A 72089-nucleotide genomic window follows, 5' to 3' on the forward strand; every position below is an offset into this window, starting at 1 on the left:
CAAAATCATTAAAACAATTGAACAGCAAATCGGAAATTTGCTGTCCTGTATGGGGATGTGGGAAAGAAACTATGGTTAGTAATAAATTAGTTAGTGTCCATTCACTACTGATGTAATGAATAGTTACAGCGCAGTAGGTTATGGAATCTGGGCTAGACCAGCAATCTGTAGTGATTGCTAGTCTATTTATATCAGTTAATTTTTTAATTATTATTTTTTTAGACGATTCATATATTGTACAAAGCTTTTTCTTTAGAGTTTGTCTCGTCCAAATTTTAAAGCCTTTGTTACAATAATGAATCATCTCTTTAAAACTATTATGTTCTATATTTCTAAATGAAATATTGGTTAGGATGAGATATTTTAATATCAGCATATTTAATTTTATATTTTCTTGATTTGTGGGTTTTCTTATTCCCGGCATAACATCAGGGGTTGTGATAGATGTTTCTGATATTATATTAGGATGAGATAATCCCAAGTGTCTTTTTAAATTTGCTAAAAATTAACAAAAATATAATTTATAGGAATAAAATATTACTTGTGGAAGTTGTATTTTTGTACTTTTTTGAGCAATGAATACACTTCTTATGATTTTTGGTGGGAGTCTCAACAAAACTCCCCTTTATATCTAACGATATAGAGGAATTATTAAAGGAGGTTTCGGGTGTCGATTGTGCAAATTCAGCTAAGAAATCAAGGCCAATATTTTCGAGTTGGATGTCCATCTAAAAAAAAATTTTTTAAATATAATTTACGTGAATTAAGCGCATTAGCCATAAAACGTCATATATATATCAGAAATATATATACAACAGAGCAACGTTTGGTTCTCTCATGAAAAACCCATCTAACTGGGATAGAAGATGGGAAATACTTAAATAATTGGACCATACACGTTTTTTGGGAAGGCCGCGGTTACCCGTGCGCGCAAGAGGCAAAACCCCTTACTTAAACGCCCATGGGAAATAAAAATAGAGATGAAAAGGTAATGTAGATTTGACTTATATGCACCATATAATATTAATATAATAATATTAGAAGAAAATAAGGTATCAAAACTTACGTATAGGAAAATAAAATAGAATAATCGTCCAGTAGAGTGTAGAAAATTAGGTTAAAATATAAAGAGGAAGTAATTTTTTTATCAAAATAAAATTATTTTATCAAAATGAATTTTTTATAAATTTTCTCACTTTTAAATACTTTTTTTATTACTATGATTTATAAAAAACAATAAATATATAATTATTTATTACTAAAGTAAAGAAAAGAGGGAGGGAGGGAGATGGTTTATATTTAATTTTGTAATTCTTTTATAAAAATGTTTCTGTCTAAAATAATTATTATATTTTTACCCAGATTGAATTTAAATTTAGAAAAAGAAAAGGAAAGAAAGACAAAGAAGAACTAATAATTACCCCCTAATTTTTATAAAAAAAAATCCATATTCATAGAGTTAGCTAAAAAATAATATTTTTTTTTTATTTATTATTTTTTATAAAAAAAGGGAGGGAATAGAATTGGTAGTTATGCTATTACTGAAAAAACAAAAAATAAGTAAAAAAACGGAAGTTATTAATATTAAATAAAATAAAACTTAAATTTTTTTCGGCAAAAGAATTCAAAAGTAGAATTAGTGTTGTTAATTGGTTGGTTGTGTAGTGCTCAGACCCGGGGTTTGGGTCTAAAATATCGACTAAACCAGCTCTGAGCACGAACCCCGAGCACAGACCCGGGGTTTGTGCTCGGGGTTCAGACCCTAGGATTTTTTGATTATTATAGTCCTGCTCCTGCAAAAGCTAGTAAGCTTCGGTTCTCAGCAGGGCATAGAAAATTATAATAAATGTATAGAAAGAGAATATATAATTCGGTCATTTAATAATATAGAGATTTTAGAAAAAGATACAAATCTTTTGAATTATTGGGAAAATGTAAAGAATAGTATGCCAGAACTTTATAAGTAAGCTATAACTGTGCTAACAGTTCCAGCTACGCAGGTATCCGTAGAAAGAGCATTTTCTAAAGATTTTTCTCTAATATTAATATATATGGTTTATTATTAAATTTTTTTTAAATCAAATTTATAAGAACCGGAACAAACCGAAAAGAACCGTTATAAATTAATTATAAACCGAACCGATTTAAATTTTTTCAAAAAAAACCGAAAAAACCTTTATAAAATTTTAAACTAAAAACCGTAACGAACCGAACCTCTATACTTAATGGTTCGAAACCCTGTTGAAAAGGGGTCGGCCAAATCGTGATCGATTTAACGAAATTCATTTAAATAATTATATTTATATTTATTCAAATAACACATTACATAAATATTATATTTAGAAATATTCATATAATAATTTTATAAAAAATCGGAAGTATTTATTTTTTAGTAATTATATAAAGAAATATTTTCTTTTATAAACAAATTTCTCCCCCCCCCCCCCCTATTATTTTCGCTTAATATGGCTCATAAAAAGTTAGATAAAATTATAATAAGAAAAATGGGGGGAAAAAGTTCAAAATTTAAAAAAAATTATTTATCCTTCATTTTATTTTTTATTTTATCAAAAAAAATTTTTTTTGCGATTTTATTTAATGAAAATAAACAATATTTAAATTATTTAGGCAATCGTTTTGTTTACAATACTGAAATTTATTATTAGGAAAAAAGGCAATATTTTTTTGTTTTACAAAGCTTATTAAAAACGTTTTAAAAACTTATGACAGCTAGATAATATGATATTAGGCCCTCTGGGCCGCTGGCCAGAAACATTACTTTTTAAAAACTTCGGCACTAATTTCATAGACCTGCAGAGGTGCCATTTGCACGGCCCGGCCTGGATTTTTTCTCAAATTTTTTTTCGAAAAGGCCCGTCCCGTCTCAGCTTTTTTAAAATAAATTTTCAGGCCTGAATATTTTTAAAAATACATTTTCAGACCAGGCCCAGATTTTTTTAAATATATTAGATTTATATAGCTAATAATGGCGATTTAAAATATTTGGTTTTAAAATATACGGGTCCGCCTCGGATTATTTTTAAAATAAATTTTCAGGCCCGGCCTGGGTTAATTTAAAAAAATTAAAATAGGGGCCAGTGTACTCAGGTCGGGCTGAGCCGGACCAGCAGGTCTCTGACTAATTTATTAAGACCAATAATGGGGAATTATAAAATATATGGAATTATAATTAAACGACCCGAGATAAATTTTTTTATCCCGAAGCTAACTAGCTTTTGCAGGAGCAGGACTATATAATAATTAAAAAATCCCCGGGTCTGTGCTCGGGGTTCGTGCTCATAGCAAGTATTAGCACAAATTTGGGTCGTATATTTTACGACCAAGCAAATTAACAACACTAAGTAGAATGAATAGAAATAGAATTGTTAATTTTTTCATTTGAAAGAGATAATTTTTTTTTTTTAAAAATATTAAATCAAGGAAGGAGGGGGAGGGGTATTTTTAAGATCAAAATTATAATACATATACTTTATTTAAGATTATATATATATATTTATTGTCATTACAATATTTAATAAATATTGTATAATCAAGTTTAAGGTGTGCATAAGATCTATTTTTATGGGGATTAGGTGTGGAATAACTAAGTAGTTTTTTTCTTTACAATAGTTAAAAATGAAATGTGATAACACTATCCCCGGTCTATTTTGAACCTTGGCATATATAAATTAAGAAGAATTAAATAAAATTTCAGTTACTAGAATATTTTATTGATAAATGGTTAATTTATATAAAAATTAATCCTAATAAACAAATATATTATGCAATTTGAAATAAATATTTCATAAATTAATATTCTTTTTAGAAAAATGTTAACAACTATACGTATTACTGATTATTTTCGCTTTACAATGTTAACTATAAAGTGTGACTAAAAAAAGGCCGTTTTAATCTCTACTCTCTCACTCTTAAACATTTTAAAAAGATTAATTGATGAGTACTTAATATTTATAAATTTATCATTTGCCAATCACTAACCAAAAACAATTATAAAAGTAAAAACTATAACATTACTCATTAAACTGTCTTTATCGGATTTTGATGGCGATTCAAAATCAATTACATCTAAATTAAAAGGGATTTCCCCAATTCCAGAATATTTTTGAATCATATGATTTTGCGATCCTTATAGATATATTTTTTTTATCTTTTCTGTCTATTTAATTTAGAAATAAAATATTAGTTATATTTTGAAAAATTTTGTATGAATCTAATATTAAAAAGTAGTCTTAAACGAAGTTAGCCACAAGGACAAGCAGTAATTATGAAGCGTAAGCCAATATATATTGCATAGTTGTTGTAATACATACAGGTTAAAGCTTTAACATATATTATTTTCCCCTTAATTACTCAGAATTACTACTTAAAGTAATTTTTACTGAATTCTCAAAAGTTGCCAAGTAAAAATTTTAATTTTCTCAAAATTAAATTTCTTAGAAAATATAATATATAGCTCAGCAATTTTTACTATATATTTTTATTTTTAAGTGAAGCATGATTATTTGAGTTTTCAAATTAATCATTAATCTATGTCTTCTGGTGGTTTAAATCATGACAGGTTGGGGGTAAACATTTTCCCAAAAAAATATCTAGACAAAGGTATCAAATCCTCTCCATCTTTCCTGATGTCGAAATCTTCAATCGATTTCTGTTTTCGTAAGAATATCCCAAATCGACATTTCTTTAAACTATAACTAGGAATTATTAGTCCCTTAATGGGCATGGTGGGCATAGTTTATTCCACTAAACTAACTTTAGGTGGGAATTGATTGTTTCTTATAAAAATTACTGCCTTAATTAACTATTAAACATGACGTTTATACTTTTGAAATTCATTTTATCACTTAAAATATTTATTCCCTCAAAACTATCAAAAGTAATAACAATTTCTTTGAAATTATTTTATTCATTCTATGACAAATATAAAATTATTCACAAAAATAAAATGAATATCAAAAAAGATAACGTTGTTTAACAAATTTATATTAAGTTTGATGATTAAAATATCGTTTAAAGTATATTTGTCAAATTTATTTCGTAATGTGGTTACTTCTTAGTGCACTGAAGGATCTTTCTATCGATATATGTGAGCAAAGATCAGCTAGAACTACTCGCTAGAGGGATATTTTGGATAAATGTAAAAATATTTTGGTGGGAAGGCAATTTTAAGCTATACAATACATTAATTTGTAATATCCATTATCGAATTAGAGTTAAACAACAAATAAATGCATTTCAGCTTAAAATTAAAGTAGAGTCAACTCCTGAGGTGACTAATGTCAACTCCTGAGGTGACTTATGTCAACTCCTGAGCCAGCATATCTAATCTGTTTGAGGCTTAGCCATTTTTTACAACTTTAGGGTAAGAATTAAATCAACATAAATTATCCTCATTTTTCGATGATATATGAATTATAAATATCTAAAAATCGATAAATTCCTATAATAAATTTTTCACGGTCTTAGAAGGTAATTATTTTGAATTCCATATCAATTATTTAATTAATATGAAATTGAATTACTCGTCCTCTAATTTTTAATTTTCAGAATATAAATATACAATTTTTTTAAAAAGACTATTATTGAAATATTCGTCCTCTATGCATAAAATTGAGCAAAACATTAACAATAAATTATTATAAGTTGATTTGGTTTGGTGCTCGGATCTGTGCTCTGGTCGATGCTCGGGTCGGTGCTCGGGTCTGTGCTCGGGTCTGTGCTCGGGTCGGTGCTCGGGTTTGTGCTCGGGTCGGTGCTCGGGTTGATGCTCGGGTCGGTGCTCGGGTCGATGCTCGGGTCTGTGCTCGGATCTGTGCTCGGGTCGATGCTCGGGTCCGTGCTCGGGTCGATGCTCAGGTCGATGCTCTTGTCTGTGCTCGGGTCTGTGCTCGGGTTGATGCTCGGGTCGGTGCTCGGGTCGATGCTCGGGTCCGTGCTCGGGTCGGTGCTCGGGTCGATGCTCGGGTCGATGCTCGGGTCTGTGCTCGGGTCGATGCTCGGGTCTGTGCTCGGGTTGATGCTCGGGTCTGTGCTCGGGTCGGTGCTCGGGTCGATGCTCGGGTCTGTGCTCGGGTCGGTGCTCTTGTCTGTGCTCGGGTCCGTGCTCGGGTCTGTGCTCGGGTCTGTGCTCGGGTCGGTGCTCGGGTCGGTGCTCGGGTCGATGCTTGGGTCGGTGCTCGGGTCTATGAATTTGGTCGACCAGGTCGACCAATTTGGTTGCTTTGGTTTTGGTTCATTTTTTCGACCAAAAACCCAACCAAAAATCATGCTAATTCGACCCAACCAAGCAATTTAACAACCTGCCCCTAATTATCGCCTCGTAGAAATATCGCCGCATAGGATTATCGCCACGTAGAATTATCACCGCGATTAGCGCCGCACCGTATTGTCGTGATACCATAATTACAATTTATTATTAAATTAACGGAAGAAATTTACAATATAAAAAAATCAAAATTTTTAAAAAAAATACATGTTTTTTGTTTCTGCAGCTTTATCTACGTAAGTATTCGCTCAAAATAATAGATCAGAATAAATTTTAATCTTTATTATTCTTAAGTAATAATTATTACAAGATTTATAAGAATGTGTATATTTTGATGATCGTAATTGAATAGAATTAATAATCTTTATATCGTTTTTTAATTATTTTATATAATATAAAAAGTAATGGTAATAGTCAATTAACAAACTGAGGCCATTAACTATATTATTATTATAATAATACAATATAATTAAGATAATATTACAGCGAATTATAAATGTATTTCCGAACACTTACCACCATATGGCATAAGCATTTGTTCATTCGACGATGCTCTCGGTAAAATCAGCTGCGAGATTCTATTTATTATTATATAATTTGGTGTGTCTTTCAGGGTAATATTTTAACTTAAGAACTCATAAATTTTTTAGATGGAGCGCAATATTCACCATGATGTGTATCCATATCTCATTTACAGGATCTATAGATGGTGTATACTATTCAGTAGAATCTTTAGTTCAACTCTTTCAAACATTGGCCATTTTAGAAGTATTTTAGTATTAGCATTTTATTTTATCTAATTCCTTTTATAAATTAATAGTTATTTCATGCTATTTTTGGTTTAGTAAAATCATCACCTACATTTGTATTTCTACAACTATTTGGAAGATTATTTATAGTTTGGGTTACTTTTTATGAACCATATCAAGTATATTATTGAATACATTTAATATATTATTTATTTTAGGTAACCTCAGATTTAGGTTCATTTTTTATTATATTAGCCTGGAGTATTACTGAAAATATAAGATATTCATATTATGCCTGGACAATTTATAATTCTAACACTTTACCATATTTGATGATCTGGCTGAGGTAAGTTTAACTGATTTGAAATTATTTTATGATTTAAATATATATATTTACATTTTAAAATGTATTTATCTATTTACTGGATAATACTGTGAACATTTAATTTTCTTTATTATGTTATGTACACATTTTCCTTAAATTTAATTTTTTTTATTATTAAATAAAATTTGTAGGTACAATGCTTTTATAGTCCTGTATCCAATTGGAGTTCTAGTAATTTATATATTTTTGTAATAAATATAATTTTAGCTTAAGATATAATTCTAAGTTATTTATGGAATATCTTTCTTTTGATTGGGATTAACCATTTTTTTTTAGATATTATACTACAGATCAAACCTTTTGATATATAGGTTTGGTTCAGGTTCCAGGAAAAAAAATAAAAAGGTTTGGTTTAAGTTAAGGAATAAAATTTTATAGGTGCAATTCATATTCAAATACCTCTAATGAAGGTTCAGAGAAAGAAATAATATATTGATTATATAATAATAATTGTGAATTTTTTTTTAAAAAAAATATCAATCCTAGTTATACCACTGATTTAAAAAATAATAGTTAACTTGCAAATAAAAAGTTCTTTTTTTGAATTAAGATCTGATATTACAAATCTATTAAAGTTTACAAAACTGAATTATAATAAAAAAATTTATTGTATAGAGAAAAAGCTTATTTATAGCATATTAAATGTTTTGATACCTAAATTTATAAAATTATTAAATTTTTGCACTTGTTGTTTGAATTTCAAGTATGGTAGTATATACTCATCATATAACATAAGGAGTACTTTTTTTTTTTTTATCTAAAATGGGTTCTACAATAGCGATTTCAAGTTAAATGCCCCATTTTTCTAAGACGGGTCAGTTGATTTTATTATGGGATTGGCATTGCTCAAGTAAAATTCAAACAATTGATAAGTCGGTCAAAAACTCGATTTAACAAGACTGGGTCGAGTCTTTTCCACCAAATCCCATGTAATACACTGAAAACAAAATTCACCGAGAAATCGTTGTTAGGAATGTGACTAAATGTTGTATTTATAAAAAAAGATACCTTTTAATATGAATTATCTTCAGGCAAAAATAGTGTTAAACAACTCAATTTGAGCCGATTTTTAAAAATGGCCAACTCAATATTTTATCCAAAAAAAATATTACATTAGCCTGAAAATTTTGGGCAGAAATGCCACAATGGTTTGAAGACCTATTAGCGAAATGAAGCCTAGGCAATATTTTTATAGTTAAAATATTGAGTTCGCCATTTTTAAAAATCGGCTCAAATCGACCCATTTAACTTTACTAGGGCCACAAATAAATATTGATTATATCTTAAATCGTCGAAAACCTAGATTTATCAATTTTTGCCAAAAAAATACCTAAACCTCTAAATTTGGTGAAAAGAAATACAAAACGTACTGCCATCTTTATGCGAAATCTTGAGGCTTCTACGGAATATTATTTTAGCTCTAATCTTGATTGGGCCCATATTTTTTTTAAAAAAAAATGCAAAATCGTGGCTTTCTACAACACTATATCTAGTTCTGATTGTGATATTTTTTAAAACGTTATGCTATCTATAAACATTGTTAGAGGATAGGATATATGCTAAAATTACTTTAAATCTATCTATGTGTCGTGTATATTATTTTTCATTATTTCATCATGAAAATAAATGCTTTGTTAGAAACTTTATTAGGATACTATGAAAGCCAGATTTTTAAGGAGACTCATCACCCTGCATTTACAGTTAGTGAAATTCACGGCGGAAAATACAAAAGAATTCACCTTTGTCGGCAGATTTCTCATGTATCCAATTATTTAAGTATTCACTCCTCTCTATCTAGGATAACATGTTCTTCTTTTTTAAGTTTTGTTTTAAATATTTTCCATAAATTTTAACATTTTATTTTGTATTTTTTCGAAAATAATAATTATTAATTGGCCTTAAAACCAGATGTGATCATCACATAAATTGAAAAAAGAAAATATAGAGGAAGGAAATATCTTTTTTTAAAGAAAAAATATATACAATCAAACCTGTCTAATTTGGGAAATTAATAATTTGTGTAACTCCCAAATTTGACTAATTTCTACTTAGTTAGTTACTATTCGAAAATGCTTTAATACTTGAAAAGTAGGCAGATTTTAATTTTTTTGTTTATATGCGCAAGACCTTTATAAGGTGGACTTTTGTTTATTTTTGTGTCATTTATTCATTTATTTTATCATCTTTTCAAAACTATTTATGTATAACAAATACAATGCATATAGTTTATTTTTAAAAAAATTTAGGTTATTAAATTTCTAAATCATCATACTCAAAGAGAATGTGCTAAAAGATTTTATATTTTTAAAGAAACTGTTTAAATATTTTCATAAATATAGATACTTTATTTGCTTTTAAAAAAATTAATTATATACTCTATAGAATTTTTAGTGACATATTCCTATTTTTTTTTTTCTGTATTTTTCAGGTTATTTAATTTCTTCATCTCTCAATTTTACCTCTTGATTTTGCCTTTCACCTTTTCTATGAATTACTTACTTCACTGACTTCAGCTTTTATTTATCTTATTGACTTAATATACTAATTTAAATCAGTCCGTCCCATATTTTTAATTAAATATACGTTGTACTTCTATGCATTCCCATTATATGAGTTAAGATATATTAATGACATTTTTGAGGAATAGTTTGTGATTTGCGTTTCCTATGTGGGCTAAAATTTTTCTTTGGCTCTTTTTAACTTAGTTTTTGGGTATGTTTTTGTAATTTTTCCATAGTTTTTGAGTTTGTAATGTTTCTGGGGTAGAGGGTATCCTCTTTTGTTTATGAGACATTTATTTGTTTATAGTCATCTGTTTCTTTTATTTTATTTATTTATTTTTCTCTTCCCTAGTTTCTTTAGTCTCTCTATAGACAAATATAGGAATAGTGAATGTGTCCTCAGTCTAGAAATTACCGATTTCTCTCTTATCTTTCATACTTTTTGTATACATTTAAAAGTTTCCACTCGCTTTTGTATTCTAATTTCTCTTCTTCTTTGCAACTACTTCCATTATTAAGTATATTTCTTAAATACGTTGTGACTACATTTACCCTGTTTCTAACTATAAGTTTTTGAAGTGATTACTTGTTTTTTCTTTAAAAAAATAAGGAATAAAAAAAAAAACTTTTTTTCTTTTATTATCGCTAGTTAACTAGATCTAACGTCTTTAACTTTTTCAAAACATTACATCTAAATTGAAGTCTACATATAATACATTGGTCGTTGCCAGTGTTTCTTCTTGTTTTTATTTTTATGATCTTTATTTATTTAGGAGTGGCAAGAGTTTAGCCTTGTTTTACTCCTTTTTACCTTGGAGGTAGGGGATTTTCTTCGTCATTGATTTCGAAGCACAACATGTATTAGTGGTTTTCTGGATCTGGAAGATGTTTGGGGTCTTCCATTTTCTGACAAAACTGCATGGTTAACATTATCAATAGCTCTGTTATAATTCACAAATGTAAAGCAGAAGGGGGTTTGTACTTAGTTTTTCTGCATGATTATTTTTCTAAATTAATTTTTGGCTCCAGTATTTTCTTTTCTTGGCCTGTATATACTTATGTATTTTTTTTTTGGGGGGGGGGGGAGTTTTACGGTGTGGGTGATATGCTTTTTTTTCCATGCTATAGGATGTGATGGCTATAGCTCAATAACCCTTAAATTTCTCTGGTCTTAGTTTTTTTGGGTAGTTACTTAGGTAGGATTTTGATCCATCCCACTGCAGTAGTTCCGCTCTCCCATATTCTATTAAATGAGGGCAAATAGGTAGCGATATTGTTATAGGTGCTATTTTTTGGTTTTTCTGCTGTGATATTATTTGGCCCTGGAGCTTTGCTTTTTCTTAGTCTTTGTTCACTTGTTATTCATTTATGGAGAAACCAGTCGACAGGGGGGTGGCGAGGTTTGTAAATATGTTTCATGAATATTATAGCGATCCCTATGTATTTTGTAGTTTGTTTTTAGATCCCGCCACAACTTTTTGGGTGTGGATGGATCTGTCATTAGGATCAACAAAATTTCCAGAATGATTGACCCGATAATGGAAATAATTAGCTTTATCTAAGATAAATAGATTTAAATTTATTACCACTTTTGATTTATAGGAAAAATATATTTGCATACCCTAACCACGAGCAGGGTTGCCAGGTCAAAATTTTCAAATTGTGGGAGAAATTCGGTATTTTGTGGGAGTAATATAAAAATTGTGGGAGAAATATGGAAATTGCTAAAAAAGGGGCCGGGATTTAGAATTGACTTAGTTATCCGCTTATTATTTTTTATAAATATAAATTCGAATCTATTTTCCAAAATAAAATAGTAATTATTTTTCAAAATAAAATAGCCAACTATTTTTCAAAATAAAATAGCCAACTATTTAAAATAAAATAGCCAACTATTTTTTCAAAATAAAATAGCCAACTATTTTTCAAAATAAAATAGCCAACTATTTTTCAAAATAAAATAGCCAACTATTTTTCAAAATAAAATATCCAACTCTTTTTCAAAATAAAATAGGTAACTATTTTCCAAAATAAAATACGCAACTATTTTTCAAAATAGGTAATTATAGTACGACACAAAATTTCTTAAATACTATCTTTATTATTAAAATAACATATTGATTTATTATAATATATTAATTTTGTTTAAAAATAATAACCAACGATCTTTTTTATATACAAAAGAATGTAAACAAGATAAAATTTTATAAAATTTGTAATTTTACAATGTAAAAAAATATATTTTATGCTAATGTATAAATAAGATTTTATAAAAAAACAAACAATTTTAAATTTACAATGTAAAAAATAATTATAATCAGTGCGGGGAAGTTGTTCTATAGTATTTAGTTAATACAATGGGGGAAGGGAATATGATATTTTGAGGCACCAAAAATCTTCAAAGCATAAATCAGTACAGGGCAGTCTATCAACATCTATTGCAAAAAAAAATATTCTTCAAAAATAAGAAATAATATAGATGCAACTAAAGTTGCGGAAATGGTAAATACCTATCATGCAGTACAACATTTAGAGAGCTACTTAACATCACAATGTTGGTAAAATCTTTCCCCATAATATTTAACGACTAATATAAATGAAAAGTATACTTTGTAGAACACAAATGAGCAAGGCTATCATCAATGTTTTAGGATATAAATCCAGAAGGTCAATTCTTGACGATTTGAAAGATGTGCAAACATATGCAATTCTAACAGATGCATCTAATAAGGAGATATCAAAACATTTCCCTTGATCCTCCCCTATTTCAACAAAATTAATGTCATTTCAATAAAACTATTAAAAAATTTTTCTCCAGATATGAAATATCCAAAGACATCGCTAACCATATATAATGGTAAATATGGCAGATTTAGCAATACCAATGAATTGCATGGCAGCTTTCTGATCTGATAATTCCTCAGTGAATTTGGCAACAACCAGAGTGTATTTACAGAATTTAGTCAGCATAATGTTGGTTGACAGGTTCCTCCTAATACGCGCCATCGTAGAATTTTAAAATTTTACAAACCTTTAAAAAATAAATAGATTATAAAAGCTGTCCTAATATTTTGAAAAAAATTTTCAAAAATAAATGGCTGAAGTATATTTAGGAATTTTACATATAGGAAATCTACTATATGCTGCTAATATGCAGTTGCAATCAGAAGAATATAATTTAATAAAGGTTCACTAAATAATGCTGCAGAAATACCAAAGTAAGAATATTATTACTATTATCGGATAATTATTAATAAGATTTAATATGATGTCATGTTTGAGGAGATTGTAATGCTTCTTTATTTATATGATTTGCCAAAATATTCAAAATATCAATTTTACAATGTAAAAAATAAATTTATTTGATTTTATGCAAATGTATAAATAAGATTTTATAAAATATAGAAAGTCAAATAGTTATAGTTAATTATATTTTATTTGAGATTTAAATAATGGAACTAAACGTTTACCGTCGTTATTAAGATATTTATAAAATTCCTGGCATGACATTTTATAATTTTGTATAACCATTAACTCGGCCTCTAATGTTGTTAAAGCAATTCGATTTCTCTCCTTTCTCCAGGCAGTCCTCATCATGCTAAAAATGCGCTCCGATGAGGTAAGGAGAAAACATACTCGCAAATTTTTTCCAAGCATGGGGATTTATCTTTATTACGAAAAAATTCCACCCATTTCTCCTCTGCTTTTAGACCATCTAACTTTAAGTATTCTGGCGAATCATAAAAAATGGAAAAAATTACAATCTCTTCAAACAAGGCTTCAATGTCTATCGGTAATTTTAATATATTTATTAAATTACAAAAACCATCAAATGATGGTTTCTGTTCCAAGGTCATAATATTTAAACATTTGTAAATAGAGTTATTAAAATCAAATTTTGATTGTAAATATTCTAAAATTGTCTTAATAAAAATATCTGCTTCATTTAAAAATATATTAATTAGAGTATTATTTGAACATTTTAATATAATATTTTTAGCAATAGCGCCATAAAATTTATTATCTATTTTTAACTGTAGAGATGAACAGAGCTGTAGCATGATTTTGTGAATCTTTATCAATAAAGAATCTTCTGATTGCAACTGATTATTAACTACATGAAGTAGATTTCCTACATGTGAAACTAATCCCAAATATGCTTCTGACATTTCATCCTCGAAAAAAATTTTCAAAATTTTAGGACAGCTTTTAAAATCTTTATTTAAGAAGTATTTCTTTAAGGGTTCGTAAAATTTTAAAATTCTCTCGATGACAGGTATTAATGATAACCACCTGATAGGTACATATCGCAACAACTCACACCATTCCAAATCAGACCACTCCACCAATTCTTTTAATTCAGTGACTCTTTTAGTTGATGAACTAAATTCGTTAAAACATTTCATCACAATTACTTCGACATCTACAGATAGTACATTCATTGCCTTCTTGCAAGAATTATGCAGCATATGGCATATACAGCCAATTGGTATTAATTCATTATTGTGCTGCCTCAATTCGGTAAATACACTTTGATTTTTGCCAAAATTAACAGAGGCATTATCAGCGCAGAAAGCTGACATGCAACTCATTGATAACCCTGAATCAGCTATATTTACCATTATGTGGTTAGCTATATCGTTGGATTTTTCATTATCGGATGAAAAAAATTTCAATAGTTTTATAGAAATGCCCTTATTCTTGTTGAAATAGCGAAGGATCAGGGGAAATGTTTTAATATTTCTCTTATTTGATGCATCTGTTAAAATAGCATATGGATGTCCTTCTTTCAAATCGTCTAGAATTGACCTCTTGGATTCAGGTCCTAACACATTTGTGATAGCCTTGCTCATTTTTGTCCTACCACAAGTAAAGTTAGCACTTATTTTAGAGCCGTTAAATATTATGGGGAAAAGATTCGACCCATATTGTGATGACAGATAGCTCTGTGAATGTTGAACTACATGATATGTGTATACAGTTTCCGCAATTGTAGTTGCATTTGTATTATTTATTATTTTTGGAGAATATTTTTGTATTGCAATAGACATTGATAGACTCCCCTGTACTGACTTATGCTTTGACGATTTTTGGTGTCGCAAAATATCATATTCCCCCCCCCCCCCTATTGTAGTAACTAAATACTGCAGAACATATTCTACATTTAGCATGGCTATCCGTAAGCCTCATCAACCAAACATATTTTTGCTCCCATAACTTGTTATATTTACATATATATTTTCTTCTTTTATTCACTTTCTCGGATTCTATAGTATATAAAATATAAAAAGATAATCAATTTTGTTAGGATATTTAAAGAAAAATTAATTATCAAAGTGCTATTTTATTAAAAAAATGATTTATATGAACTAAAAACATATACTAATTTTTATATGCTGATGGTACGCATATTTTTAAAATGATAATATTTGGTAGATTGTCGTTTGTTATAACTGAGCTATTGTTGAATAATATATCAATTATATTTATAATCTTTTGCTTGACATATACTTTATGGAATAATATAAAAGTAAGTAGTGAAAAATATTATTTAATCAATATTATTCATCCACTAACTTTATTTAAAAGAATTAGAGATTAGAATAATATCCACTTCTAAAAGTTCTATTCTTCTAACACATAAATTTTGAAAATGTCGAGTGGAGCACTGCAATTCTAGATAACGATATAAAATATATTAAGTAATTTAAAATATATTTATAATAATTATACATACTGTTCTAACTTCTATTCTTTCTAACACAAAAATTTTGAAAATGTCGAGTGAGAATTGGAGAATTTTATAAAAAATATATTTTAGAGCGGAAAAATAAAAAAAAGAACTAGACATATTTTTCGAATAAATATTTAAAATTTATTTTAAAAATATAAAAATAATCAAATACTGTCTCTCAAAATTATTATTTATATATTAGAAACATTAAAATGCTAAAAAAAAATTGTGGGAGAAATTAAAAAATTGTGGGAGCTTTTTGTGGGAGATTTCTAATTGTGGGAGTTTTGTGGGAGTGAGATGTATGTGGGTAAACTAAAAAATTGTGGGAGACTCCCACTGATTGGGGGAGACATGGCAACCCTGACCACGAGTCAGTCATTTTCGTCGAATCTTGCATCACATTATCTTTAACCACACGCAGTGTGGTATCTTGATCCCTTGTTGTAGTAGTCAGAAAAATTTTATTAGTCTCCCGACATATGCCACCAATGATCCATATAGCCTCGGAGGTCAAATGCCAACCACGATTATATTTGCGCTTCCACACATGAGTTTCATCAATTTCAATAACGCGGCCGGGTTCCCCGATCTTTAAATAATTGGAAGCTATATGGAACTCACATACTTTACGAAATTTTTTGAACCTACATAAGTGAAATAAAAAACCATATTTTACTTTAAATTACCATCTAGAAATTGCATTCCTATCATAAACTAATTCTATCGAAGCATTTAAAATTGTATAACGGCCTAAAAATATTTTGAATATTTTTTGAAGAATTAGTACTTATGGGCAAGTACACTAGTCTTAAAAATTTCCCAACGTCCCGAATCCCTTCAAAAATAGAATCTAAAAATTGGTCATTTATAATATCAAAATTAATATTACCTTTCCATATCGAATGTGATCTACGACACCTATTGCATCGGTATCGCAAGCTCTTCTTGTTTTTTTCTACCCTCATTATGGAAATGCAACAAGTATATATTGGTGGCATATGTCGGGAGACTAATGAAGTTTTTCTGACTGCTACAACAACAAGGGATCAAGATACTACACTGCGTGTGGTTAAAGATAATGTGATGCAAGATTCGACGATAATTACTGACTCGTGGTTAGGGTATGCAAATATATTTTTCCTGTAAATCAAAAGTGGTAAAAAATTTAAATCTATTTATCTTAGATATAATAGGCTAGAACAAGCTAATTATTTCCATTATCGGGTCAATCATTCTCGAAATTTTGTTGATCCTAATGACAGATCCATCCACACCCAAAAAGTCGAAAGGCTGTGGCTGGATCTAAAAACAAACTTCAAAAGACATGGGGATCGCGATAATATTCATGAATATCTTTTTGAATATAGATATTTTAGAAAATATAAAATGTTAAATCGTTCTTATATTTTTATTCATTTTATAAATGATTGTATTAACTTTAATAATATATTTCAATTCAATGAATAAAATTGAGTATTTAATACTATATATCATGTATAAATTTGAATACTATATTTAATTGCGTCATTTAATACTATTTCGATTTAACCCTTCAATAGAAAGGTTAAAAATCACTTAAACTTCAAAGGTGGGGTCAATAAAAATTTGTAGACCTAAATAAAAAATATAATTTGTAGGCAAAATTCTCCTATAAAAATAATTTAAATATTTTACCACAAAAAAAATTAAATTTGTATGCAAATATCATAAAAAAATAACAAAAAAAATTAAATAAAAATAATATACCCCCCCCCCCCCCCCCCACGAGAGTGGCAGTAACCTAGGATATTTATATAGCATATCTTATTATGCTTTACAATATTTGACAATGATTTAATAGATTGTTGCTTAAATAAATTTACAGGGGATGATTTTTTTTAGGATTAAAAGTAATAAATCTTTCCTTATCAATAATAATTTATGTAATAATGTGCAAGTTTGTATGATATATTCAGTAAGTGGTAATTTCATATCCATAGAACGATCAAAGATCATTCATTTAGCTCTTAAGATACCATATGCATATTCCACTTGTGCACAATATCAATTATATGTCTCTTGTTGTGTAAGGATACCTTTTATATGTTTTAATATGTAATAAAAAGTTTCCTATATGAAATAGTATTAATAAATACTTTGGTCATTCTCATATAATTATAAAATTTAGCCTTATTTTTCAAGATTTTAGGAAAGCTGTTATAAAATTCGCCCTCTTTTTCTTTATTAATATTAAGATTATTCATAGTAAAGAGCGATTCTATCGCAGCTATATTCATTCACAGTGCAAAGCGAGTATATTAATTCAAAATGGTATCCATCATCAAATTATTATTTTTATACAAAATGATCTTGAATAGGAGAAGATTAAAAATAATAATATTTTTTTTACTAGAATACTAAATTTTCACGTAAAAACATAGATTTTATTGATATTGATAACTCAATAAATCAAACTCTTATCACTTCCCAATTATATATCATCTAATGAATTCAAAGTAACTATTTTAGGAATCCATTAACCCAAAATTCTATATAACAATAAAGTGAAATCCTCATGACCAGCAAATTGTTCATGAGTTTTGTTTTCATCGCTCAGCCTTGACGCGCAGGCCTTTGAAGCAGGCTTTCGCGGTGCGATTTAACACCATTACTATGCAAGGCGTTAAGATCTTTCTTATATTAAAAAATATATATATATTAATTCAAATGTAAATTATGCGTTTCTTTAAAAAAATAAAAACTACTTTAGGGGGAAGTCTTGACAACTGTATCAGCTTGGGATTATCTGTCAGCATGGAGTCTTTATCCAATACAATACGAATCTAGTATAATCTATTTCAATATGGCGCATTTAGTGTTGATATTAACGATTCCTTATTTTATAGGTAAATAATATTTATTTTGATTTTTTTTTAAAGTTTAATTAATTTCAAAAAAAATTTATTTTATATTTTATAATAATAACTTATCATTGATGAGACAAATTTTTGGTGAATATTGATAACCGGTCCCAGTGACAAGGGTTCCGACGCAGGGTTCTGGACCGGAATTCGGGATCCGAAATTCAGAATTGTTTGGTTGGGGGGAATTTTGAGACCACAGACCAAACAGAGGCCGATTTATGGGCAACCCATCTAACCCGGGGTAATATGGACCCGGGCTGGGATATCTTTTAGAAAATCGGTTTTCGATTAAGTTCCAGTTTATAAATTTTTGCTAAATATAGCTATTCGGGTCCAGACCCTGGTTCCGAGGCTGTCTGTCGCATAATAAAAAGGTTAAACGAATATTTAAGAAATTTCAAATCAATTTTTTGATCCACAAATATACTACCCTTAATATAATATAGTATATGCTCAGAGTTTAGCGGGTCCTGGTAGACTAGTATTTTTTTTATAGAGATGAATAATCCGTGTTCCGAATCAGAGCCTCTTTTTTCCCACTTCCTTTTATATGTTTTTTTAAATATATTATTTATTATTTGTCTTGTTTTATGTTTGTTTACATGATTTTTTTTTCGTGTTATTTTAAAATTGTTTTAAATTTTATGCTATATTTAAAACTTTACTTTTAAAAATATATAATAAATTTATAGGAAGTAAACTTTTTAAAAATATATATTAAAAATCATATAAACTATAATATTAAGAAACGGGGAGGGGCGGAAGGTTAAAGTCCAGGCATAGAGCCTAGGATGGAGATAAAATTAGTTCCATATATCTCGAGAGATCTTTGTCTAGGATATGAGTTTTCTTTAGAATCTCCAGTGATTGTTGTTAGCAATATTCTATTCAGTTAGATTAATATATTAAATTATTCTACTTATTTTGTTTTAATGTTCAATTTGATTTTGGTTGTGCGTAAATTTTACCTAACTTTTAAGATATGACGATTGGAAAGCAAGAACAATGAATACAATAATCCAGAAAAATGTGATCATTAAATATTATAAGCAAAAATATTTAATAAAGCACCTATCTTTTCTCAAGAAAATGAAAGAGATTCAAGATTCTTAATAAAGAATCTTAGATACAGATACAAGTATCTTGCTTAAAATGTCAAAAACATACCGAGTACAAGACACAAAAGATCTTGTATCTTAGATACAAATATTCGCGGCATTGCCTAACTTTGAGTGTATTATATTATATCCAGGGTTTAACAAATTGAAAATTTGAAGATGTTTTTTCGTCCAAAATTTTGGGCTAAAATCGTTGAAGATCCAAATGTGCAAAAATATTTCTCAAAAATTATTTTTTAGCCTGCTCGGGAATTTTATAATATAATAAAATCTCTTGTGATGAAATCTTTATTGATGTTACAAAACATTTTTGGTCTAGCAAATATTTTGTTATTTCTTAAATAAAATTTTTTAGGTAAAATCTTTTATTCTATTTTGTGATCTTAAAATTTTTTTTTTCTAATAAGTTGTAAATGTGAGAATTGGTCATAATACTCATTGTATATTTTTTAATATTTGGTATAAGTAATAATGAATATTTTAAAAATGTTTTTTCATAATTTTGAAATGTTTTATATTTAATGTAAACTATAAAAGTGGCAATTTCATAAAAATCATCACAGAACCTTTAAAAATAATTTTAGCTAAAATTAGTAAAATAAGAATTTCAGTGATAATAAAATATCTGTAAAGGTGACGATTGTCATAACATTTTGTATTTTTTTAATATTAAAAATAAGTAGATTATTTTAAAAATGTTTTGACATAGTTTTAATGTATTGATATTTAATGTAAACTATAAAAGTGAGAATTGTCATAATACTCATCTCAGAACTTTTAATAAAATTTTTAGTTTAAATAAGATAGAATAAATATTTTGAGCATGTTTCGATATGGTTTCAGTTAGTGTTGCGTAATCGGCTAAAAACTACGCCTAAGCCTAATAAGGCTAAGCTTAAAAATCGGCTATGCCTAATTAGGCTAAGCCTAAAAATCGGCTAAGCCTATTAGCCTAAGCCTAAAAATCGGCTAATATTTTAGTAAAATAATTTATTTCATTTATATTTAATGTAAATATTTTATTATTATCAACAAATAAACATGATATGATTTAATATTTTTTATTTATATTATTATATTTTGAAATGAAAATAAATTTATTTATATGATGTTATTTTAATAAAAAAAATAATATGCTGCTATATTGTAAAATTGTAATATTCTTTTTAATATAATTTATTAGTGATTTTCACAATCTTCTTTATAAATACATCTTTTATTGAGGAATTATATTGTAAATTTTATTAGATAAATAAACAATCTTTTAGGTAAAATCTTTTATAATTTTTTTATCATTTTTTTAAAATTATCTATTTTTTATTAAATGAGGTGGATTTTATGAAACTTTTTTGATGATTTTATATGATCTTTTTAAGGATAATATTTTAATGTGACAATTGTCATAATCGTTATTTTATAAGTTTTTTGAATTTTTTTGAAGAAAATAGGTTAAAATAAGCATTAATAACATGTGTAAATATAAATTTAGTGAAGATGTACCAAAGAAAAGTGGCAATTGTCATAATCGTTATTTTTAAAGTTTTTTGAATTTTTTTGACGACAATATGTTAAAATAAGTATTAATAAGTTTAAATAAAAATTTAGTGAAGATGTACCATAGAAAATTGACAATTGTCATAATCGTTATTTTTAAAGTTTTTTGAATTTTTTTGAAGAAAATATGTTAAAATAAGTATTAAAAACATGTTTAAATAAAAATTTAGTGAAGATGTACCATAGAAAAGTGACAATTATCATAATCGTTATTTTATAAGTTTTTGGAATTTTTTTGAAGAAAATATGTTAAAATAAGTATTAAAAACATGTTTAAATAAAAATTTAGTGAAGATGTACCATAGAAAAGTGAAATTGTCATAATCGTTATTTTATAAGTTTTTTGAATTTTTTTGAAGAAAATATGTTAAAATAAGTATTGATAACATGTTTAAATAAAATTTAGTGAAGATGTACCATAGAAAATTGACATTGTCATAATGGTTATTTTTAAAGTTTTTTGAATTTTTTGACGAAAATATGTTAAAATAAGTATTAATAAAATGTGTAAATATAAATTTAGTGAAGACAATGAAAAGTGACAATTGTCATATTCGTTATTTTTAAAATTTTTTGAATTTTTTTGACGAAAATATGTTAAAATAAGTATTAATAACATGTGTAAATATAAATTTAGTGAAGATGTACCAATGAAAAAGTGACAATTGTCATAATCGTTATTCTTAAAGTTTTTTGAATTTTTTTGACGAAAATATTTTAAAATATGTATATATAACATGTTTAAATAAAAATTTAGTGAAGATGTACTCTAGATAAGCGACAATTGTCATAATCATTATTTTTTAAGTTTTTTGATTTTTGTTGACGAAAATATGTTAAAATGAGTAATAATAACATGTTTAAATAAAAATTTAGTGAAGATGTACTATAGAAAAGTGACAATTGTCATAATCGTTATTTTTAAAATTTCTTTGATGTAAATGGATAAAAATATAGATTGTAAAATTAAAATTGCCTGAGTATATGCCATAGAAAAACATATGGTAATAATAGATTCTTCCCCAAAAACAGGAGCAAATTGGCATTTTATTACATTTGTTCATCGGGTCAGAAATTAATATGCAAAATTTATATCATAATATCTAATCCTAAGTTAGAAATTATTATTTTTTTACCAATTTTCACCAGACAATCTTGTTTAAAATTTGGGTAAACTTTTTTTTCTATTTTAAAATCAATATCGATGCAAGTTAACTATTTTCGTCAAAAAAAATCAAAAAACTTTAAAAATAACGATTATGACAATTGTCGCTTATCTAGAGTACATCATCACTAAATTTTTATTTAAACATGTTATCAATACTTATTTTAAAATATCTTTGTCAATAAAATTCAAAAAACTTTAAAAATAATGATTATGACAATTGTCACTTTTCATTGGTACATCTTCACTAAATTTATATTTACACATGTTATTAATACTTATTTTAACACATTTTCGTCAAAAAAATTCAAAAACTTTAAAAATAACGATTATGACAATTGTCACTTTTCTATGGTACATTTTCACTAAATTTATATTTACACATGTTATTAATACTTATTTTAACATATTTTCGTCAAAAAAATTCAAAAACTTTAAAAATAGCGATTATGACAATTGTCACTTTTTATTGGTACATCTTCACTAAATTTATATTTACACATGTTATTAATACTTATTTTAACATATTTTCTTCAAAAAAATTCAAAAAACTTTAAAATTAACGATTATGACTGTCACTTTTCATTGGTACATCTTCACTAAATTTATATTTACACATTTTATTAATACTTATTTTAACATATTTTCGTCAAAAAACTTTAAAAATAGAGATTATTACAATTGTCAGTTTTCTATGGTACATCTTCACTAAATTTATATTTACACATGTTATTAATACTTATTTTAAAATATTTTCGTCAAAAAAATTCAAAAAACTTTAAAAAAAACGATTATGACAATTGTCACTTTTCTATGGTACATCTTCACTAAATTTATATTTACACATGTTATTAATACTTATTTTAACATATTTTCGTCAAAAAATTCAAAAAACTTTAAAAATAGCGATTATGACAATTGTCACTTTTCATTGGTACATCTTCACTAAATTTATATTTACACATGTTATTAATACTTATTTTAACATATTTTCGTCAAAAAAATTCAAAAAACTTTAAAAAGAACGATTATGACAATTGTCACTTTTCTATGGTACATCTTCATTAAATTTATATTTACACATGTTATTAATACTTATTTTAACAAATTTTCATCAAAAAATTCAAAAAACTTTAAAATTAACCATTATGACAATTGTCACTTTTCATTGGTACATCTTCACTAAATTTATATTTACACATGTTATTAATTCTTATTTTAACATATTTTCGTCAAAAAAATTCGAAAAACTTTAAAAATAACGATTATGACAATTGTCACTTTTCATTGGTACATCTTCACTAAATTTGTATTTACACATGTTATTAATACTTATTTTAACATACTTTCTTCAAAAAAATTCAAAAAACTTATAAAAGAACGATTATGACAATTGTCACATTAAATATCCTTAAAAAGATCATATAAAATAACATCAAAAAAGTTTCATAAAATCCACCTCATTTAATAATAAATAGATAATTTTAAAAAAATGATAAAAGATTTCACCTAAAAGATTGTTTATTTATCTAATAAAATTTACAATATAATTCCTCAATAAAAGATGTATTTACAAAGAAGATTGTGAAAATCACTAATAAATTATATTATAAAGAATATTACATTTTTACAATATAGCAGCATATTATTTTTTTTATTAAAAAAACATCAAATAAATAAATTTATTTTCATTTTAAAATATAATAATATAAATAAAAAATATTAAATCATATCATGTTTATTTGTTGAAAATAATAAAATATTTACATTAAATATAAATAAAAATAAATTATTTTACTAAAATAAATAAATAATAATTAATGCTAAGCATCGATGCAGAATTTTGACTAATTTATTTTAGCCAATTTTTAGGCTTAGCCCATTTTTAGGCTTAGCCAATTTTTAGGCTTAGCCGATTTTTAGGCTTAGCCAATTTTTAGGCTTAGCCGATTTTTAGACTTAGCCTAATTAGGTTTAGCCGATTTTTAGGCTTAGCCTAATTAGGTTTAGCCGATTTTTAGGCTTAGCCTAATTAGGCTAAGCCTACCCCCCCCCCAACATTTCTAATTATACTATTAATACAAAAAATCTATTAATATTGTTATCATCCAAATCAGTCATTTTATTATATAAAATAAATTATATAAATAATAATTTAAAACATCACCATATTTAATAATGTACCATTTAGCTTTATAATTAAAATATCATCTAGTGTACCCTTATCTAATCGTGTCCTTAGAGAAGTTATAGTTAATGCTAATCCACTAAATGCTCTCTCAACTGACTTGGGCGCAAGAGAGGCTAGAATATCTTGGACAATTTAAATAATTCTGTATCTTGATATTTTATTGAAAGCCAATTTTGCACAATATCTTGGTTAGATGGCAGTCTTTTGTTATATAACAAAGACTTTATTTTAAGTTAAATATCACTATTCCCCTCTTCATAATAAACAGGCGCTTTTTTGTAATCACGCTCGATATAGAGATCAAATTTGGTTTTTTTTATAATCTTTTGTAGGAGGCAAAATCAAGGTTGGACTTTCTTTATATGGGTCCAAAACTTGCAATTGTTTCCAGGTTGCAAATATATGTTCCTAAAAAAAGGATGTATATTATAAATTATTAATTTACTCTTGCCAATATTTTATCGTCTTCCGAAGGATATTTTCCATCTTCATAATGGAATCTTGGATCCATATATATAGCACCATCATTTTGAAAGAGAAAGCTTTCTCTCATGTTCAAACATTCTAACATATTTTTAGATAATTCATTATCCATTTCTTCCAATTCCTTTTTTGCATTCTAGCAAGCGGCAAAAATATCACCAATTATATTTTTTTTTGTAATTTCATAGTTAACATGTATAATGGTAATAGAGATATGCCTTTGAATTATTATACACAGCAAAGTTAGCGAGCTCAGTAAGTATTTCTCTAGGAATATTTCGGTTTCCGAGAAATGTCTGGCACAGTATTTTCCATCATCTGACATTTATTATTTCCAGTTCCATTTTGCATTCTAACCAAGAGGCCACCAATTACAATATTTTTTTTATATTATTTCTTAGTTAATATGTATAATGGCAATAGAAATATGCCTTTGAATTATATACATAAATCTGAACTAATAAAAGTTTCTAGTTATTGCCCACCCATTTTAACATAAAATTCTTTATTATCTATAAGATTTTTTAACATGAGATATGTACTATTCCACCTAGTAATAGTATCTAGAGTGGGTTTGGTAACTTTATCCATTATAAATAAATTTTTATATTTTTGAGATTTTATTAATTTTATGATGTCCCGAATTTTGATTAAATCCAATTTTAAATATGTTTTTATAAAACTATTCACAGCTAATTGTATAGTATGAGCTGAACATCTTATACAGCTTAGACCAAAGCTTTTGCTCATGTCGTTTAATATATTGTCCGTATTGTCATAATAGTCGTCAATATCTTCTGGTATTTCTTCATCAGAGGAAATTGAGATGTTTTCATCAATACATATATTATCTTGACCACTCACACTTATATCAAAAATTTCGCTGAAATTGTTTACAGCAACATTTGATAAATCATTTTTGCCATAATATTAACTATTTTAATCATATTCGCGCCGTTATCCACGGTAATGCTATATATTTATTTAGATCAATCTGTTATTTTTTTAAAATTGTATGGATTTCTTCTTTTAGTTAACACCTGTATGAATTTTTAGTAGTTCTATCATTCCTAGTGTTCGCATTTCTATCTGGCCATCTTTTATATATTGAACATTAATACCTAATATTGATCTATTATATCTAGTAGAGCTATTTCATTTTTGAAAAAAATCAGCTAGTTTTTTAATTCACGCATGATTTAAAGTTTAATTTCGGATGCGGTATATTTTATTTTGTCTACCACTGATCGAGAATTTATTTCCATATGTAGTGAATGACCAATAGGGTCTAGTAAAATATGGAAACCCTCATAATTGACCATATTAATGGGTAAATTATTAACTGTAATCAACCGTATCATACATTCGAAAACCTAAAAAAATGATTATTTATTCTTTATTATGTCATTTAAGTATTTTGAACTACTTTTGATTTATCGATCATAATTTTTTGGAATTTTCCTTTTGCTGTTATTCCTAGCATTTAAGGAGGAATCACTATTAGATTCATCTGCTTTCATTATGTTTGGGTGCTGAGAGGTTTTGTGCCTTTTAAGATTTGCTAGAAAAATATAGTGCGAACACTAAGAATGATAGAACTACTAAAAATTCATACAGGTATTAATCCAAAGAAATAAATCCAAACAATTTTTAAAAAAAATACCAGCTTGATTTAAAATATATTATTACTGTGGATAACGGCGCCAATATGCTTAATATGCTTGACATTATAGCTAGAGATTAATTAAATAATGATACTGATTTATCTAATTCTAATGAAAACAATTTGAACCAAATAATTTTTGATACAAGTGTAAGTGATCAGAAAAATTAATGTATTGATGAAAACATCTCAGTTTACTCTGATGAAGATATACCAGAGGTTATTGACGACTATTATGATAATACGGAAAAAATATTAGGTAACATTAGTAAAAGCTAGGTCTAAGCTGTGTTAGATGCTCTGCTCATACGATACAACTAGCCGTAAACAGCTTTATTAAAAAATATTTAAAATTAGATTTGGTCAAAATTCGTAATATCATAAAATTAATTAAATCTCAAAAGTATAAAAAATTATTTTTAATGGATAAAGTTTCTAAATTCACTCTAGATACTATTACTAGGTGGAATAGTACATATCTTATGTTAAAAAATCTTACAGATAATAACAATTTTTATGTTAAAATGAGTGAGTTATACCCAGAAACTTTTATTAATTCAGATTTATGGGATATAATCCGATTAGGCACATCTGTCCTATTGCCATTATTCATATTCACTATAAAATTACAAAAAAAGATATAGTAATTGATAAATTTTTTTGCGTCTTCGTTGGAATGCAAAATGGAGTTAGATAAAATTGATAGTGAGTTGTCTAAAAATATGATAGAATGTTTGAACATAAGAGAAAGTTTTCTATTTTAAAATGATGCTTTTCGAAGCGCTATATATATGGATCCAAGATTCCATTTTGAAAATGGGAAATATCCTTCCAAAGACAATAAAATATTGGCCAGGATAAATTAAAAAACTTATAATATACCACTTTTTTATTTTAGGAACATATATTTGCAACCTGAAAATATTTCCAAGTTGTTGACCCTTACAAAGAAACTCTATCCTTAATTTTGCCTCCCACAAAAGATTAAAAAAAACTAAACTTGACCTCTACATCGAGCGAGATTGGAAAAAGACGCCTCTTTACTATGAACTTGGGAATAGCTTAAAATAAATTCTCTATTATATAACAAAAGATTGCCATCAACCAAGATATTGTGGAATATTGACTTTCAAGAAAACATCAAGGTACAGAATTATTTAAATTGTCTCATGTAATTCTAGCCTCTCCTTGCGCCCAAGTCTCAGTGGAGAGAGCATTTAGTGGTTTAGCACTAACTATAACTTCTCTATGGACACGATTAGATAAGGGTACACTGGATGATAATTTAATTATAAAGCTAATTCGTACATTGTTAAATAATGTGATTTTTTAAATTTTATTTATATAATCTATTTTATTATATAATTATAGTTTACATTGTAATTTTATTAAATAAAAATTTATATAATAAAATGACTGATTTTGATGATAACAATATCAGTAGATATTATGTATTAATGTGGGGATGGGGGGGGGGGTTTATCTTACTAGAATTAGCCAAATGGTAATTTCTAAGATATAAAATTGATTTAAAAGGTTAAAGGAAAAATATTTTAAAATATTGTCCTCAAAATATAATGTTTATATTATATTAATACATCTTTCTAGTCGAACTCCATCACGGTTATGTCAAAACATTTTACATATATGATACTAGTATCATCCACACAGACGATTTAGTTTTTCCAACAACATGATCATATTAACCTAAATTAAAAATAATGGAAATCATTAATATGACAATTTTAAAAAATATATATTCTAAAATAATTTCAAAAGGTTCTGAGTTGAATATCAGATAAATTTCACTTTTTTAGTTTACAGTAAATATCAATACATTAAAACTATGTCTAAACATTTTTAAAATTATTATTTTTACTTATTTATAATATAAAAAAAAATATGATATTGAGCATTATGACAATTGTCACCTTTACAAGTATTATATTATCATTAAAATTCTTAATTTACTAAAATAATAGTTTGTGAGATAAGTGTTATGACAATTATTACCTTAGTTTTTTTTATATGTTTTATAATCACTGAAACCATCTCGAATTATGCTCAAAATATTTATTCCAGCCTATTTTAACTAAAATTATTTTTAAAGGTTCTGAGATGAGTATTATAACAATTGTCGCTTTCATGGTTTACATTAAATATTAATACATTTAAATTATGTCAAAAAATGTTTTAAATAATTATTTTCCCCTATTTTTATTTAAAACATAAGTGAAATAAGTATTATGACAATTGTCACCTTTATATGCTTTACAATCACTGAAACCATCTCGAAACATGCTCAACTACCCTATTTTGACTAAAATTATTTTTAAAGGTTCTGAATGATTATTATGAAAATTGTCAGTCACTTTTATAGTTTACATTAAATATAAAACATTAGAATTATGGAAATACATTTTTAATATGATCAATATTACTTATTCCAAATAGTAAAAAATATACAGGTATTATGACTAATTCTCACATTTATATTTTATTTTTACAGAAATCACAAAAAGAATTTATTATATTATAAAATTTTCCAAAATATTTTGCTCAATAATCTTATTTGAGCAAGTTCAAAATTTTTTTTTGCAAAAATATTTTCGCACATTTTGATCTTCAAAAGCGCCACGATCTGGTAAGATTTTTGAATTTGGGAAAATGTTAAACCCAGATTATATTATGTAGAAAAGGATAACGGACTTTCTAGTCACTCGCGTATTTTCCTTATCCAATCTCTAAAATAGTTAAGAAATCGGATTATATAATAATGCCCGAATTACTAAATTTCTTCATTACGATATACCAATATATTAATACTATTTATATTTACTTTTTTTTAAAATGTTATCAGGATTTTTCTTCCTCTACACATACATGCTTAAACAAAGAAAAAAAGTTTTGACCAACCTTCAATCTCCTAAGTGGAAAGATCATTCCCTAAACGGAAATACTGAAAAAGTAGCTGCAACAGGTGATGGAACCAATCTCAAAGAGGACTAAATCTAATCTCATTTTCTAATAAATAAATAACATATTATATTTACTATTTACATTGGTATACAGTCATTATTTTATATATATATTTTTTTTTACTCTGAAAAAATTTATAATCTAACTTTTAATAACATAGTTTATATTTGTTTTGGGATTATGACCACCCTATCAATACTATTAATATAAAAATATGAACACTGCCTTTAAAAATCCTAATCAATTATAATATTTTATAATTTTTCAGTATATTGATTCCATCTTTTAATTTTTTAATATTTATTTTTTTTTAAATTATAATATACTATTCTTTCCATTTTTAAAAAAAATATATTGGATAGTATTAGACTTATATTTTATAACCTTATATGTATTTATTTCATTTTTTTTAAAAACAAATTGTCATCTCAATTTATAATTTTATATCATCTTTCTATTTATTTTTATAAAGATTATCATGCTCAATATTATGATTTTTTTTGTACTACAATTCAATAGTCGTATTTATAAAATATTCAAATAAATATAAACTATGGGATAAAATAATTTATTTTAGAATTTTAATCCTTATGATAATTAAAAAATTTAAATAAAATTGGCTCTTTTTTTGAGGGAGCATTATTGCTAAGGTCCAATTTAAAAGGTTATCTTTGAGACTAATAAACGAATGCTGTTATTTATCAAACCTAAGATAGAAATTTAAGATTGAGGGCTACCGTGGGCAGCGTCTACATGACAGAATTTTCACTGGATGCAAACCCCTTCAAAAACCTTTGCCTACCCCCCTAAAAGATTTTCGCCCCCATCGGCGGCTGTATCTCCCCATTATTATTTTCACCTTTTTAATTATATAGATACTCTTTTCAGATAATTTATAAAGGATAACTTAAATTAATCTATCTCTACTACCAACTATCGATATTTTGTGAATATAAAGAATTTATTTTTTAGATAATAAATTTAATTAAACCTCCATTATTTACAATGAATTAATTAATATGGCATGAGCTTGCTGAAATATTTAAACCTTAGAAAGTTTTATTTGGAAAACAATGTGTATGATTGTTTGCAATATATAGATTTGATCGATGAATTGTATTATAATAATTCTATAATAAAATTATTAATTTTTACAGCAATAAATTTTGTTATTTCATCTCAAAATTTAATAGATAACCCCCCAAAAATTTATTCTACCCCCCTCAAAAAATAGAATGCTAACTGATCCTACCCCTCCCGCTCATGTAGACGCTGACCGTGGGTGTATCTTAATCCACGATATTAAAAATTCTCCGCCCATTAGTTTTAAAATCCAGGCAGATCATTCTTAATCCTCATCCATTCTTTCATTTTTAACTGGGAAATTTTTTTATTTGATTTTGAGGAAATATCTGGATATCACTAAAATTTGATTCGTTGGCTTTTAGTTAAGTTTTATTTTTCTTGGTTATTCTTTTATTTACTTTTTATTGAACCTTTTATAGAAGGCTGGAAGTTGAAATCCCTACCTATCCCCATGTTTGTAAAAAATGAAGATTTCTTACATTGACGACGATTATGGTAGTTTAAAAACTATCATTTTACATATCAAATGAATAATAATATTAAAGCACAAATTTAGCGTTTCAAACACTGCATTTCAAATGGTATCATGCAAATTGACCAAATTACCGCTTGGCGTTAGAAACAATTTTAAAAAACGCAAACTGGTCTACCAGTTTTTTAGAAGCTGGTTTTTATCCGGAAGAATGCTGACTAAACTATTACTATGATAAGAATTGGGGGGAGGGCACTAAAAATTTCTTCCTAGTTGTTTTAATATATTAAATGTAAAAAAAAAAAAACTTATTTTTTGAAATCATATATTCGGAAATTAATGAAATAAAAAGACAGACGATAATATAATTTACAAAACCCAATTTTTTTTCTCTATATTAAAATTTTATACGTTACTAATATATAAAAAAGCAGCTTCAATACACGGGATGCGTTATGTTTTTTTAATTAAAAAATTTACGGCAAAACACAAAAAGTCAATATCTGCAAATCTCAATATTTTATTCAGGATAAAATTACGCTGTAGATTATGCCAATAGATGGCACAAAGATTTAGACATCTAGTAGCAAAATTTCGATTTCTGGCGAAAATATTGAGTTAACCGTTTTTAAAAATCGGCTCAAGAGCCATTTAAAAAAAACTACTAGACAGGATCAAATATGACAAATTTTTATGATCATAGATATATATACGCGGTACTGCCCAACTCTTCTTATGGGCATTCCAAAACTATTTAATTCCATATTTAATTGGCTAGCATTACTATCTCTAACCATTTTCTATATTCATCTACTACCTTAAGCAATAGGAACAATGCGTCGGTTTAAGGAAATAAGATAACAATAGAAACCTGGGTTCATGTAGATTCAAAGTGGCTCTTATAATTAGAGAAATAATCATGCTATTTCTGCAAACTCAATGCAAAAACCATTTTCCTTTTATCAATGAGTAACCCCAGAACGCTAAAAGTATTTTTTAATTATTTCTTGCAAATATCGTACAAGAATAAGTCCAGATATCATAATCATTAGGATGCCGCTTATTATTTATTAAATTGATTAAATTTCTTCAAAATCAATATCACTTATAAATCGAGACAAACCAACTACCACTAATTGATTGTTACCATTTCGTTAAAATTTATTTTAATCATCAGCCAAATAAAATGCCCATATGTAATCATGGTTGCAGTTCATATATTTTGGACAGAATAGTCAAAAAGCTGAACCAGAGGTTTTATCACTATTTAAATAAACCTTTTTTGTAAAATTATAAATAGTACTTAGAGATCTGCAAAAGTAGGCCCGGCCTGAATCCGGCCCGAACGGGCTTCGGGCTGGGTTCGGGCCTACTTTAAAAAAAAAATTAGGGTTCGGGTTGGGTCGGGCCTAATAAAAATTTTTAATATTAGCACTAATATTTTTTGTAAATTAAAAATATTTTTTTTTATTTGAAGAAGCTTGACGCCATATGATGGCATGTATCTTTTATTCTTGGTATAAATATATAATTAAACTTTTTTTTTAAGAAACAAGGCGGCAACATTTTTTATTTGTAAAATATAAATATTTAATTTTATTTATTTAGAAAGTAGACGCCATATGTCATATATATTTTATTATGGGTAAAATAATTTAAATGTTTTTTTATAAAACTTAAATTTTTGAATTTAATTTTTTTAAAAAAACAAATACAAAATGGAACATATATTTGTATGCCCCATTTAGGTAAAAGCAATATATGGGAAAATTTTGAAGACATATTTGATGATAAAAACAAAAAACTTGATTACGTCCAATGTAAAAAATGTAATAGTATATTACAATATAAAAGCACATCTGGAAATTCTCATTTAAGACGTCACAAGTGCTTTAAGAATGACGATTCCTCTATTCCTAAAATAACTAGGTATATTCAAAAGAAAATAGATCTAAATTCTTCCTTAACTATTAAAAAGAAACTATGTGATACCTTGATCTATTATTGCGCCAAGGACATGCGTGCCTTTGATTCGATAACTGGAGATGGCTTTATAAAAATGGCTCAAAATTTTATTCAAATTGGCTCCATTTACGGTAATATTGACTGTAGCGAAATTATTCCCCATCCAACTACTTTATCGAGAAATGCTATAGTTATGACGGATCATATTAGAACAAATTTGGTTAATAAAATAAATGTTCAATTATTTGATAAAAAATGCTCTGCTACAACAGACATGTGGACAGATTCTTTTAAAAAGTTTTCCTATTTAACTGTTTCAATTCATTATATCGAAGGTGAAACCTTATATAAACATGTTTTATTTACGAATAAGTTTAAAGAAGAAAAAAACCGCCGCGAACATACATAAGGAAATGCTACAAAATTTTGATTTAATTGGAATAATTCCCGATCAAGTGAAAAATATAATATTTATATCTGATCAAGGAGCTAATATAATTAAAGCCCTAGAAAAATACACCAGATTAAATTGCAGCGCATATCTATTAAATACTGTTCTTCGAAATACCTTTAAGGAACAATCTTTGAAAATTATCGCTCCTAATATATATCAAACCCTTATTTCTGCTAAAAAATTAACCATGTATTTTAAACAAACCGGCATGAATCAATATTTAGACAAAACATTACAACAAGATATCGAAATTAGATGGAATTCAAAATTAAATATGTTGAAATCTATTTATAACCAATATGATGACATCGTCAATTTTTTATCATCCAAGGGAGATATTAATAAAATGGAAAACTTGGAGAAATCTATTTTGAAAAATTTGATTGATATTTTATATCCTTTTGATAAAGCTACTAAAGAACTAGAAGGAGATATTAATCCTACTTTACATAAAGTACTGCTATGCTTTAATAATATTCTTCACGAGGATTTAAATGATTCATTTTATCAAAACAATGAAATAAAAGAAATAAAAACCAATTTAAAAAATTTTTTATTATCTAAATTTAAAATCAATATTTTGCATAAAATAGCGACATTTTTATGCCCCAAATATAGAAAATTAAGAATGTTATCATCAATGAAAATATTAGAAGTAGAGAATTCAGTCAAAAATATAATTAATTCTGAAGAATATTGTCCTTCAATTGATATTATAGATTTGGATATTCAAGGCGTTTCTCAAATTGTGGAATCGCCTAAAAGATCTAAAGGTACATTTAAAATTGTTCTATTTATATTATTTTTATATATCAGGCAATGAATATGAAAGATGGGAGGACAATGAGGAAGAATATGAAAAAAAAGAAACAGATGAGCTTGAAATTTATAAGAATTTAAATATAAAAGAGAATAATGAAAATATAGATCCAGAAAAAGATATATTAAAATGGTGGAATAAAAATGAAATTAGATTACCAAAGATGACAAAATTGGCTAGAAAAATTCTAGCAATTCCTGCAACGTCCACAACTTCAGAGAGAACTTTTTCAAAGACTGGAAGGTTATTAGACGAAAGAAGAAATAGACTGTCACCAGAAAATGTTGATGCTTTGATATTTTTAAATGATAATTATAAATATGAATCTAATATATAGTTGTGTAATTTAACATTATAATTATTGTTTGGTTTATAGGTATTTTTGATAGTATTTTAAATAAATAATTAAATACTAAATAAATTTTCTGTTTACTAAGATATTTTTTGCAAAAACAAAATCTTAAATATAAAAAATAAACTAAAAGCTAAAAAAAATATAATTATTACTTTAGGATGAATTAAAAAAAATTCGGGTTCGGGCCGGGCCGGCAAAAGTTTCTAAAAAAAATTCGTGTTCGGGCCGGGCCGGGAAAAATTTTTTAAAAAAAATTTCGGGCCGGGTCGGGCCTAAAAAATTAGGCCCGTGCAGATCACTAAGTACAATGCCAATTGAGCATATCCTTAGAAAACTTGAGTAATAATTTTTCAATATTAGCCATGCACGATGTCCATACTTATTATTCTTAACTGCTTCAAATTTTCTTATGCTGGCTGGATTCCTATTTACTGACTATATATCCAAGATATGATTTGACCTACAAAAAAACACTAGAACCACATTTATTACCTCTTTATGTTATAATTTTATAAATTTCATTAAGCTTTTTTTATATGATTTTCCCTCTATTATTAACCAGGGTTGCCATGTCTCCTCTCATCACCGGGAGACTCCCACAATTTTTTAGTCTACACGCAGACATCTCTCTCCCGCAAAACGACCGCAATTGGAAATCTCCCACAAAAATCTACCCCAATTTTTAAATTTCTCACGCAATTTTTAAATTTCTCCCGCATTTTTTTTTTAGTAATTTAACATTTTTAATATATAAATAATAATTTTGAGAGACATTCATTGATTATTTTTATATTTTTAAAATAATTTTAAATATTTATTCGAAAAACCTGTCTAGTTCGTTAATTTCTTTCTATCCTGTTTTATTTTTATCCAATAATAAATCAACATCATTTCATTCATAAAAGTCAGTACAGGGGAGTATATCAACATCTATTGCATCTCAAATAATAAATAATACAGATGCAACTACATTTGCGGAAATCGTATACATCTATCATGTAGTTCAACATTCACAGAGTTATATCATCACAATGTGGGTCGAATCTTTTTCTCATGATATTTAACAACTCCAATATAAGTGCAAGCCTTACTTGTGGCAGAACAAAAATGAGCAAAGCTATCACAAGTGTTTTAGTATCTGAATCCTAGAGTTCAATTCTAAACGATTTGAAAGATGGGCTTCTATATGCAATTCTAACAGATGCATCATGGGAAATATTAAAACATTTCCTTCGATCCTTTGCTATTTCAACAAGAATAAGAACATTTCAATAAAACTGTTAAAATCTTTTCCTCGGATAGTGAAAAATCCAACATGTAGCTAGCCACATAATGGTAGATATAGCTGATTCAGGGTTATCAATGATTTGCATGTCAGCTTTCTGCGCTGATAATGCCTCTGTAAATTTTGGAAAAAACGAAAGTTACCGTATTGAGGCAGCATAATAATGAATTAACACCAATTGGCTAAATAAGCCATATATACTACATAATTCTTGCAAGAAGGCAATAAATTTACTATCTGTGGATGTCGAAATAATTGTGATGAAATGTTTTAACGAATTTTGTCATCAACTAAAAAAGTTAATGAATTAAAAGAGTTTTTAAAATTTTACAAACCCTTAAAAAAATACTTCTTAAATAAAGATTTTAAAAGCTGTCCTAAAATATTGAAAAATTTTGAAGCATATTTGGGATTCGTTTGACATTACTTCGTGCAGTTAATATTCAGTTGCAATCAGAATATTCTTTATAAAAAAGATTCACAAAATCATGCTACAGCTCTGTTCATCTCTACAGTTAAAAATTGATAATAAATTTTACGGCGCTATTGCTGAAAATATTATATTAAAATGTTCAACTAATACTCTAATTAATACATTTTTAAAGGAAGCAGATATTTTTATTAAGACAATTTTAGAATATTTACAATCAAAATTTGATTTTAATAACTCTATTTACAAATGTATAAATATGATGACCTTGGAACAGAAACCATCAATTGATGGTTTTTATAATTGAATAAATATATTAAAAATACTGAAAGACATTGATATCTTGTTTGAGGAGATTGTAATTCTCTCTATTTTTTATGATTCGCCAAAATACTTAAACTTAGAGCCGAGCTAATGGTTAAACAAATATATAATATGTCATGCCAGGAATTTTATAAATATCTCGATGGTAAACATTTAGTTCTATTATTTAATCTCAAATAAAATATAATTAAGTTTTTGCAATGGCGCCATAAAATTTATTGTCAATTATTAACTGTAAAGATGAACACATCTGCAACATAATTTTGTGAATTTTTATTAAGATTCTTCTATTGCAACTACACATTAACAGCATGTAGTAAATTCCTACATGTGAAATCATTCCTAAATATACCTCTGCCATTCATTATTGAAAAAAATTTTCAAAATGTTAGGACAGCTTTTATAAATTTTATTTAAGGAATATTTTTTAGAGGTTTATAAAATTATAAAATTCTATTGATGGCGGGTATTAGGAACATATCGCAACCAACATTGTGCTGACTCAATTCTGTAAATACACTCTGTTTTTACCAAATTCACTAAGGCATTATCAGATCAGAAAGCTGACTTGCAATTTATTGATAATCTCGAATCTGCTATATTTACCATTATATGGTTATAGCTATGTCTTTTGATTTTTCACTATAGGAGGGGAAAAAATTTAATAGTTTTATTGAAACGACCTTAATTTTGTTGAAATAGCGGAGGGGATGCATCTGTTCATATGTATGCCCATCTTTCAAATCGTCAAGAATTGACCTCCTAGATTTAGGTCCTAAAACATTGATGAGAATCTTTTTCCCATAATATTTAACCACTCTAATATAAATGAAAACTATACTTGTAGAACAAAAATAAGCAAGCAACATTGTAATGATAAGTATTTCTGTGAATGTTGTACTACAAGATAAGTGATTACAATTGCCGCAACTGTAGTTGCATCTGTATTATTTCTTATTTTTGGAGTACCTTATTGTGTATTTAAACGTGATACGTGATAATTAAACGCCTATCCCTATAATATTTATACACACACGGTAGATTTATAATTGCGGTCGTTTTGCGGGACGTCAGGGGCGTTGCTAGCCTTCACACTCTCAGGGGGCTCAACTAAAAAATTTCTATGTGGGGCGAAGCCCCCCATACCCTCAATTTGGGGGCCTTCGGCATATATTATATTTTTTTTAAATTTGTTAACTTTCAACAATTATTCTGATTTTCAAATTTTGTCATTTATTATATTATGCATACAAAATAAACTGGCATATAAAAAATCACATAATGCAATAATATAATTCTTAGCAACTTATATTGACAAAAGGTTATCAAACTAGTTTAATTCTATGTAAACATTTTAGACAATGTTTTATAGAATGGACTAATAAGGATAAATTTATAGGCCTAAACCAAATCAACAATTTTTGTAGGAGATAATATAAACGACCAATCCAAATCATAAAACTATATGGTGGTTAGAGCTTCCTCTTAGATAACATTATGGAAGCTATATAAGTAATCGAGAAAATTATTGTGAGATATTAAATTTTTAAAAGATTATCTTCCATTTTAAATGATATATAAACCACTACTCAGTTGACCATTATTGTTTATCTAAAATATGCAATTATATGCTCTCAGCCGTTATAGTAATAATCTTAAATTACATAGCAACACAAATAATAGATGCTGGTTAATTTGCAGTAATAGCTACAGAATTTATTGTGTTGGATAAATTGATAAAATAAAAACACTAAAAATCTTTGGAAGAAATAATTATGCAAATATATTAAAGCCTGGAGTTATTTACACGGCAATGCCATATTAGAAATGAAACATTTTATAACTATATAATAAGGACCAGATAGATATGATGAAACAATTAAGATTTTATATATTGTCGCACCACCTTGCTATATTATATCTTAAATAACAGTAGTTTGTAATAATATCAAAAATATACTTGTAATAAAAATTTATCTTTCCTAAAAGCACATAAAAAAAGAGAAGAAAAGATATCAAATTTATTACATCTACTGCAGGATGAATAATAAAATGTTTAATTTTAATAATATTTATAACTATATAGATGGCGTTAAATACTTAAATGCAATTTGTTATTATATTTATTATAAAAACCATTTATTAGTAAAATTTATTATAATATTAACTGTAATATTTTATGTAACTGTCAATTACGTCTATAAAAGTGGCATTATATCTGATATTTTATAAACAACTGTATATAGTAGAGGATTATAAACTATATGTCTACTTACTTTTTATAAAGAAATCTCTTATACTTATGGACTTGAAAATATTTTTAAGGTATGATAATAAAATTTCAAAATAAATATACAGTTGATTATGAACTCAGCTAATTACAATATTAAATTTGTTAATTTTCAAATAATATATGATTATATTTATTTAATTAGGGTTAAATAATAATTTAAATAATAAAAGTCAATTAAGCTTCAACTCTTAAAGCTAAATTAATATTTAGTTAGATATTAATATTATATTTTTAACACAGAATTTGATTGCAAGCTGACATAGTGAAAAGATAATTTATATGTATTAATCTAATCTAATAATTAAAATAATATTCATTTAATAAAAATTTAAATAGTCTTATTAATTTCTAAATGATAAAATTATATCTATATATTACTTAATAGAATTATAAAAGAAATCATTCAGAGGGCAATCAAAAAATTTATGTTTAGTTCAAGGGGATATTAAGGAGCAGTAAAAAAAATCAAATTTTTCAAGGGGATCGAGCCCCTGCACGCCCCCCCCCCCAGCGACGCCACTGAGGGACATTCGCATAAAATATATTTTTAACTGTAAAATTAAAATCGTTTTTTTATAAAATTTTATCTTGTTGACATTCTTTTATATTTAAAAAAGATCGTTGGTTTTTTATAAATTAATATATTTTAATAAATCAAGATGTTATTTTATTTTGAAAAATAGTTACCGACTTTGTATTTATATAAACTAATTATAAAAAATAATGGGCGGATAATTAAGTCAATTCAAAATCCCGGCCGAAGACCGCCCAAAATTCTATTCTAACAATTTTTATATTTCTACCGCAATTTTCATATTTCTCCCGCATAATACCAAATTTCTCCCGCAATTTGAATATTCTGACCTGGCAACCCTGTTTGTGACATCAATGAGCGGGCCGTAAGTCGCCGATGCACCTGGTTTGAGACGCGGATGCGTTGGCCGTGAACCACTTAGAGAAATATAGATCAAAGAAAACAAAAATATGAAAGGTTTATATAAATATTTTTATTTCATATTTATATATTTTTAATTTATATTGACATCGATACTTAAATTAAATTGTTTTAAATATTTAATATATATAAAATTTATTCATATTTGTAATTTATATCCTATTTTTTATTATATAAATATCATAACCACCTCCCCCCCCCCCTTAACATTTATCTAATAACTCTGCAGTTCAAATGCATAGGCTCTGTTTATTTTGTCGGACCTATTCTTTTGACTTCAGCCACAAAACGTCTAAACCAGTCTTCTAGCTTTATGCCTACAAAGTACGTATGGCTTCCCCACAACCTTGTTTAAGGGCTCCTTCTGTAGATTTCCCCAAATTTCTTTTAATATTCCATATGATAGAGGCTAATACCTTGCTACCTCTGTTGTGTACCTATCTACAACATTAGGGGTCGATATGATTTTATCTCAACACAATTGTGTATTGATCTCTGGTGTTAAATAATTCGATTTTTTACATTTTGGAGAAATTATTTTAGGTTTTTATTAAAGTTATATTTTATAGTTGTAATTTATATTTGTTTCTAACTTTAAATCAATTTAGTTGATCGTTTGAAAAAGATATAAAAAGAACATTTTTTTTTAGTTATAGAGGTTGAATAAATTTTTGATTTATAAATTTTTGATTTATAATAAAAATATAATTCATAATTAATATTACAACATAAATGTAATTTGTTAATTTTATATAATTTAACAATAATGAATTTCTGATTTATAATAAAAACTTATTATAATAATCCCTCACGTTTCTTAACTGGTTAAGAAAGTGGAAAGGATATTTAATCTTCTGTGATTTTAAAACATTATACTTAATATTGACAATTATAAAATATGTATCATAATTGCCCAATAACCTTTTTGTTAAAGTGTTAAATAAATCTTTTTGTTTAACTTTAAATAATGATTTGTATAACTTGAGGATATATTTGTTTTTAGTTTAAAAACTCATCATCTGTTGAAACCATATTTGCATAATTTTATTATACGATGACGAGAGAGTTTGATATTATTATATTTGGAGCTAGTAGTTATTCTGGTGTTTTCATTATTGAAGAATTAGCTAAAGCAGATAAATCTAAATCAATAAAGTGGGCAATTGCTGGGCGTAATAAAACCAAATTAATTGATGCTTTAAAAACTGCTTCTCAAAATAGTGGTAATTTTTTATTGCTTAAAATTTAAATCATTCAAGCAAAATATAGGTGTTGACTTACAAAACATTCCACTATATCTTGGCGATGTTAAAGATGAAATCACTTTAAAAGAGATCTGTGCTAAAACAAAACTCTTAATCAACTGTGTGGGACCTGTAATTTTTTGACATATATTAAGATATTTATAATAAATAATATTTAATTTCCTAATATAAATTTTTTTTAAAGTATATATTTTATGGTGAACCAGTTGTCAAGGCTTGTGTTGAAAATGGGACAGATTACCTAGACATATGTGGAGAAACATTGGTAAGATATTGATTCATAGTTTTAATATTTAGTATAAAAATTTTAAAATACATCCTAACTGTTGATAATATTTTTATAATGAAATGATAAATAAAATCTTTATTTTAAAAAAAATTTGGATATACTGTAATTTTAGCCAATAAAGAATGGCATTGGTCATATATTTTAACCAGATCTGTATAAGAGAGTATTTGATCTTATGGAAAGAATAAAAAACCAAATAGAAGAGTAGATAGTTTTATTAATGTTTAGAATAGATTTTATTTAAAAATATTTATTTCAAGGCTAAATAAAATATAATTGCAAAGCTTTCATTTTTGTTGATAATTAGATTATGAAATTTTATGGCCTTTAAGCTTATGTCAATGGTTCTTAAAATTAATATCTGCCAGATGATTTCCATTATTTATCCTTCTTTTATCATATCTATTTTTATCACATTACAATCTTGTATAATATCAATCTCATTATCTTTAAATCAAGACCTCTACTTAATATAATTATTTTTTTTTATTGCTCATGGCCATGCTTAAGCTATTTATTAGAATACAATGAAAATTACAATGATACTTCAATTTAAACCATAACATACAACTAAGCTAAGATTGCTTTCCGGTAATATTATTTATTTAGGTTGAGTTGTAGAAGGTAGGGTGTGATGTATTTCACTGGGAATTTTGTGCCAACCAAGGCCAGAATATTCACACAAAGAGCTAATTTACTGATCTCTTGCAGTAAATTACATTTTTTTGTATATGGAGAATATGTTTCAGTGGAAACACATTCATGTAATTTAAATTTATTGAACAAACTTAAAATAAAGATCTGAAATGAATATCGGGATTTGGTTCATAAAAAATAATTGAGCCTCGATTTTATTTGATAATAAGTTTCTCCTATGAGGGCCAACATTTTATCCAGAAAAATAATACTCAACCCTGAAGATTTTGGTCATAGATGGCACGAAGGCTGGACATCTATTAGTGAAATAAGGCTTATGCAATATTTTTCTGGTTAAAATATTGAGTTGACCATTTTTAAAAATCGGTTCAAATCTAGTTTCTTACCACTACAGTGAAACGATACACATGTTTAAATATACTATAAAAGGGGGTAAACAAAATAAGATTTTATTTTTAATAGAATAAAGATTGAAATTAAATATGGACAAGCAATTAATTAAGAAGATTAATAGTTGATTAATCATTATAAAAAGAAATGTGTTACATATATATAATTTGTGATGAAAAATGAATTTTTTTCTTATTTTCTTTGAGAATGCTCAAGTAAGATATTTGATTAAATTTCATTTAAAATTCTAAATCATTTTTTGTAAAAAGTCTTTTTAATATTTGAAAATATTTTAGAATTTCTTAAATGTAATCTATTTTGTATATCCATTTATTTCGATAAAAATATGATAACACTATAAACTTTTATAATAATTTCGATAAAATAATTAATACATAAAAATTATATTTAAAATTTATCAAACATTTGTTGTTCTTCCGGCATTGATAACATTTTGGTAAATATATCTAATTTTTCTTTATTCCAATATTTGTGTATTCTTTTTGGTCTTTGAATTCTCGACGAAGATTGGGAGTTTTCATTTAAATTGGAAAAATTAGTATTACTATTGGATAATAAAGATTCTATATTAAACATTTTTTTTTATTATTTAAGAAAAATTAAAAATAATTAATATGTAAGTATTTTAATTTTTTATTTTGAATTAAATTTTAACACATTTTTTTTATAATGATTAATCAACTATAAATCTTCTTAATTAATTGCTTGTCCATATTTAATTTCAATCTTTATTCTATTAAAAATAAAATCTTATTTTGTTTACCCCCTTTTATAGTATATTTAAACATGTGTATCGTTTCACTGTATCTATATCACCCACCAGCTGTGCCGAAGACTGATTCTTGCAAGGTTTGCCAAAATTGGAAACCTTTAGGCCTTAACCCTCCTATAATTAAAGGGGATCGATCCAATATAAAATACTGATATCTTTGTTAATTAAATCAAATTTAAATTCGCATAATTTTTATTTACAATAAATTTTTTCTAAATAAAACAATGGAATAAACAACAGACAAATAAAATATACACAAAAATTTTGGGTAATTTTCTTTTACATTAATTTATATTTAAAATACTTCTATTGTTAATGGGAATTATGAAAAAAATTTATCACGAGAAAGGGAAAAAAAAAATATGTATGAAATAAAAATATGTATAAATCGGTAACGGCTTGATTTTTAAAAAATATCGGCCGATTTGTTATATTTTAAAGGTCCAAGGTGCCGATCCGATACCAATTTAATATCTCTAAATCCCTAAATCTAGTATATTCATTTCTTTATTTAAGCGAGGTTCTTTAGGAAAATTATCTAAAATATTTCTAACATTCTCTGACCTTTCTAATAGATTATGTATACGATCATTTTTTTAAAAAATGCTTCTTTTACTTAATTTTTGTAATTTCCTTACCTTGGCATCTTCTTTATATTGTGATTATATATCATGCTTTTGCAAACAAAAAAAAACGCAATGATTGCATAAATTGCCTGCGAATATAATTATATTTTGTTATTTATTTCTCCAATTTTTTAAAGATCGGTTCGATGTAATTTTTTTTTAGACCTGGATTTTAAATAATTTTGGCTTATTTTGTAAATGGTATCAAAGGAAATTGAAAATATGGGAAGCGAATGAATGACGGGATGAGATCCGTAACGCGATATTTCATTGGTTAATGGATATAATTTAAATTAATTTTTATCGAATTTTTAAAACTACGCCATTTTGTGAATCGATCCTCGAGTCGGCAGATCTCTGATTTTATTACAATAAGATTTGTGGGGTATAGGATAAAAAGGAAAAAAGTCGGCCAATGGGATTTTTTATGCCAGAATAGGCTGTTTCTTTTATATCGTCGACCTCGATGCAAAACCATCTTACATTTTTTTAATTAACTCGAGAGACCAAAAAACATATGTTTAGATTTATAAATATGAACATCCATTAAGCAAGAGTTGAAAAAGATTTTGAATATTTATTGAGCTAAAAAATCCTTTTTAAATTTTTGCTCAAATTTACCTAAAAATGCCAATTTTTTATATGCACAAAAAATCTTTCGGGATGATATCAATAATTAGATTTTGTTTTTCAAACACTGTAAACAAAAAAAAAATTATAAAAGTGATTGTGGAATAATATATATGTTAGCGGCAATATGTTATTTTTTCAACTTTAAGTCAATTTTTGAGCCCTTTTTTTTAAATTTAGGAATCTGATTTTACCGGAAATGTATTCCAACATGTTTACAATACCTATCTTATGAATTGTAAATAATTTTACCGTTAACATTTGAGTCATTTATAATTTATATATTAATAAAAATCTATAGAAAAACTAATATAAAATATGTTAAGTTCAAAAGTTCATGATAAAATTATCTGAAATTCACAGGGTAGGTATTCCCAACATGGATAGAGTATATTTCCAGTTAAATTGGATTTTTAAATTTAAAAAACGAGCTCAAAATATGATTTAAATTTTGAAAAAAATAACACATCGCCGCTAACATATACATATTATTGCCAAAATTTTAAATTTTTTTAACAATGAAATAAAGTTTTTATATTTGAATTTTAAATTTTCAGTTTACGAGCATTATTTAAGAATATGATAAGAAAACATATTTAATATAAAATCGCATTTTGAAAGTTTTGTTAGTTCTAGGTGGTTTGGCCGTCTGACTGACGATATGTAATAGGGCCCTGCGTCATACCTATTTTTCAGGTTCGACTCAGACCGATCCGGTCCGAAATAAAAATTAAACCAAGGTTCTGCCTAACCAACCCCATTGGCGGTTCGGATTATTTGTCAATACGAATCTCTAATAATTTGGTTGATAGGAATATATGTTTTTTTTTAAAAATTACTATAGTAATCTTGAGAAGTAATAAAATATATTTTAAAGAGATTGATAAATCGATATTTTTTTGCGAAAAAAAGGATGTTTTATATAAACATATTTAAAATTTATGTCAGGTTTTTTATTTGTTTTGCCGCGTCTGGTATAGCGGTAATATCGATATTACTACTCCACGATCGATAAAATTAATTAAGTTAATTCTTGCGATTTGTGAATTTAGATTAAAATTTTAAATGCCAATTGTACACGTTCTTCCCTTTACCCGCCCCACTTTCCCGCGATACAAAAAATAATATTTTTTTTTAATCTTTTTTAAAAAAAAATAAATATAGGTCGAAATTTATCATTTAAAAGATTTTATTTTTTTGAAAAAAATGGACTTAAAAAAAATTGTTAGATGACAAATTATGAATATGTGTTACGCGCATACCTAAGTTTTTTCTTAGCTAACGACACTTATCCTCCCTTATTTTAGTTGGGTTTATGACGAATTAGGCAATTTATCGCGCTCGCCCTAGATTTAGGTCGTTAAAAATAAGCGAAATTGAGCGATTATCCAACTGTAACCGGCCTTATTATATTTCTTCTAAATATAGGAGAAGCACACCCTTGATAAAGGGAAAGCCCGGCAGTAATATAAGAGACATATGACATCCCATTAAAATATCTTAACTTTTTAGAGAAGCAAATGCCCCCCCCCTCTGTTTTACCCAAAATACACGTTCATGAAATTCGCTCTAAGAGAATGCCTTTTCTTGAAGTAGGATGCGCCATTTTTTATGCTGACATAATTAGTTCCGGCCCGATTCGATATAAATAATGTTTGTCTTATAGATCCTGTCTCCGTCTGAATCGACTGAAAATAATTTCCTATCCCGAAGTCCGATTCCTGCCTAAGTTTTATAAAAAAAAATTGTTAGAATCCGGTTTGTATGAAATTTTAAATTAACCTACGGATATCGGGGAAACCTTCTCCCCAAATTTGATTGGCCTAAGTTAAGTCAGACAAGGAGGTGCGGGAGCTCTTGATAAAGAATCTTTAAAAAAAATTAATATAATTATTTGAAATACAAAATAAAATTAATAAATTTATTAAATAGAATGAAATCAAATCACGCAATATATACTTTTGTTTTTGATATTAAAATTGAAAAATGAAAGTTAATTATTTTTAGGAATGTAAAAATTAAAAAAAAGTAAACTTGCTGACAATTTATTTTAATTTTTTTTTAAAAAAAATAAAATGGCCGGCCACCCTAACCGAAAAAAAATAATTTCAATTTTTAGGGTTGAGTCAGGCCAATGTTGTATATATGATGTATATAAAAAAAATAAAATAGCCGGCCACCCTAACCGAAAAAAATAATATCAATTTTAGGGTTAGGTCAGGCCAATGTTGTATATATGTATATACTACTAGATTTTACGATTCTTTGATTAAAAGCAAGCAGGGTAGTGCATTTGACCGGTCAAAAATGGTCAAATTTAAATAAATGCTTTTTAAGACCATGTTAACTTTATTTTATACAGTATAAAATGAATAGGTAATATTAAATTATAATTTTTTAAAATTCTATAATTAATGTTTCGCTCTCCACGGCAGATTCTTGTTCTGTTTTATATTCCGTATTATCATTTCCTTTAATATTTTTAATCAATCTTAGGATACGATCTCTTACCAATTTTCAGATTGACGAGATCTTCAATCGATTTCTTTTTTTCGTGAGAATATTACCCCAAACAGACCAATTTCTTTCTGAAAAAGAAGTATAACTAGGAATTGTTAGTAAGATCATATATTAGACACTAATGTTCAAGGTGGGCAAAGCCCATTCCAACAACTTGAGGCCGAAATCTGATTTTTTATGAAAGTTACTGCTTTCCTCATATTTTTTCTATTAAATATACCGCCGCTTTTACTTCTGAAATTTATGATATCACTTAAAATATCTTGATTATCATCACCTTAAAATACCTAATTCATTTATCTCTACTAATAAAATGCTCACCTTTTATTGGGGATCCAATAAATAACCAGTATGAGCACATGTATTTGTATTATTTTCTCTTTTTCAAACGTATCTTTAATTTTTTTTTCTTCAGGTGGGGAAATGATAAAATCATGGAATGATTAAATTATATGTCCAAATTAAATCTCGTTTTTTACATGGACCAAGATGCATTTATCCCTTTGCACTCACAACAATAAGATAGCTAAATGTTAAATAATCGTTAAAAATTATCAATTTTTCGTCCAAAATATTTCTTCATTTAATATATTATTGGTAATTTCTTTCGGAAAAATATTCAACTTCTTCAGCTGCTGCTTTCAGAACTTTCTTGCATATTTGTATTTGTTCCTTGTATTTTACTGGCGATCTTGATTGGAAATTGACAATTAATTATTTTCTCAAAACATGCTTTAGCAAAGTTATTATATTTATATATTGAAATCCAATTAAATTAATGAGAAAATTTTTTTAATTTTATATTATAAAATTGAAATTCTAATATTTTAATAAAAAAATTATAATTAAATCGATACTTTGTTGATGATACAAGGATATTTTAAAATAAAATGTAACCTAATTAGATTGATAAACATGCATCAACATATTACTTAATTCATTTATTCACCAATAACATTTTAGAGCGATACAGCTGACTCCTATATATGAACACTTTTAAATGCATTTAATGATAGTAGTGTATATATATATATTATATACTATATATCATTGGGGCCAGACGAACTTTTGTTAATGTTTTTATTTATTGATTAATGAAAAATATAACAACCATTTTTTTAATTTTGAAAATTCGGAGAAAGAAATATATATTTTATTTACTTTACCAAAAGGGAGAGAAAGAAAGAAAGAAAGAAAGAAATAAAGGGAAGGGAAGGAAAGGAAAGAAATAAAGAAAAAGTGTATATTTTTACATGGATTTTTATTTATATATAATATAGTTTACTTTGTTTACAGAGGTGGCCCCCTTGTAGATTTACATTATGATTCAGATGCGGTTTTTTAGATTCGAATAAATACTACTCACTTTGTTTAATAGTTGGTAAAAGCTGTTATATTAGAAATTTATGAAAGATGGAATTCGCATATGGGGGGGGGGGTTTACGCCGATGCATTGAACAATTTTATCCGGTTCATAATTTTTTTAAAATATAAATTAAAATTTGACACCTGACGTCAGCCAAAAAATTTTAATATGATTTACTTAACTTAATACCAGAGAACCTATGGAGTCGAAAAATTTTTTATTTTCAAACCCGGTCCGTGATATTTTTTTATCCCCACCCGGATTTCTTATTTCGATCATTTTTACGGCCCGGCCCGATATTTTTTTTTAAAAATTTATCGTCAATAATTTTTGATGTATTTTATAGTGTTGTTTTAAACGGCTCGATTTCGCCATTTCCAAAATAAAATTTGTGCAAGCTCACGTGATTTTGTAAATAAATATCCAAACCTTTCTGCCATCTATGACAGAAAATCTACAGTTTTGCTTAATATTTTTCTTAGCCAAAATGATCGGACTAGTGGTTTTTTTTTTGAAAATTAAGCCGTTTAACAACATTAGTATTTTTTCAAATTGTGTTTATTAAAGGAAAATGGAGGAGATATGGATAAAAATGAGTATTTAGCGCTCCATCACGATTTTCTAACTTAATTAATTGATGTAGTTTTAACTTCACCTTACTGAACAGAGCCTGCAGATATATATCAGCAGCAATGTGTTATTTTTTCAACTTGAAATAATTTTTTGAGCGCGTTTTCTTAAATTTAAAATTTTGATTTTACCGGAAAATATATTTTATCGGAAAATGTATTTTATCGGAAAATGTATTCTATCATGTTTGAAATAAATACCCTATGAATTTCAAAGAATTTTGCCATGAACTTTTGAATTTAAATATAATTTATAGTCGTTTTTCCATAGATTTTTTTTTATATAAATTATAAATGACTCAAAGGTTAACGCCAAAATGGTCTAACATTCATAAGATAGATGTTCTAATCATGCTTGAATACAATTCCGGTAAAATCAGATTTTTAAATTTTAAAACAAAAACCCGCTCAAAAAATGATTTAAAGTTTTAAAAAATAACACATTGCCGCTAATATCTATATTTTCTATTAAAAAATTATTTAACATTTTATCTGGCATATACCGGCCCATCTCGTGCAGATGGTAACTATACAGAGTCGGTAGGCTTTCCTTCGCCTTCGTTCCATTTTCTTTCTCCTACATTTCTTTTCCTTTCTATTCTTTTTCATTCCATCATCTTGCATCTTAACGTAACATGCCAAAAAAAAATTCACTTTGAATTGTCCATAGTTGGAGAAAAATATATAAAAAAAAATAATCATTAAAAAGAAATTAATTTTAATCTGTTAGGTTTCACCATGACGAGCAATGGTGTTAACAAAAAAAAAATGGATATAATATATATTACAAAAAAAATATTTTGAACAGATAATTGCGTTTCATAAAAAAAGTGTCGTAACTTGGAATTAAATCAAATTATATTGTCGATAAAAGTAATTTTTATAAAAAAATTAACAACTAGGTCCTCGAAAAAACTCAACTGAAGTACGATAAAGCTGCGACCGAGGCCAAGATGTTTATCATTGGCGCTTGCGGATTCGATTGCGTTCCTTCAGATATGGGCGTCACCTTCGCCGAAAATAATTTTGATGGTTTATTTTTAAAAAAATATATATTTATTTTGATTTTTTTCTTTACGGCCATATATCCGAACTATATAAGGTAATATTTGTTTTTTTTAATAATCCAAAGAAATTTTCTATTGGATTAAGCTGCGGCGAATAGGATGGTAAATATTCTATTAGCTCTTTAAAGCTATCAATGAGATGGCTTTTATAAATAGAAGCATTGGCCATAATAATAACGGCATTGTTTGATAGGATATTAATAAGTTCAACGATATAATCTCGGAATAATTCGATAATGCGATAAAGTGTAACATCATCGATCCCAATAGTACCTAATCTATTAATATTTTTACCTTTCGATGGTGGGACTTTCATATGTTACTTAGGTTACCTACGGGATATCCTAATAATGAAGAAACTATAAGAAAATATATTTTAAAAAAATAGGGTGGCCCAAAAAACGTGCAGGACCTGATAGCAAAAATACACTGGGTGCGATACGCCAACTGTGAAAGCCCCAACATCGAAATGTAAAAATATTAGTGTATTATGTATATCGAAGGATCGTATAATGGTTTATTATTTCGATATTATATCATAGAACTTATTAATTTCCTACCTGATGCGGTTATTTTTATGGACAATGCTTCGATCCATAAAAGTTATCTCATTAATAGCTTTAAAAAGCTAATATGATATTTAGCATTCTATTTGCCGGAGCTCAACCCAATAGCAGATTTCTTTTGTTTAAAAAACAAATATCGGTCAGTCAATCGCCAACCAAAATACAAGATACGAAATCGTATCTTCTTAATGAATTTATTCCTTATGAATAAATTATTATAATAACTAAAAATTAATATCATCGATTCGACATTTTAACTAATGTCTAATTTATCGAGCAGTGCCCTATTTAAACTGTGTTATTTAAAAATCAAGCCAATTGTAGTGAAATCATTATGATATATTTTGATAAACATGTGTTGCTGACTTATATTTCAAAAATTATTATCGCTGTGAAGAATCAGCTGTGATTTTGATAGCATTATACTGCACCGCTTGAACAAAACGTATTATTATAAATGAGGCTGGCCAAATTTATAGTAAATGGTGCTTTATTTAAAAGATCAAGCCAATAAATAGATATTATTTATAAATATGGAACGTTATGAGATAACGCCGTAATTTTACTAATTTGCTCGATACCATTTGAAATGCATTATTTACTTTTGCAACGCAGCATTATAAACGACTTCGCCGCGAATTCGTGCTAATTGTGAATTCAGAATAATGCTCACTGCAAAATATTTGTTTACCAACACGCTTAATATTCTTTTTTATAAAAATCTTTCGAACCAGTATTCATATATGCAATACAGAATTTAATATTGTTTTAACGATGTTATGAAACGAGTCAAATGACATAATATTACTACCTAGTCTACGATTCATTGGAGATGCCATAGTTTTTTCATAATGTAAAAAAAATTATATTTAATATTTTGTGAAACCTAAAATAGAAATTTAAAGATTTATAAATATTTTTTTATACGGAGAAAAACAAGATGGCCTATCACTTGCTTATCCTATATTCAACGACGCAAAATGCTTTTTAATGAATGAATCTTTAGTCTAAGTAAAGTATTAGACTGGATTTATAGTGGGATCCGAAACAACACGATTTAACAGCTGACTATTTTAATTAATCTTATAGTGAGATCAATTATTTTTTTTAAAATTAATTCCATAATTCTTAGATTATTTCCATGTATAGAATTAAGGGTAAAATTAATATTAATAAAAAAATTAATCTCATAAACAAATCGATCAGCAAAATAGTGTCGGATCGGACCCCACTATCAATCCAGCCTTATGTGCCATGCTATCGTCGTGGCTTCTTTTCCTTCAATACTATTTTTTTTTTCGTGGAAAGGTTAAATTTATTTATTCGTATATTATGATAATTTATATACATAAAGGACAACTTGATAGAATGGAAGGATATTGCGAATTTACCGCGAAAGATTGGGGCGCCGTAAGTTTTATACGTATATTATTATTAAAGCTACATTTCAGAGCTTATTTATTTTACTGATGAACTTAAAGCTGTATCCAAATAGCATATGATATTTACTTTGAGACAGGTGATCCATTTATTAAAACGCATTTTGAAGCGTCGTTCAATACGAATCAAATGGTGACACTCCATTGTAGTTTCCGATTATAATAAAATCTGGATAACCAAAATGGCGTCACCTGCTGATTCGCATTTATATGAATGGATCATCGGTCTATATAGTATTTTAATGTCATTGGATTGGTTGTATTTTTATCTATTATTGCTCACCAAAAAAGTAAATCAGCTTTGGACGTCAGGTTTTTACAAATGTATATATTATACTCAGAGTTTAGAACAAACTAAATAATGGTTCCATCATATATTTAAATTTTAAAAATTGTCTTTAGCATCCGGTTCATAAATTTTGAAAAGTGGAATTAGCTTCCGGGTCTTAAATTTAAATAAATGGGGTTAGCTTTCGACTTAAAAATTTTTAAAAATGGGTTTGCTCACTTCCGGTTCGTAAATTTTTTGCACGAGTAAAATGAATCTCACAATTTAAAAAAAAATTATATCATAATAAAATATCACACTATTGTTAGAAGCAGTTCCTAGAAATTTTAAGAAAAGGTCCAGGTTCTAGTCCCAAACTCTTATAACACTTTTTCTAACTTTCGCTCCACCCCATTCTTACTTCTCTTCCATTACTTAATAAAATGATAAATTGTAAAACGCGCTAACGAGAGTTGTCCTATCCAATACTGTTATTGAATCGATTTGAATGAATATTGGATCAAATGGATAGGCGTAACCCAGAAAGGCCTTCTTCTATTAATTACAATTTTTGTTTCTTACCAGAGCCCAGCCCTAAACTACGCCACCTTTTTATCGGCTCTCATAAGTCTAACTAATTATGACAAGCTCAAAATGGTCCGAAACCAGTTGATGCCTAAGAGGTTACCGTTTAACAAATCGTTCCCTATGCAGGATAGGCCGCCTTTGTTCAAAAGCGAAGGCTTGGGAAATTTGGGAATCGGGAAATCAGGAGGCGATAGCGGCGAAGTCGCTAGCAAAGACGGTTGGTGTTTACCCTTTCCCGGGACAGATAAATCTGTCGTGAACAGGAGCCAGTATTACATGTATGAGAAGGAAGGAAAACGACCGGTGATAAAATAAAAATGAAATATATTATATAGGGTAGGAGGGAAGGAAAGAAAGAAATTTACGATGCATTCTCATATAATAGCTTAAAAAGTGTATCATTTTTGGCACATATTGTCGGAAAAATGTTAAAAGTAATACTTTTTCACTATAACATTTCTCTTATAAAATATAAAGATCGAATTTATTTTTTACCTAATTCTTTCTGGTTTATAAACATAATTAAATCGCTAAATTTTTGAAATGGGGGGGGGGGGGTAGAGGACTTAATTGGAATGAAACGAACCAGTAAATTTTGATTTTTTCCTTCCTCTTCCCATGCACCTAGTTAAAAGGCTTAACTTTAATGAATCAAATGATTATATTGATTGACAACGAAAAACGAATTAAAAATAAAAAAAAGTTTCCTATTTTTCTAACATACAATATAAAAGAGAAAAAAAATATTTATTATCTAATTTTAAAAATAAATGAAATTTAAAAAAAAACAGCTGCAATTTAGACCATATTTTAAAGTAGAATCTCTACTATACGCCATCTTGACGATCTTGTTAGGAGGAATCGTTTACCTTATGGCCAAATTCAAGCGGACTAGGAAATTGATGGAAATGGTAAAATTAAATACTTCATTTTGGTTGGTCAAATTTTTTTTTTACTCATTGGTCGATTTAATAAATCACGCGGAATAAAATTTTTTTAATATTTAAGGGCGCCCAAAGATATTTTCCCAGAGGATCGGCGTATATTCCAATTTTGAATGATACTTTATGTTCTGGGAAATAAGCGCCGTTTTAAATAATGATCATGTGTAAAAATCGAATAAATCATAGATAGATACACTTAAAAGTTCTATACAATAAATAATGTCCCTTGCCTTCGATATTTCTTTTGAATACTTTTTTTTTTACTATAGAATTTTCCAAAGAGAGAAAAGAAATTTTTTTAAAAAGAATTAATAATATTTTTTAAAAAATCATATAGTTTCTTCGAATATTTACTTTTAAAATTAAATCTTCTCCTATATGTCCATTAGGCCTATTTAAAATCGAGTACGAATCGAATAGTCAATTATTTGTATTTGCTTCTTTTAAACAAATCGAATAATTTGCTATTCGTATTCGATTCTTTAAACAAATCTAATAATTTCTATTCATAAGTAATAGAATTTACTATTCTTATTTGATTGGTATAATTACGAATGTCAATTCGTTTAAGTGATAAAATACGAATAATTTTTTGTATCGAATAATAATCATTTTATTTTGCCTTAAAATATTGTTAATTGATAATTTTTCTATTATTACAAAAATATATTATTTTTTAAACAAATCTTGCAACATAATAACTACAAATCTTATGTGACAAATAAAATTAATCACGTGATTTTCCTTAAAATAAAATTGAAATTAAATAAAACGCAAATATATTTATTGTAAATAAGTAGAACATTAATGAAACACTGTTAATGGTACTGTATAAGTTAAAAGGTAAAGTCTGGATATTATAAATTGTATAATATATATATATAACAAAAAATTATTATTACCCTCATAGTATCCCCAAATATTTACTGGTGGCCAGGTTAGAGTAAACGATTCTCCATCCAGACACGATTTGTCTAAGAGTAGATTTAGGTGGATCATGATAGCAAAGGGTTATTCCTATTCCAAGAATCCTCAGCTCAGGGACAAAGATCCCATGCTTCAGATGGAGCACCCACCTGATGCCGGCATTAAAGTTTGCATCTCCGGGCCAGGTTTTTACACCGACATTTTATATTATGCTAACAATTTTGGATCGGAGTCTGATGATTTTTAATTTCATAATTAAATCAGACATTTTTAAAAAAAAATTCTATTTATATAAATTTTAAATTATTGATTAGATAGAAAAAATTTATGCACAGTTATGGGAGCATTTTATTTTATCTTTTAAACTAAAGTTTTAACTCCTTTTAAAAAATAAATCAATTCTTAATAATTTAGATGCTTATAAAACGACGGCAATATGTGCTACCCAAGTAGCTCTCACCCTCCACAAGGAAAGGAACAAACTGCCTACAGCGTAAATATTGCGATAAAATTATTTTTGGTTGATGTTACTCACATTTTTTACATAAAAATTAAATAAGATTTTCTGCCTAAATTTATTCGAAATATTATTGATTGACACAACTCTGACAGACATTTTCTCTTACTCGATCGGATTCGTAACTTGATCTTAAAATAGGACGGAACTCGGTTCTCTAAAATAATTATCGGGTCGGTATAACAAATTTCTTTAAATTTTCTATGATCAGCTTGGACCTGAAAAATATAGTTCCGACGTAGATTTCTAAAGAGCATCACTTTGAACTTATTAATTATATTATTTTTTTAACATTTCCGGTTGCCAACCCTTCTAAACTATTAACTGTTTTCTTATTAATGTTAGCTGCCTTATTGACCCTCTATAGTAAATGCGTAACGGGAAACCAGAAATTTTAAAGCGCTTAAAAAAGTGAGAAACGTTATAAAAAAGTTTTTTGATAACCGGAAATTAAAATGTTAATGCGGGAATTTTTTTCGTTATAAACAGAACACTATACGCTCATTATAACAATCTAAGACACGACACAAGAAGAATATTTTTTTAATGTCCAGTAAAACATACCAAAAAGACAAATACTTCTTTATTTTTAATTTTAAAATTAAAGACTAATTTTATTTTTTGATTTCATAAATATATTTCAAGAAATAAACCAAAAATTAAATTCAAAAGTTGTTTGTTTTTTGTGTTTCTTTATTATTTTGGATCCAGCCCGATATATTGACATTTATAAAGGGAACCGACAATGTGCTATCTGAAATTTATAGGGTAGTCAATACAATTTTTATTTATATACTTAAAATTATACGAAATGACTGAAATATAGGTCCATTGCCATTAACTATATATATATATTTTTTTTAAAATTTATATATTTTATTTAGTGGAGGTGTTTTGACTACCGCGATAGCTTTCCATAAGACTGATCTGATTCAAAATCTCAAGGACCACGGAATAAAGTTCGAAGTTCTAAGCTTGGAGAGCTAGGGAATTATTTGTATCTCTTTTGATGACAAAACAGAATATATATTGTTTTTTTTAATGACCCGTCCTAGCTCAATAAATTTTACTACAAATTTCGTCGCCGAATTTACGAATTAATTTTATCAAATGAACGTGTCCAAGACACATTTCTAGAAATAGTAAATAATTTGCTTAAATAATACATTAATTGACAATCCGGTGGAAGAATTTTGCAGCCATTTCCATTGAGCAGGACAGGGTATATTTTTGCATTATCAAAATTTGTAATATTTTTTTTTATATTCTAAAAAATTTTTAAAATATTTTTCTTTTATTGTAATATTATAAAATCGCTATAGTTATATTTTTATTACTAGTAAACAATCATTTATATATCTTTTTTTTTCTTTATATAATTCATATTCTTCGTGTTAACCATATGGACATTAGATTATGTAATATATTTTATATATATATTTCAAATAGTTAATCAATTTATTAAATAAACCTCCAGTTCAATAAAATTATTGGCATACATAGAGACCGAGAGAAAGAATGAAACGACAGAACAACTAATTATAGTTAGAACAAAATTATTGTTTTTACTTTCTAAAAGGAAGAAAATTTTTTAAACGTAAATGAAAGGAAAAGGAATACATGAATTATGAATAATATGAATGTAAATAATCAAATGGATAATGCAAAGTGGTATTTTGTATATTTTAGCTTTGGATAGATAGTATCAATATCAAATTTGGTTATATATATTTACACAATCGTGATTTTCTGTGGCCTAGTCGATAAGAACATCGTTGCCAATCCGATGGCACTTCGAATCCAGGATGGATCATGTTTTTTTATGAAGCCAACTTGGTGGCTCCATCTAACTACAAAATCGCTCAACGATTTTTGTGCCAGAAAAATATTGCCTCCTCTAGATTTTATTAATAGATATCCAACCCTTTGTGCTATCTATCTATGAGCAAAAAATTTTCAGGCTTGCGTAATATTTTTCTGGATAAAATATCGAGTTATCCATTTTTAAAAATCGACATTAAATGGATAACTTTGCATTATTAGTTCCGTTCTTTGGGGGGGGGGGGGGGTGATATATATTAGATCGGACTCGAACATATGATTCCGTCAATATATCTTTTGAAATATAAATAGGCCTTATTGTTTTTTTTAAATAAATTTTGTTCGGTGTTTAACAAATTAGATTATTTAGAAAATTGCTATATCTTGACTTGGTAGTATCTAAATCTCACTAATCTAATCTAATTAAATAATGCATAATCGAGGTTTTACCTATTTTTTTAGAGTAATGTTATTTGAAAAATTTGCATATTTAGCCATAAAATTTTATTGAAAGGTTTTTTTTTAAATATAATATTAACCCTCACCCATATCTTTCTAACCTTTTAACCTTACCCTAACCTCGTCACAAGAAGTTGGTTTTAGGTAAAAAGTGGTCCCGCTACTTAGGTCGGAATAGTTTGTTGGACCAAGGATGGGCATAATTACTCGTAATTGTAATTAATTCCAAATTACAATTTCAAAATTTTGAAAATTGATTAATTTCCAAATTTATTTTCTAGAAAAAAAGGATAATTACAGTGTTACGATGGGAAAAAAATTTCCATATTTTAATTTATTTGCATATAAAATGATTATTAATTGTATTTAATCGTGATTTTTTAGAGTATTTGTAATTACAATTTCTTTTCATCTTAATTTTAAAAAAATTTACAATATGATTTGATAAAATTATAATGGAAAACTTTATTAATGGCATTAGTATATAATATACTATATTAATACTTAATTTTTATTACAATCTGTTAAATATAATACAATATAACGCATTTTCTGCATATAAATTATTATAAACACGCATTCGTATGATTAAATTCTATATTAAAAAATATTATTTTCTATTCTAATAGGGTATTATAGGCCTCTTAAACAAAATCATATTGAATATTTTAACCGATATTTTAAAAATGTTTATTTTTTTTTATAAAAGTATCAATTTTAGATCGTTTGTTTTATTGTACTTATTTAGTCATATTGCAAATAGTATTTTTTTAAAGGCGCTGCTAAAGATAATAACGTATACTTTAGAAATGCCTTATTAATTCATGAAAGCTTTTTAACATAACAATTTGACCTCTTTCATAGTAAGCACCTAAGTTCAATTTCATTTTTTGGAATAAGAACTCATATTTGAAAAAATAATCATGATTGTTTTGGACAATCTAGCACTATCTTAAAATATTATTAATAATTTTAAATCACTTTGTTTAAGCCTAAAATATGAGTAATTTTCCTTGCAATAAAACTATTAAAAATCTCCCCTTAAATCCGATAATTAATATAATCTCTCTAATCTTAGACAAAACTCAGAGAATAAACTTTTGATAACAGAATAAACAGTCCACTCATTCAAATAATAAAAGTAATTGTAACTAAATAAACCATTAAAACACCGATATGACTGATTATCCAGAGTTTTTTACAAAAAAGAGGGTAAGCATAAAACAAATAATGCATCTTATAAAATCGCTTGACTATTCTAGCTATAAATTTATACCTGCCCAAACAATAATAGTAGAAATAACACAGCAAATCCCGCAATAATCAAAAATACGGCTGCAGTAGAAACTAAAATTTCTTATAGTTCTTCATTATTAATAGAATATCGCTACAAAACGGATAAGAAGACCATTTATTCCATTTCTGTATTTGTTTAAATAATCTTCCTTTATAATCATTAAGATATTTGATATGCATACGAAATCTTTACTTAAACATTGTAAATTATATCAAAAATTTAAATAGTTCAACTTTTAATAATAACTTCAAAGTTTAGAAAGTGACTCTGAATTTTAGTTAATTTTAATTAAATTATGATGCTATATATTTTTCAAAATTAATTTTAGTCTATACAATTGTTTTAAATTGGTATCGTTTTAAACTTTTTATCTTTTAAATTTTTTTTACTAATACTAATAGCTATTTAAACTAAAATCTTATACTGGATTGTGTCATTTATATACTAGTAGAAAGATACCTATAGTCAAGCTTAAAACTACTCCTAAAATGGTACACTTTTTGATGGAATTACATTTAAAATATTTTCTAATTCAATATTTAAAAAAAAGCTTAAGGTTAAATACATTTCAAAATGCACTAGTTGTGTATTACAGGTCGAGGGTGAAGAATGCAGAAGAGGTATTAACTAATCATGTTTTTAAACCCTAAATTTATTTAAATTTATATAATAACATAATTATCGAATAATACTAGAATTAATTTCTTAATATATAAAAGTTTTATACAATTCTCTTGCTTTTACTTGAGGATATTTTTGTTATTTAGTTTAAAAACACTCAGCTGTTTTTGAAACCACGTTCAAATTTTTTTTTTTAAATTTATACGATGACGAGGGAGTTTGATATTATTATTTTTGGAGCTAGCGGGTATTCTGCTATTTTCATTATTGAAGAATTAGCCAAAACGGATAAATCTAAATCAGTGAAATGGGCGGTCGCTGGTCGCAATAAAGCCAAACTAATTGAAGCCTTAAAAACTGCTTCTCAAAATAGTGGTACTTTATGATTGCTATAAAGCTTTTAGATATTCATAATATAGGTGTTGACCTGCAAAACATTCCACTATACATTGGCGATGTTAATGATGCAATCTCTTTGAAAGAGATCTGTGTTAAAACAAATCTCTTAATCAATTGTGTGGGACCTGTAATTTTTTATATATATTTCATGAATTAACTCTAAGATATTAAAATAAAATATTTAATTCTATTTTTAAAATATTTTTGAAAGTATATATTATATGGTGAACCAGTTGTCAAAGCTTGTATTGAAAATGGGACAGATTACTTAGACATATGTGGAGAAACATTTGTAAGATATTGGTTAGTTTTATGATATACATTAAAAATATAACTCATATCCTAATTGTATAATACTTTTATAATGAACTGATAAATAAGTTTTTTTTTATGAGGAAAATTCTATTTGCTTATTTTATACATTTTCCATCAATAAAGAATTGTATTGGTGATATTTTCACTATACTAGACACTATTTGATATGAAAAAATAGCTTTATAAAATAATAAAGGCCTGTATAAATTTATAATTTATATAACAATTATTATTATAGCCTTGAAAAAAAAACACAAGTTTTATCATATAATGGAAGCTTATATAAATGTTAAGTTTATATAACAAATTTTATATAAAAATTATTATTTTAGACTTATTAATATTCAGGGCAGTAGCCAGGAATTTTCACTTAGGGGGGCCAAGTGCTTACTTGGGGGGGGGGCACTATTTTTTTAAAATCAAACAAATAATTACGCATTCATAGAAATTTTTTCCTATTTTTATTAAAAATTTAATAACAAAATAATACTATAATATGAATATACAAAACAAAATAATACTATAATATGCATATACAAAACAAAATATTACTATAATAGAATACGGCGATTTTTATTTTTAAATTTTAATATAAATGAACTAAAAGATAAATTCTGCGTTATTCTTTTTTCATACGCCATTAATACTAAATTTTGTTTACGTTTATCCTTCATAGACTCTACTGCTCGATAAAACTCTCTTTAATGTAGAGAACGAGGCCTCACAAAAAGCCGTTGATATCCCAATGATTATCGCTGCTGAGTAGCATTTATATAATTCTTTAAATGCATGATTATATATTTTTTTATACATAATATGTAAGATGTTTTCAAAATTATGATTTTCTTTAGCTTCCGAAGCTAGCAATCCTTTTGCTATCTTCATTTCATGATGCAGTGTTTCCATATTTAAGTTTAACAGGGATTTTAATGGGGCCATTTTATCTGATAAAAAATAATCAGGGTCAAGGGGGAACAATGTATTAAAAGATGAAAAAAGATTAAAATCATCTTCTGTAAATCGGTCTAAAAAACGATCCACAAAGTTATCTATAATTTCATAATATATCCTTTTTAAAGAACTCCAATTGGAGTCTTTTTCACAATCGAATTCTAGTTTGCTATCAACTAAAAAATCTTGGAAATTTTTAGGCGTTTTACGTACCCGTGATGATTTTTGGGGAGTGAGATTAAATTTTGATAAAAGTTTTTCAGCCTTAATCATAATCAAAGCAAAAGAATTATCACTTCTTTTATTTTTTAATATATTGATAGTAGAATCAATACAATTTTTAGCATCCACTAAATTAGTACCTACTGATTGTAGATACTTATTTAGTGGATCTATTGTAATTAATATCTCATAAATTATGATGGCTAATATAATGTAATTTATATTAATACATTGAGATAAAAGACCAGAGGCTTCGACTGAATCATGAATTGAAACCTCGGAATTAAGAGTTCTATTAGAAAAGTAAAATAATACTTCACCAATAGCCTCAAAATTCTCATAAATAATGCGAGATGTTTCTAAATGACCAGTCCATCTCTGGTCTAAAAGTCTCTTAAGGGTGTGGCCTGTATATTTACAGGATACGTTAAAACGCCTGAAAAAATTATACAATGCATTTGATAAATTAAAAAAATTAGAAATAATAACAATATTATTATACCAATTTTGAACCACAAGATGCAACTTGTGGTTGTAGCAATGTATAAAAGGAACATTTTTATTAATTTTTTTTGAAGAAGTGTTTGCACTCCTCCATTTCGGCCAGACATAACGTTTGCACCATCATATGCCTGGCTTATTATATTAGCTGAATTAATATTTAGATCATTAAGTTGCTTTAAAATGCAATCTGTAATGCTTTCAGCAGAAAGACACTCTAAATTAATGATTCCTATTAAATTTTCTTGGATTTCTCCAGAAAAAATATAGCGAATTATTATGCTCAGATTTTCACAACCTGAAGCATCTTTTGTCTCATCGGCCTTAAGACAAAAAAAAGGCATCTCGCTTTTATTATATTTGTCTGAAATATGTTCAAGCACCATATCTGCCATAATGGATATTACTTCGTTTTGAATCTGTGGTGATGTATACTGGGCATTTTGGGGTATAAATTTCATAATTTTATTTAATTCAGGGTCTTTTTGGATGGTGTAGGAAAACATTGCTATAAATAGTCCAGAAGAATAAATTATGTTTTCATCTTTTGCAGCATCCGTAATATTTGTTGAACCAGTCCCACGGAAAGGTAGCTCTTGTATGCTAAGAAACAGCATCAAATCAAATATTGATTTAATATAATATTGATTACGATTAATTTGATCACCTCCCAACATTTTAGTTATTTCTGTACCATTGTTTATATTTTGATTTTTATCATGCCATATTGTAATTGAATTTAAATGAGCTTTTGAGCTCTCGTGTTTAAGCAGTCCCTTCTTGGCAGCTAACGCATTTTTCCAATTTCTGAATCCCGTTTGTCCAAATTCATCACTTAGATTACACAAGTATTTCCTACATGGAAAACAAAAGGCAGCGTCAGCTTCTACACTATACTCCAACTAGTCTCGGCCTCTATACCATGATTTTTGAAATGATCTTTGCCTTCCATGGATATCTTTTTTCGCGTAATTGTTTAATTTGATTTGATTTGGTTTATTCTGGCCAAGGTCACCAGGGATTTGAATTGAACCATTAGAGGACTTTTTTGACACTAAAAATATTATAATTAATAAATTGTAATGAGGGAAAGGGTCATAAATAATAATGGTCATCAGGATGGGCGAAGGAAGGGCATGCTGAAAATGAACAAACACAAAATTTATCTTGTATTTAAGATACAAGTTACTGTAGTGCCCAACCCTGATGAAGATTATCAGTAAAGTTGATCAGTAAAATTTCAGTATTAAAAACTAGAAAAAAGTCATAAACATTATATCTTTAAAGATTAACAAAAAAATATAATATTTTTATATTTATAAATCAATTACTAGTTGCTTCTTGACAATGAGAGACTGAGCTGCTAGATGAAGATGATTGAGTCTCTTCTTCGTCTTTATTTGTTTTAAAATCAAAATGTAATAATGAAACACCATAATCTCCTACTCCTATTCATATTGTCAAAAATATATAAATAGAAAATTTTGGGTTAAATTTTAAACTATTTACCATCTTCCTCCTCTTGATTTTCTAGATTAGCTTCATTCATATCTTGAAATATGAGTAAATATATTTATTTTAATAATTAAAATTATTATACAAAAATGATAATATTAATAATAAATGTCTTTCTCTTATCTTATATAAAATATATATATTATATTAAATAATAATATACAAATATTGCCCTATATCAATATCATATAAGTCATGAAATAATAATATAAATTTATACTAACTATGAGAAGAATCAGTTTCTGAAATTTCTGATGTAGTATTACTAGTAGTTTGTAGAGGTGATGTTGCTTGACATTTGTTTAACTTTAACTTAAAATAAGAGTTTATAATTGATTGTTTCTTCATAATTTTAAAATAAACGCTCTAAAATAAAATAACTGGTTATATATTATAATATTAATGTGATACCTATAGAGAATGTGATACACAACAAAAACAGATGAAAAAAAATGAATGAATGATAATTTAATATTGGGTAAAAATAAAAATAAAACAGGATAAAAAAAATTTTTACAAACTAGATATGTTTGTAGAATAAATATTCAAAATTTATTTTAAAAATATAAAAATAATCAATTCTAAATAGACATGTTTTTTGAATATTTTTGAATAAATATTTAAAATTTATATTAAAAATATAAAAATAATCAATTCTAAAAAAAAATTTCAAATTTGGGGGGGGGGCAGAAAATTTTTTTATAATTTAATATAAATAAATGTTTTATATATTTTAGCCCATTATATTAGCCATGTTAAAAAATAATATAGTTTTATTTTGATAATAGAATTATAAATGCAATATAATTAAGCGGATAAATAATATTTTTATTTATAAAAAATTTTTCTTATTAATTTTTAATGGACAATTGTTTTCAAAATTTTCATCTGATAGACAGAAACGCTTGTCAGTTAATACGAAATTAAGTATATTAAAAACATACACTACGCAAATGAGGGGATTGGAGTATTATACTTAATAAACAACTCTTCTAAGCGTGGAATTTATTAAAAACATTTATTGTTTTGCCTTTTGCTTCATATAATTGAGATAAGTTAGCCTCCTCCAATCCAGGATATCTCGAAATTAATAGTTCTTGTATTATCATTTCTAGGGTTTTCAATAACGCTATAAGTTTATTGGTAAGCGGAAAATAATTCCCCGGAAAAAAAATCCCGGAAAAAAAATCCCCGGAAATTAATTCCCTGGAAAAAAAATCCCCGGAAAATAAATTCCCGGAAATTAATTCCCCGGAAAAAAAATACCCGGAAAATAATTCCCCGGAAAAAATTCCCGAAAATAATTCCCAGGTAAATAATTCTCCGGAAAAAAAATCCCCGGAATAAAATTCCCCTGGAAAATAATTCCCCGGAAAAAATTTCCCCACTATACATTGAATTGCTAATGCATTGCTAAACTGCATTGCTAAAAGGCAATCAATCATTATCAATTATAAATCAATCAAAAATTTATTACGTATATTTTTTTAATGATAATTTTTTAAACTTTTTTTAAAATATATTTAAATCATTTTTTTATTATAAATGAAGAATACTGATTAAATGATATAGTATATAATTTTATTTTTATTTAATATTATTAATAAGAAATTTATTTTTCTAGCTTATTAAAACAAATATACATTTTATTCAATTTTAAAAATTAACAAATATATATCCGTAAGAGGGCGTTATATGTTTTAATATGTATCATTTTAGGAAACCGGAATGATGATTGGATAGCACTTTTTTTATTATGAAAAACCTAAAAATTAAAAATTTTTTTTAGGTTTCTTTGACGTTTAATGAGTAGGTTTAGAATAGTAAAACAATGGAAATTTTTTAAAGTAAATATTGCTGGCGTTATTTATCAAAATCTCTTCATTTTTGTTTTATACGTGTATATTTACGTGCTAAGCATTATTCTAAAAAATATTTTGAAAATAATTTGATTTGACCGATTGCCGAGTTCAAAACCGACCACTTATTAAATATTTGATTGATCAAATTTGCTATTAAGATAAATTGAAAAATGTTGATTTTTGTTTTATGTATCTATAAATACGTATAAAACATAATTCCAAAAAATATTTTAAAAATATCGTGATTTGACCCGAAAACCGACCGAATGACCAAATACTGCATTGCTGGCGTTATCCATGGAAAAATCTTCATTTTTGTATTATACGCGTATATATATACGTGCTAAGCATTATCCTAAAAAATATTTTGAAAATAATTTGATTTGACTGATTGCCGAGCTCAAAACCCCACTTACTAAATATTCGATTGATAAAATTTACTAGTTGATTCGAAAAATGTTCATTTTTTGTTTTATATATCTATAATTACGAGTAAAACATATACGAGTCGGTTATCCGCCAAACCACGATATTTTTAAAATATTTTTTGGGATTATGTTTTATATGTATTTATAGATATATAAAACAAAAATGAACAATTTTCAAATTATATTACTAGTAAATTTGAATCTAGGAAAATAATTCCCCGGAAAAAAAATCCCGTGACCCGGATCTGCTCTGCAGTATTTAATTAAATAGAAATGTTTTTTAAAGTCAAATTTCTTCGAGGATTTGAGATTTTAAATAATAAAACGAAAGTTAAATAAATCTAGTTCACCTTTACACACTTTCATCAACTTTTAGGTATTTATTGAAAAATTATTTTTACACAAATTTTAATCATTTTTTTAGAAATATGATAAAAGGCTTTTCACAGTTTACTGACTCTTAAATAGCGCCCCTTTTTGTTTTTACAAGGATAAGCTATTAAATAATATAATTTTATAAATTTTGTGGCTAAATAGGAAATTAGCAATTCAATCTGATACCCTCTATTTGATAAATATTATTTTACTGAAGTATCCTACTTTAAGAATTTAACTGACTGAATACAAAATCACTATAAAACTTACAAAATTATATTTTTTACTGCCCAATTTTAATTAAATACTGCCAAAAGTAATGAAAAATGCTGACCACTTTAATCAAAATACATCCAGAGGTGATTATCAGCAGTGAGTATTATATTTTTCTAATCTAACAATTATTATTTTGCTTATGAATTTTTTTCAAAAGTTACAGAAAAGAAATAATTATAATTTTGTTAAATGATATATAGAATAATAAATTATGTTATTCAAAAGAAACAATTCTAGAACGTATATGTTCTCCAATTGAAGAGAGAAAATTGGGCAAGTCCCTTCTCTCTTCTAAATAATCAATGCATAAATTTTTTAAAATAGTTTGTTTCGTTGCATAAATACGATTTTTTTTGGGAGTGTATGTCCCAATATTCCATTGGCCGATTTTTCCCATATCAACCGCTATTTCCATCCTTATTTTTTCGAGTAGTTCCCATATCTTCGGTTTTTTGTTGCCTACAATATGCTTAAATCGGTTATTCCATCCTTCACATACATTGTTTGTTCGATTTTCCCCAGCAATCGTAACATTGAACACATTCCATGTTTCTGGTGGGAACAATGGCTCTACTTGCCTTTGAGAGTTTTTCCCATGTCTCAATTCTCCATTCACATAATTTTTATCAAAATAAAACAATAATTCTTTGTTTTCATCCGATACAATGGTTTTTAAATACTCCATACCTCGTTTGACATCGTGTATAGGTAAGAATGCTAATCCATCGATCATAGCTGCAAATAAGCATAACATTGGATCATTCCGATATGATGATTCTAACCCCAATTCCTGAATCTTTCTATGAGTTGATTGAGTTAGATGATAAAAACATCCTTGGATGTTGATATCTCTACCTAAATAGTTGAAAAAATATAGATTAAAATTATTGTATAGGTTTTATTTAATATTTATGTCTTTATCTTATTAATTGTACTGTGTGACAAGAAAAATGGGAGAAAAAATAAATAAAAACAAGTTTTGGTGCAGAATTTGACATTGAGTTCGAATTCGTTTTCTAAGTTTTCCCTTCACGTCAAGTTTTAAAAATATTATCGTATAAAGGCAACTTTTCGAAATCTCAAAAATGGTAATACGGATATATTTTAAAAAGTATCAAATGAAAATCCCTGAAAATTGGTGATAGTGTTAGATTTATATTTCCTTATAAATTTATTAATTTTTATAATTTTTTATCGATTGCTTTTTGAGAAAAATGGTAAAGAATTTCGTTTTGGGGGGTCTTAAGTTTTCAATTTAAATTCCCGGCAAGAATCGTATAAATATGTTGGCGGACTACTGCTGGAGTATCTTTTTTGAAAATAAATCATCAAATTCATATTCGCGGAAATATATTTAGATTTACCATTAAATGTTTTTAAATTCGATAAATTTTATGTTATTGTTTAATTTGTTTTAAATTCAATAAATTTATTGTATATTACAAGTTAAATCCTATATAATAATGAAGGAGGGGGTGAGACAACGGACCGATAAAAGGTTTATTAAAAGTAAAATATGAGATAGGTTAGCTTAGCATAATATATTTATTTAAATATGAGAAATGTAACTATTTCATTTAAAATAAATTGTTTGGGAATCGTACCTTGTGCAGTGTAGCGAAGAGAACGAAAGCTACAATAAATATATTAAATGTAAGCTATATTAAAAAAGAATCTAGAAAAATAATTCCCCGGAAAAAAAATCTCCGTTTTTAAGATAATTAAAATTACAAAATTAGGAGAAAAAATTCCCTATAAATAAATCAACGAAATAATAATTCTCAAATAAAATATTTAAAAATTTTGATAAAATTAATTCTGAAGAATTATTAGGATTATGTTTTATACGTATTTATAGATATATAAAACGAAAATCAACATTTTTCAAATTATATTCCTAATAAATTTGGTCAATCGAATATTTAGTGAGTGATCGATTTTGAGCTCGGCAATCGGTCAAATCAAATTATTTTCAAAATATTTTTTAGAATAATGCTTAGCACGTAAATATACACGTATAAAACAAAATGAAGAGATTTTGATAAATAACGCCAGCAATATTTACTTTAAAAAATTTCCATTGTTTTACTATTCTAAACCTACTCATTAAACATCAAAGAAACCTAAAAAAATTTTTAATTTTTAGGTTTTTCATATGTATATATATACCCAAATATAAAAAAAATGCTATCCAATCATCATTCCGGTTTCCTAAAATGATACATATTAAAACATATAACGCCCTCTTACGGATATATATTTGTTAATTTTTAAAATTGAATAAAATGTATATTTGTTTTAATAAGCTAGAAAAATAAATTTCTTATTAATAATATTAAATAAAAATAAAATTATATACTATATCATTTAATCAGTATTCTTCATTTATAATAAAAAAATGATTTAAATATATTTTAAAAAAAGTTTAAAAAATTATCATTAAAAAAATATACGTAATAAATTTTTGATTGATTTATAATTGATAATGATTGATTGCCTTTTAGCAATGCAGTTTAGCAATGCATTAGCAATTCAATGTATAGTGGGGAAATTTTTTCCGGGGAATTATTTTCCAGGGGAATTTTATTCCGGGGATTTTTTTTCCGGAGAATTATTTACCTGGGAATTTTTTTCTGGGGAATTATTTTCCTGGGGATTTTTTTCCGGGGAATTAATTTCCGGGGATTTTTTTTCCGGGGAATTAATTTCCGGGGATTTATTTTCCGGGAATTTTTTTCCGGGATTTTTTTTCCGGGGAATTATTTTCCGGGATTCAAGTTTATTAGGTTCGTGGAAGTCCATGACCATTGAGGCTTAAATATTGGTTGTATCATTGCAGAAAGAACATATTAATCTTCATATATATGTTCTAATCTTAAAATAAATATATGTAATTAATTTGATATTGATAGGTTTATTACCTTTTATTAATCCCATTTAATACTGCTTCTATCAATGGTTGATCATATTTAAGGCCACTAATTTTTTTAATTTTTAAATCCAAATGCATTTTTTCTTCAAATTTAATGATTTTAACTTAGTTATATTATATAAAATAAAAGAATTAATGTTGCAATCAAATGTTGTTTTAAATTGGAACCTGAAGATTTTGAAACTGATATAAAACTTTTTGGGCACATTTTGCATTTGGTATGTAATGAATTCCTTTGATATAAGATGTTACTGTAAAATATTTATCATATTTGGATCATGGCAATGTTAATGCATCTGATTTTAAATTTTCAGAATCAGAGGATGTTAATGAAATAATAATACCCATGCTTACACTAATCTATTAAATTAAAATGTAAACAATAATATTCAAATTAATAAACTATAATAATGGCTTGTTAAAAAATTTATATGAGAAAAAGGAAAAAGAGCTGATTAAAAAATATGAGACTTTTTCTTAAAAAATTCGAATTAATATTAAATTTTTCATAATCTCCGCTTTAACCATAATTCATTGTTACAAGCATCACTTCCATGGAAGCTCGGGGGTATCGGCTTAAGCTCACCTCTAACTTTTTCCATTAGTGGTTTCATCGCCTCTCGTCTTTCTTCTGACTCAATATTAGCCAGCTTTCTAACTTCCCGGACCCCTTATTAGCTGAAGCCCAGACCATTTGGGACAATTCCGTTGTCCCAAATACTTCACGACCCTCCTCATGTTCACATAGAGAACTGGGATATTCCACTCAACGAAGGCTCCGTCGCTTACCTAAAATCGAGCCTTCAGGATGACGATCTCACAGTTTTTCACCAATTGAACCAAGGATCCGGTTATGAGTTTCTGGAAATCATACCCTCAAATAACCTTGATTTCTTGCTCTCTGCTGAAGCTAAGATTTGCTATTGGACTACGGCACAATTGCGAAATTGTTCTACCGTACCAATGCAAACATTGCGAAACCAGTGTTGACAGCAAGGGTAGACATTGTCTCCATTGTGGCTATTGTCGAGGCCGTTTTTCACGTGCAACAACATCATACTACGCGCCCTCAAATCAGGAGGCATTCCATCTAGACTTGAACCAACCAAATTTTTAGAACCGATGGAAAACGTCCTGATGGTATGTCCTTGATTCCTTGGTCAAGAGGTCAGCTCCTGGTTTGGGATTTCACCTGCATTGACCCAAATGCACCATCTAACCATAACGTCGATGCCCTCGCCCTTTGCAGAATCTCGAAAAACCATAAAGTACGGTTCCTTAGACTCTTTTTTTTATTCATAAAAATTGCCTGCTCCATTCTCACCACCTTCGGTAGCAAAACTCAACGTTTTTTCAAAGTATTAAGCAAACGAATTCGCGAAAAAACCGATCAGCCTAAGGAATCCCTCTTCTTACGCCAAAAATTTGCTACCGCCATTATTCACTCTAACTATCTCGTTTTATCTCTTCCATTGAATAACTTTCCATATTCCTAGCTTCCTTTTTTTTTATCCCCTATCCTTTCCCGTAAATTCTATTTCTAGATTTTTCACCTTTATTTATTTTACCTTTTAAAAAAAATTAATTATTTACTACTACATTTTGACAACATATCATATCAGTAAATATTCAAGTAAAGTAACCCATGACTGGAAAAAAAAAATGTGTTTTTAAAATGGAACGAACGTTAAATTTGAACGCGTTCACGTTCAAAGTTCGTCAAAAAAAAAACGCCGTACATCATTTTTTTTCAAAAAAAAAACGAACTTCGTGAACGCTTTCGTTTACAACACTAGTTATAATAAATTGCAAAGCTTTTATTTTAAGAGATAATTATTAAGGACACTGTGTGGGCCTTTAATAAGTGAATCAATCATGCTAATTTACAAGATTAGACTTGTTATTTAATAATGCTATAAACGTTACTTTAAAAAAGAAACTCATTATGTTTGAAAGATGAAGGTGTTACCTGGTGATGTAGTTTTCTAGGTAAACTAAAATTATGACTAATTTCTTGAGAAATTAGGTTAAATAAGAGGAAACCTTTTAAAAACATTTTACAGGCCGCCAATATTGATTTTCTAAAATGCTTTATTGAAAACATATGGACTATTAACATATTATTTAAACAGGTATGATAAAAGTTCAATTATTTTGTTTGTTATCTTCATTTGAAGATAAAAAAAATTGCAGATTTGAGCTTAAACATCTAGAATCTAGATACTTGTCATTTGCAGAAGTTACTTTTCCTATAAACCGGATATTTGCTCTTATAACAATTTCCTGACCTTATCAATTTTTTTTTATATTCTATTTCGAGATTTCTAATAATATATTGGGGATTAATTTCTTTCCGATGCTGTACTAGTTTAGCATTGATAAAATTTTTCTTTAATAACTCATCCTTAAAATTAAATCCGCAACATCTTGGGTCAAATATATGTGCAGCAAAATGTATGTTCCGGCAAAAAAAATATCCGA

At 27.0% G+C, this 72089-nt stretch overlaps 5 protein-coding genes across 6 annotated transcripts in view; 3 read left to right on the forward strand and 2 right to left on the reverse strand.

Annotated features, from left to right (window-relative positions):
* Positions 1 to 252: 252 nt before the first annotated feature.
* LOC135930861 (protein TsetseEP-like) lies at positions 253 to 6821 on the reverse strand. The gene is made up of 6 exons (XM_065467655.1): positions 6803 to 6821; positions 5649 to 6240; positions 1976 to 2036; positions 542 to 728; positions 428 to 498; positions 253 to 282 (listed from the first exon to the last, which is right to left on the reverse strand). The coding sequence occupies exons 1-6, from the start codon at positions 6819 to 6821 to the stop codon at positions 253 to 255; spliced, it is 960 nt and encodes a 319-aa protein (XP_065323727.1).
* On the forward strand, positions 6796 to 30263 carry LOC135931876 (very-long-chain (3R)-3-hydroxyacyl-CoA dehydratase 2-like). The gene is made up of 7 exons (XM_065469182.1): positions 6796 to 6900; positions 6937 to 7054; positions 7107 to 7214; positions 7254 to 7381; positions 7552 to 7591; positions 18408 to 18543; positions 29596 to 30263. The coding sequence occupies exons 1-7, from the start codon at positions 6836 to 6838 to the stop codon at positions 29742 to 29744; spliced, it is 744 nt and encodes a 247-aa protein (XP_065325254.1). The 5' UTR covers positions 6796 to 6835; the 3' UTR covers positions 29745 to 30263.
* A 10926-nt stretch (positions 30264 to 41189) lies between these two features.
* On the forward strand, positions 41190 to 57108 carry LOC135931616 (lipid droplet localized protein-like). Its single transcript, XM_065468851.1, has 10 exons — positions 41190 to 41376; positions 41423 to 41529; positions 41603 to 41683; positions 50221 to 50350; positions 52306 to 52361; positions 53244 to 53549; positions 54038 to 54157; positions 55101 to 55302; positions 55532 to 55610; positions 56519 to 57108. Exons 1-10 carry the CDS (start codon positions 41208 to 41210, stop codon positions 56619 to 56621), a joined length of 1353 nt encoding a protein of 450 aa, XP_065324923.1. The 5' UTR covers positions 41190 to 41207; the 3' UTR covers positions 56622 to 57108.
* A 2892-nt stretch (positions 57109 to 60000) lies between these two features.
* LOC135923248 (saccharopine dehydrogenase-like oxidoreductase) overlaps positions 60001 to 72089 on the forward strand; it is a 20511-nt gene continuing 8422 nt past the window's right edge. The window contains exons 1-3 of one of the 2 annotated variants that reach the window (XM_065457901.1): positions 60001 to 60207; positions 60252 to 60358; positions 60443 to 60523. In XM_065457901.1, the coding sequence (XP_065313973.1) occupies positions 60039 to 60207; positions 60252 to 60358; positions 60443 to 60523 (357 nt within the window). In that variant the 5' untranslated portion in view covers positions 60001 to 60038. Of the gene's footprint in view, positions 60208 to 60251; positions 60359 to 60442; positions 60535 to 72089 lie in introns of those variants that run through there. The other variant, XM_065457909.1, reaches the window with a different exon arrangement.
* LOC135922400 (uncharacterized) lies at positions 61210 to 64208 on the reverse strand. The gene is made up of 6 exons (XM_065456781.1): positions 63960 to 64208; positions 63730 to 63771; positions 63552 to 63668; positions 63124 to 63274; positions 62233 to 63054; positions 61210 to 62155 (listed from the first exon to the last, which is right to left on the reverse strand). The coding sequence occupies exons 1-6, from the start codon at positions 64081 to 64083 to the stop codon at positions 61210 to 61212; spliced, it is 2202 nt and encodes a 733-aa protein (XP_065312853.1). The 5' UTR covers positions 64084 to 64208.

Source organism: Gordionus sp. m RMFG-2023, chromosome 1 (assembly GCF_954871325.1).
Source record: "Gordionus sp. m RMFG-2023 chromosome 1, tfGorSpeb1-WG-v2, whole genome shotgun sequence".
NCBI lineage: Eukaryota > Metazoa > Nematomorpha > Gordioida > Chordodea > Parachordodidae > Gordionus > Gordionus sp. m RMFG-2023.

What these genes read in the sequence shown, in the direction of transcription:
- LOC135930861 (XM_065467655.1), bottom strand. An exon ending in TCAACTTATAATAATTTATT is followed by an intron (nt 2,037 to 5,648) that starts GTTAATGTTTTG and finishes TATTAATATTAG; the next exon opens with AGAAAAATCTTTAGAAAATG. An exon ending in CATCTATCACAACCCCTGAT is followed by an intron (nt 283 to 427) that starts GTTATGCCGGGA and finishes ATTGTAACAAAG; the next exon opens with GCTTTAAAATTTGGACGAGA.
- LOC135931876 (XM_065469182.1), top strand. Translation starts at nt 6,836, where the DNA reads ATGCTCTCGGTAAAATCAGCTGCGAGATTCTATTTATTATTATATAAT. An exon ending in AAACATTGGCCATTTTAGAA is followed by an intron (nt 7,055 to 7,106) that starts GTATTTTAGTAT and finishes ATAAATTAATAG; the next exon opens with TTATTTCATGCTATTTTTGG. An exon ending in TGTATCCAATTGGAGTTCTA is followed by an intron (nt 7,592 to 18,407) that starts GTAATTTATATA and finishes AAACTACTTTAG; the next exon opens with GGGGAAGTCTTGACAACTGT.
- LOC135931616 (XM_065468851.1), top strand. Translation starts at nt 41,208, where the DNA reads ATGACGAGAGAGTTTGATATTATTATATTTGGAGCTAGTAGTTATTCT. An exon ending in CGCCGAAAATAATTTTGATG is followed by an intron (nt 50,351 to 52,305) that starts GTTTATTTTTAA and finishes ATATACATAAAG; the next exon opens with GACAACTTGATAGAATGGAA. An exon ending in CTAGGAAATTGATGGAAATG is followed by an intron (nt 54,158 to 55,100) that starts GTAAAATTAAAT and finishes TTACCCTCATAG; the next exon opens with TATCCCCAAATATTTACTGG.
- LOC135922400 (XM_065456781.1), bottom strand. Translation starts at nt 64,083, where the DNA reads ATGAAGAAACAATCAATTATAAACTCTTATTTTAAGTTAAAGTTAAAC. An exon ending in TCATTGTCAAGAAGCAACTA is followed by an intron (nt 63,275 to 63,551) that starts GTAATTGATTTA and finishes TAATATTTTTAG; the next exon opens with TGTCAAAAAAGTCCTCTAAT. An exon ending in ACCACAAGTTGCATCTTGTG is followed by an intron (nt 62,156 to 62,232) that starts GTTCAAAATTGG and finishes TAATTTTTTCAG; the next exon opens with GCGTTTTAACGTATCCTGTA.